This window comes from Mchenga conophoros, linkage group LG3 (assembly GCF_057382185.1).
Source record: "Mchenga conophoros isolate Kocher_MC1m ecotype Shallow Benthic linkage group LG3, M_conophoros_male_GT1.1, whole genome shotgun sequence".
NCBI lineage: Eukaryota > Metazoa > Chordata > Actinopteri > Cichliformes > Cichlidae > Mchenga > Mchenga conophoros.
Window position 1 is genome coordinate 22,797,101 of NC_140528.1, and position 72,089 is coordinate 22,869,189.

General features: G+C 43.1%; 3 protein-coding genes and 2 long non-coding RNA genes across 5 annotated transcripts in view; 2 read left to right on the forward strand and 3 right to left on the reverse strand.

Annotated features, from left to right (window-relative positions):
• The first annotated feature begins 210 nt into the window (after positions 1 to 210).
• On the forward strand, positions 211 to 2,801 carry LOC146577723 (OX-2 membrane glycoprotein-like). Its single transcript, XM_085267702.1, has 3 exons — positions 211 to 342; positions 2,036 to 2,374; positions 2,467 to 2,801. Exons 1-3 carry the CDS (start codon positions 288 to 290, stop codon positions 2,799 to 2,801), a joined length of 729 nt encoding a protein of 242 aa, XP_085123828.1. The 5' UTR covers positions 211 to 287.
• A 14,144-nt stretch (positions 2,802 to 16,945) lies between these two features.
• LOC146577724 (uncharacterized) lies at positions 16,946 to 18,054 on the forward strand. The gene is given in 2 exon segments (XM_085268362.1): positions 16,946 to 17,999; positions 18,002 to 18,054. Coding segments are annotated over 2 exon segments (1,107 nt in total).
• A 23,487-nt stretch (positions 18,055 to 41,541) lies between these two features.
• On the reverse strand, positions 41,542 to 44,072 carry LOC146577725 (uncharacterized). Its single transcript, XR_014891427.1, has 4 exons — positions 44,006 to 44,072; positions 43,577 to 43,758; positions 43,369 to 43,479; positions 41,542 to 42,882 (listed from the first exon to the last, which is right to left on the reverse strand). It is a non-coding gene; the product is annotated as an uncharacterized LOC146577725 (long non-coding RNA).
• Positions 44,073 to 44,204: 132 nt separating this feature from the next.
• Positions 44,205 to 46,456, reverse strand: LOC146577726 (uncharacterized). The gene is made up of 4 exons (XR_014891435.1): positions 45,007 to 46,456; positions 44,746 to 44,895; positions 44,433 to 44,576; positions 44,205 to 44,335 (listed from the first exon to the last, which is right to left on the reverse strand). It is a non-coding gene; the product is annotated as an uncharacterized LOC146577726 (long non-coding RNA).
• A 5,061-nt stretch (positions 46,457 to 51,517) lies between these two features.
• The window catches only part of LOC146577727 (protein NLRC3-like), a 620,451-nt gene continuing 599,879 nt past the window's right edge, over positions 51,518 to 72,089 (reverse strand). Inside the window, exons 20-31 of the mRNA XM_085268219.1 lie at positions 64,781 to 64,957; positions 60,899 to 61,075; positions 58,355 to 58,528; positions 57,281 to 57,321; positions 57,075 to 57,104; positions 56,852 to 56,931; positions 54,625 to 54,680; positions 54,278 to 54,492; positions 53,816 to 54,075; positions 53,258 to 53,377; positions 53,019 to 53,160; positions 51,518 to 52,875 (exon numbers count right to left, since the gene is read on the reverse strand). Of these exons, the coding sequence (XP_085124345.1) occupies positions 52,556 to 52,875; positions 53,019 to 53,160; positions 53,258 to 53,377; positions 53,816 to 54,075; positions 54,278 to 54,492; positions 54,625 to 54,680; positions 56,852 to 56,931; positions 57,075 to 57,104; positions 57,281 to 57,321; positions 58,355 to 58,528; positions 60,899 to 61,075; positions 64,781 to 64,957 (1,792 nt within the window). The 3' untranslated portion in view covers positions 51,518 to 52,555. The remainder of the gene's footprint in view (positions 52,876 to 53,018; positions 53,161 to 53,257; positions 53,378 to 53,815; positions 54,076 to 54,277; positions 54,493 to 54,624; positions 54,681 to 56,851; positions 56,932 to 57,074; positions 57,105 to 57,280; positions 57,322 to 58,354; positions 58,529 to 60,898; positions 61,076 to 64,780; positions 64,958 to 72,089) is intronic.

Below are 72,089 nucleotides of genomic sequence, written 5' to 3' on the forward strand. Positions count from 1 at the left end.
TTACAAGATGTGGAGACAAATGTTGACACCTACAGCTTTACTGAATTTTCAAAATGCAGAAAAAAATGATTGAGTTTGCTGATTAAGACACTGATGAAACTCTGCACTGGGAAGTTTTTGTACTTTACTTGGTACAGTTGATCATTCTAACATGCCTTGGAATGTCCCACAAGGAAGGGAGATTCTTCCTTCCTTCGGGGACATTTGAGTTTTCAATAATTTGGCTATTGTACGACGTTGTTTCAATACGTGGTACAATAGCCAGTGGGGACACAGAGACGTGCACCATGTCAGACTGTGGGATTCTGTGTTTGTTTTTTCTTTTTATGGCCTTTTCAAAAGGTAAGTTTTATTCCGTATTGTTGTTTTTGTTTTTTAAAGTTATTTATTGTGACAAGAGAAAAAAAAAAGAAAACAAGAACCTTCACTCGTAATAATTAAAAATTGATCCTAAAATGTGAGAACTTTTCTCTGAAGTGACAAAGAGATTGTCTTTAGACAGAATTAGAGGGAGATACAATTACTGAAGAGTTTAGATTTTGTTTGAATGAGTGACAAAACGTTTCTCCCACTGAACACTCAGCCTAATAAAAAAGAACAAAATCAACTTTCTGTGTCATGAGTTGTTCATCATTCAGATTAATGAGACTGTTTTGAGAGCTGTGTGAAAACAGCTTTAGACTGTTTTGTTAAAGGTTGCCCCATGCCTATTCATATTACGATGAAAGCAATAGATAAACCACATGTTTGTGTGTTATGTATGTATGGTTGGTAAATTAACAAAAATTGGGTTGTATGTGGCCTACAATGTAAAAGACGTTTCACAACCCCAATGTAGTTAAAAACAAGAAGGCACTCATTTCCATTAGACAGAGATGGAGTTCAGGTCATAAGTAGTTTACTGACAATTATTTAACATTTGAAATGAAAAGATCCGTCAGTCCATTCACATATATACTGTTCAGAGAAGGAATGTAGTTTAGAGCAAAGTGTAGTAGTGTGAAGTGGCTAAACACACTCACCAATTGTTCTAAAATAAACAATTTATCAAAACATTAACAGTCTTTCACACATACATACGGTTTATACACTATTTTAAAAAGAAGGGGTTGAAGACCTGATTGATTACAAAAAGTCTATTAAAATGTTCTGGGTAACCACAGAAATCTTAGTCAGTTATGTCTGAGAGAGAATGTTTATGACAGAAGTAATGCCAAAATCTCAACAAACCAAAGTTACATACATGCTAAAGAGAAAGATCAAACTGTGCTGAAATTAGGAAGTGGGCAATATAGGGCTTCCCCAGTGAAATAACTGATCTGAAATAACTGAGGCACAAATTAATAAATAACATACTAGTAATCCACAGAAGGGGAGGCCTCTGGGAAAATGTAGAAAATCAATGGGAATTTCTACAGTAGCACGAGTTACCAGTCAATACCAGTCCTGGTATTGGTTATGTTGAAGTGATGGGTTTTATAATTCATTTTTGGTCCACTGAAGGGATTGTTTTGTAACCCCAATATTGATATTTTGTAAATAAAAAATATGACCTCAATTAAACCTTTAAATTCCCTGCACTTGTCATAGATATCTACATGATGTCCAACAAATATACATCAAGTCCAAGGTTCTAATGTTGAACGCCATATTGATGTCCAGCTTAAATCATGGTTGGACCTCCAAATTGTTGAAAAAGTTCAAATGCAGTACAGACCTCCAGAATTGGTCATGGACCAACAGAACCAATATAGACACGATCTGTACATCTATCTGACTTTCTTTGTTTAGTTGGTAGCTAACTGAATTGTCTTACTTTTTTTTTATAGATGAAAGAAAATGTCCCTGAAACATACAGTATGAAACAATGAGTGTCAGGTTTATATTTATAGTCTACATCACATTTAAGTGGTACCCATATGTCAATTTGTTTGAGCCTAAAACACAGACTACTCCATGACCCGAATTATTGTTTAATCCTTCCCATCAATACCTCTCAGTTCCACATCTCTAACTCATGTTATTCTCCATGCAGCTCTAACAGCAGTGGTCCAAACACAGCAGACTGTGCTGGCAGCAGTGGGAGAAGATGCTGAATTCAGCTGTCAGCTCTTGGACACTGAAGACGTCCTTCAGGTCACATGGCAGAAAATCTCACGTGATGTGGAGACAAATGTTGCCACCTACAGCAAGTACTATGGTCAGAGAGTGAATGATGGCTTTAACGATAAAGTCAAGTTTAAATACACTGGACTACAGAACTGCTCCATAGTCATCAGGAATGTGACGGAGCAGGATGAAGGATGCTATCACTGTCTGTTTAACACTTATCCTGAAGGCTCCTTCACTGGTAGAACCTGCTTCCAAGTCTATGGTAAGAACTTTTGCATTAATGTGTTTAAATGTGCTAGAAACTGATTTCCTTTCAACAACATATTCCTTGCAATATCTCCTGATCCTTCACAGAGCTGCATGAACCTGTTGTTGATGTCAGAGAGTCAAACTCTGCTGAAGAGTGGGTTGTTTCCTGTTCAGCCACTGGTCGACCTGCTCCCACTGTAACACTCTCACAACAAGACCTCAACTTCTCACAGTACAACACTGTCAGTGTGTCCAACACCAACGCTACATTCACTGTCACCACTACAGCTGTGCTCTCAGGTTCACGTAAACACAGCACACAGGTGGGATGTGCAGCACGAGTGCTCTCTGCTCCTCACAGAGAGGTGATGGAGACGATTCCTGAGGTCCAAAAAACATCTGTTGGTGGTGAGAAACTCTTTCTGTATACCACAGACTAGACTAGAGACGGATGATACTTGGGTAAATTTGACTGGGATCTAATAACAATGACTTCAGTACTTCATGAGTGATGTATTATTGTTGGTCAGCGTCACGTTTTTCTGTTTTTTTCACAGATTTTCCCTCAATCACTGTAATAGCTGCAGCAGTGCTGGTGTTGGGGTTTGTCTTTTTCTGTTGCTCCACTATGCTGCTTGAAGAAAAGTTACCTTTTCACTTTCTAGTATGTCGTTTTGTAATGCGTCTTATCTTATTAACATGATAGTGATTTATTGATTCTAACCCTAAATCTATCCAGTAATGTCTGCACATATTTTCAGTACTGATTTTAAAGTGTTTTAATCCTTCTGTCACTCAGGGAACCCAATAAGGATTCAAATACTTCAAAAGTCAACCAATGACATTGATGTGTAAGACTATTTAATAATTATTTATTTTTTATATTTCATTTATTCATTCATTCTTTGCACTGTGATTTAACCCATCTTTGTGTAAAGCAGGGGTGTCAAACTCCAGGCCTTGAGAGCCAGCGTCCTGAAGCTTTTAAATGTATCTCTGCTGCAACACACCTGAATAAAATTATTAGGTCATTAGCATGACTCTACCCTACTCAAGTAAATTTAAATACCGTATTTCCCGGACTACAAAGCGCACCTGAATATTAGCCGCACAAGCTAAAATCAGGCGAAAATCCTGTTTTGTACATACATTAGCCGCACCTGACTAAAAGCCGCAGGTGTTTCAATGTTGACTTATCATATGTAAGAGAATATGCACAAATCGAATTGTCAGGAAAGAGATGGCTGTTTGGAGACACACCACTTTTATTAATATTTTGAAAAACAAGTTATGGGTACATATTTGCATAACCTTTTAGGGTATATGTACAAGTAGCGGTAATTACAAGTACAAAACATGTACTGTGCTTCATAAATGAGTAACAAATGTAGTACATAACAATAACCTACAGCACACCAGAAAAATAGATTCAGACTACCTTTTAGGCTCAGGTGCAGTGACACGGCTTTAACAAGAAGAAAAGTCAGTCATTCACCATCTTTCTCTTCTTCCTGCGCACTAAAACCACCAAAGTCCTCTCCTCCAGTGTCGGATACGAACAGGCTCAGGGTGGCTTCGTCATCCACTCTCAGCTTCTCTCCTTCGTTGTCACTTGCAAAACCAAACAAATCCTTGTTGTCAGTGTCAGAGTTGAAGAGCCTCCTCTCCAGGGCCGTGCAGAGAGGTTTAAAGGGGCGGGTGCTCAAAGTTAAAAAGGGGCACATTGAACCAGGCTGAATAACAACAACACACATTCATCAAGAGTCTACTATGGGAAGGGCAGGGCTGTGTTGATCTGAGATTGTAGACATTAAAAAGTCCATAGGAGAGATGGTAGCAGATTAAACAAGTGTCATGAGAAAATAACAAAATACAAAGATTGGTGACAGCGCTTGGAACCATAAGGCAACAAAAACTGTGAGAAATAATTTAGGCTCTGCCTGTGAATCACTCTTTGCTTCTCTTCTTCCTTCCATCCCATCATTTCATATATCACTCTCCACTTGCTGTCTATGTGAGAACAAGGCACAACTTGCTATTGCAATAAACTATAATCTAATTATCCACACCTAACAACTCCTGCACTTAATCTATAATAAAATGATGACAGAAAAATGTTATAGCCCTGCCTTTAGTAGCCTCACACAGCTCCTGCTGTTTCCTCCTCATGTCCTTACCAGCCATGTCTGCACAATGTTATATCATGAGTAATATTTTTAAAAAATCCATCTAAATAAAACACACACATGCACGCACAGTGACATTTTAGACCTTCTTCAGAATACTGTATATACTATGGGCATCATGGTGCTGATTCAGAATCCTTACATTATTATTTATTACTAGAGCTACGCCGCGCTTGGGTCTAGCCAACACGCCACACGGGCACGCCGAATTACTGTGTGCAACCCGCCCGGCCGTGACAAACGTAATATATAAGTCACTTAGACAACCTAAAAATGTTATTGTTGGGCTTTTTTTCAGTGTTTTGTTTGTTCGTGAGTAAATCGGTTTGGCTGAGATTAAAGTTATTAGATTAGATAAAATAAAACTTTATTAATCCCCCGGGTGGGTTCCTCCTTGGTTTTCACACAGCTGACTAAACGTCAAACAGAAAACTGATTAAACAGAAGTGTGAGATGGCCGAGAGTTTACTCCAGTGTCCTGTTATATTTTAGACAGCAAGGAGCAGACGGCTGAGTTTATTAAACTCCACCGAGACAGCGGTGACGCTAATCAGAAGGCTAGACCGTCCAATTTCACGGCCGTTTACTTCCGGCCTACCCGATCTTCTGAGGACCCGGCCCACGTAGACCGCGAAGGCCGGGTCCTCGGGAGAATGTAGCCCATGAATTTGGACACGACCAATGTCTCTGAGTTAACTTGTGTTTCTCCTACAGCTCCGGACCGCAACAAATGCGCGTGCTCTTTGTAAGCTCGTTCCCGGTGTTGTGCCAAAAAGTGATTGTCTGCCAGAAACTGATTGCCGTCCGCGGGAGCGCGCGCAGCTTCTTAAAGCTGCAGCGCCCGGATTACTTGTGTTGCCAGCTACTTCCGTGCAACTGATATAACGTGGGGGGAAAAAACCCAAACACATTTATGCCTTTGTTATTAGGCAAAGGTATGCATTTATGGAGCTTTAACGTTTCTTGTAACCGAATTATGACGCTTATCAGAAGGTTGCTTTCAGTGTGTAGCGCAGTCACGAATGACTACACGCATCACGATGGAATAATTAATGCCTACAGGTTTAGTATGTCTACTCTCGTTGTTCATATTTGTTATAAGACTGTCGAATAGTAGTTAAAAAAATAAAGACCTATTGTGCCAGTATCACCATGACTCTTTCTTGTTTGTTCAGAATAACGACTGAGAACATGGCATTTTAGCGCTACCAAAAAGTGATTGTGGCCTATAACTTGTCACTGAAACAATATTTCGGCTTCAAACTTGTTGGATATATTCCAGAAGGGTTATATGTGATATATTATATCCCAAACACTCTCCAAGAACTGCTGAATAACTTGTACAGGAACAATAAAACTGATAATATGCCATTTTCAAGCTGCCAAAAGGTGATTATGGACTATAACTTGTCACTGAAACAATATTTCTGCTTCAAACTTGGCGGATGTCATTTAGAAGGGTCATATGTCAAATATTACATCTCAAACAGTCCCTTAGAACTGCTGGATAACCTGTAAAGGAACATTAACATTGATAATATGTCACGGCTGGCGGAGTGAGCCGTGTGGAGTGGAGGAAAAGGAGGACCCAAAATGCAGCAAACTGATGATGCGAGTGAAGTTTATTTACACGGTGGCAGTGGCAAAAACAGGCAATGAGTAATGACAAACCTAAACTCGGAGAAACTAAAGAGCAAACCTGAAATCTACAAAACGGAGAGCGGAGCAGAGAGACGCAGACTAAGGAACAGGATACCAAGAAACACAGACGAGCCGACAACGAACACAGACCGACACCCACTAAATATACACACACAAGGTAATCAGGTAATCACACACAGGAGGGAAGAACAGCTGAACCTAATACACATGAGGACCGGAGGAGACAAGCTGAACACAATGACAACAGACACAGACTTTCAGAACAAAACAGGAAATCTAGAACCCAAACCGGACACAAGGGGGGAGGACACAGAATAACTAGAACAGAGGAAAATAATCACAAAACACAAAACGCTGGGTCAAAATGACCCAGGACCATGACAGTACCCCCCCTCCAAGGGCTGGCTCCAGACAGCCCAAAACAAAAACAGACGACCAACCCAGGGCGGGCGGCGGGGGGCCCAGGACGGAGGGACCAACACCGAACAAAAACAAGCTCCAGTGAACCAAGTGACTTGTCCAAAACAAACACACATGCTGGAGCACAAGGACAAAACACAGTTCAGGAGGCCGGCCCGGAGGCTGACAACTCAGAAGTCCAGGACAGTTCATCTTCTGAGGCCGGCCACGTCGGCGACACAGATCCAAAAGCCGACCGAGCGGAAGGCAGCGGTGGCGGAGTGGAGGCAGTTCAGGGGGCCGACCGTGCACACGGCAGCGGCGGCGACTGGGAAACCGTTCAGGTGGCTGACTGTGCGGACAGCAACGGCGGCGATGACACAAGTCTGGAGGCCGACCGCACGGAAGGCAGCGGCGGCGTCTAGGAGGTCGTCCATATCGACGATGACGCTCCACCAGCGGCCTGACAGACGACCGCTGATGTCGAGGCGGCAGTCCGGGACCCGATGGCGGCGTGGCCTTCGTAGCACCAGACGAGACCGAAGCAGAGGCTGGACCAGGCAACGTTGAGGATGATGAGGCTGAAGCTGGACCAGGCGACGGCGAGGATGATGAGGCTGCAGCTGGACCAGGCGACGGCGAGGATGATGAGACTGCAGCGGGCGAGGATGATGAGACTGCAGCTGGCGGCTGGTCGGGCTCCTCGGGCCCTCCAGCTGACGAGTCTTGGGGCTGGACGGGCTCCTCGGGCCCCCCAGCGAAAACAGTCTCTGGACTAGTGGGCACCGGGGCCCCTGGAACACACAGGTCAGAACCAGCAGGCACACGGGCCTCTGGCAGGAACGCAACAGAACCAGCAGGCGCATGGGCCTCTGGCAGGGACAGATCGGAACCAGCAGGCGCACGGGCCTCTGGCAAACACAAAGCGGACTGCGGCTGCACAGAGCAGTGACTCAGCTCAGGCAGCGACAGCCGGATGCAGTCCTCAGCTGGCTTCTTAACCTCCAGGGGTCCAGAGTCGGCTGGGGGCTGGAACCCAGCCTCTGGGGAGGCCCTGGAGTGCGTCACAGTCTCAGAACTGGCCAGCTCTTGAGGAATGTTTTCAGTATTGTGTGGTTTGTCTCTCTGCTTGTAATGAACAGATGAAAAATAGTTCTTTTCAGGTTGGATGGACTCAACTTGAAGTACCGGAGGAGTAGGTGAAGATGACGGCTGAGCTGATAACAAGGCTGATGAGTCTTCTACCAACTGAGCTATTGACTGGGCTATGGATTGTAACATAGTTTCCAATAAGTCTGGCTGTGGTAATGACTGAGCTATGGGTCGTGAGGCTGAATGTGATGGAGGTGATGACCGAGCGGCTAACTGAGCTACCGGCTGGGCAGCTGACTCAACAAACACAGCCCCGGAATAAACAGTCATACGAGCTGGCGAAACAGACGGAGTGTCTTTTCCACTCACCACAGCCGGCAGGTCCGAAGTCCTAATCTCCGGCTGTGGGGCGACGCGCCGACGGCGCGATCGTCGCTTCCTCCCGGGCAAAACCTCCGGCGGGCTGGGCAAAACCTCCGGCGGGCCGGGCAAAATCTTCACCGCCGGGCTGGGCAAAATCTTCACTGCCGGGCTGGGTTGGGAAGCGGTAGCGGCTGGAGGGTGAAAGTGCAGTTCGTGAAGAATGAAGTCCTGTGCGAGCGGGTGAAGAGAGCCGAGTAGCCAGAAGTGAGCAGAAATTAGCTGCTGTAACTCCTCCTCTCCCTCACGTTCGAGCCACAGGTTGATTAACCTTGAGACACAGTCAATTACTTCCTCCCGAAACTCCTGGGAAGGTGCGGATGCTGCTGGGTCCATGTTTGGTCGGCTCGTACTGTCACGGCTGGCGGAGTGAGCCGTGTGGAGTGGAGGAAAAGGAGGACCCAAAATGCAGCAAACTGATGATACGAGTGAAGTTTATTTACAGGGTGGTAGTGGCAAAAACAGGCAATGAAGCATGAGTAATTACAAACGGAAACCTAAACTGGGAGAAACTAAGTGACAAACCTGAGACCATACAAAAGGGGTGCGGGGCAGAGAGACGCAGAGACACACGGAAGAATGCAGACGAGCCGAAAACGAACACAGACCGACACCCACTAAATATACACACACAAGGTAATCAGGTAATCACACACAGGAGGGAAGAACAGCTGAACCTAATACACATGAGGACCGGAGGAGACAAGCTGAACACAATGACAACAGACACAGACTTTCAGAACAAAACAGGAAATCTAGAACCCGAACCGGACACAAGGGGGGAGGACACAGAATAACTAGAACAGAGGAAAATAATCACAAAACACAAAACGCTGGGTCAAAATGACCCAGGACCATGACATAATATGCCATTTCAGCCTGCCAAAAAGTGATTGTGGCCTATATCTTGTCACTGAAACAATGTTTCTGCTTCAAACTTGGTGGATGTCATTCAGAAGGGTCCTATGTGACATGTTATATCTCAAACACTCTCCAAGAACTGCTGAAAAACTTTTAAAATAACATTAATACCGATAATATGTCATTTTCAACCTGCCAAAAAGTGATTGTGGCCTATATCTTGTTAATGAAATACTATTTCTGCTTCAAACTTGCTGCATGTCATTCTGAAGGGTCCTATGTGACATATTATATCTCAAACACTCTCCAAGAACTGCTGAAAAACTTTTAAAATAACATTAATACCAATAATATGTCATTTTCAACCTGCCAAAAAGTGATTGTGGCCTATATCTTGTTAATGAAATACTATTTCTGCTTCAAACTTGCTGCATGTCATTCTGAAGGGTCCTATGTGACATATTATATCTCAAACACTCTCCAAGAACTGCTGAAAAACTTTTAAAATAACATTAATACCGATAATATGCAATTTTCAACCTGCCAAAAAGTGATTGCCGCCTATATCTTGTCACTGAAACAATATTTCTGCTTCATAATTGTTGGATATCCTCCAGAAGGGTTACATGTGATATATTATATCCCAAACACTCTCCAAGAACTGCTGAATAACTTTTAAAATAACATTAATACCGATAATATGTCATTTTCAACCTGCCAAAAAGTGATTGTGGACTATATCTTGTCACTGAAATACTATTTCTGCATCAACTTGTTGGGTATCATCCAAAAGGGTTACATGTGACACATTATATCTCAAACAGTCTCTAAGGACTGTTGAATAACTATTAAAGGACCATTAATACCCATAATATGCCATTTTCGACCTGCCAAAAAGTGATTGTGGACTATATCTTGTCACTGAAACAATATTTCTGCTTCAAACTTGTTGGATATCATCCAGAAGGGTTACATGTGACATATTATATCCCAAACACTCTCCAAGAACTGCTGAATAACTTTTAAAATAACATTAATCCCGATAATATGTCATTTTCAACCTGTGCATAAAACGTCAAATTTCAAAAGTGTTGTAATTCAAAAATAATACAAAAAAAGGATAATGGCCAAATGGAAACAGGTGGGAGGAGATCTGCTTAAACACATTAGGAACACCAAGTAATAGGAAAGACAAAACAAACGGTAATAAAAATGTCATTCCAATACAGCACTTATTAATTGAAATGAAAACCAAAAACAAATAACAATTACATCCAATTAAAGAAGAAACCACCAGTTAAAATAAACTAACAAATAGACCAGAAACAGAGGGTATAGCGGAAGCTCAACACCAGTAAACCATGGAACAACATATATATTAATTCTTTGCATACAGTAACTATGCTAACATGTTAGGAAACACAAAATAATTGAATCATCCTACAAACAAATTGCAATCAAAGCTGAACTTGTGAACAACACAGAAACACACACAGCAACACGAAGATAAATTAATGAATTAATAAACAAATAAACAACCAATAAATATTATAGGAGACAACGATACAAAACAAGAAACATTTCAAAAACATTGAAAAAACATAACTTAACCATTGTACCACTAATGTGTCACATGTAACCCTTCTGGATGATATCCAACAAGTTTGAAGCAGAAATATTGTTTCAGTGACAAGTTATAGTCCACAATCACTTTTTGGCAGCTTGAAAATGGCATATTATCAGTGTTATTGTTCTTGTACAAGTTATTCAGCAGTTCTAAGGGACTGTTTGAGATATAATATTTGACATATGACCCATCTGAATGACATCCACCAAGTTTGAAGCAGAAATAGTATTTCAGTGACAAGATATAGGCGGCAATCACTTTTTGGCAGGCTGAAAATGGCATATTATCAGTATTAATGTTCCTTTAAAAGTTATTCAGCATTTCTTAGAGACTGTTTGGGATATGATGTGCCACATATCATCCTTTTGGATGATACCCAACAAGTTTGAAGCAGAAATATTGTTTCAGTGACAAGATATAGGCCACAATCACTTTTTGGCAGGTTGAAAATTGCATATTGTCAGTTTTATTGTTCCCTTAATGGTAATTTAGCAGTTCTGAGGGACTGTTTGAGATATAATATTTGACATATGACCCTTCTGAATGACATCCACCAAGTTTGAAGCAGAAATATTGTTTCAGTGACAAGTTATAGTCCATAATCACCTTTTGGCAGCTTGAAAATGGCATATTATGGGTATTAATGGTCCTTTAATAGTTATTCAACAGTCCTTAGAGACTGTTTGAGATATAATGTGTCACATGTAACCCTTTTGGATGATACCCAACAAGTTGATGCAGAAATATTGTTTCAGTGACAAGATATAGTCCACAATCACTTTTTGGCAGGTTGAAAATGACATATTATCGGTATTAATGTTCCTTTACAGGTTATCCAGCAGTTCTAAGGGACTGTTTGAGATGTAATATTTGACATATGACCCTTCTAAATGACATCCGCCAAGTTTGAAGCAGAAATATTGTTTCAGTGACAAGTTATAGTCCATAATCACCTTTTGGCAGCTTGAAAATGGCATATTATCAGTTTTATTGTTCCTGTACAAGTTATTCAGCAGTTCTTGGAGAGTGTTTGGGATATAATATATCACATGTAACCCTTCTGGAATATATCCAACAAGTTTGAAGCCGAAATATTGTTTCAGTGACAAGTTATAGGCCACAATCACTTTTTGGTAGCGCTAAAATGCCATGTTCTTAGTCGTTATTCTGAACAAACAAGAAAGAGTCATGGTGATACTGGCACAATAGGTCTTTATTTTTTTAACTACTATTCGACAGTCTTATAACAAATATGAACAACGAGAGTAGACATACTAAACCTGTAGGCATTAATTATTCCATCGTGATGCGTGTAGTCATTCGTGACTGCGCTACACACTGAAAGCAACCTTCTGATAAGCGTCATAATTCGGTTACAAGAAACGTTAAAGCTCCATAAATGCATACCTTTGCCTAATAACAAAGGCATAAATGTGTTTGCGTTTTTTTTCCCCCCACGTTATATCAGTTGCACGGAAGTAGCTGGCAACGCAAGTAATCCGGGCGCTGCGGCTTTAAGAAGCTGCGCGCGCTCCCGCGGACGGCAATCAGTTTCTGGCAGACAGTCACTTTTTGGCACAACACCGGCTCGTAACCAGCGCGTTCTGCCGTCAAGGGCGATCATTGGTTAATAGTGATCATGTGACTGATGCAAGCCAGATCCTTTTATTTAGCAAAACTGTGATTAATAGTTAAATATTATTGTTGAGGGGCACAGACAGGACTCCGCACGCACGCACACACACATTAAAAAAATAATAATAATAATTTTTTTTTTAAAAAGTTGCCTCAACAAAAGGGCACTTTGGGCACGCATCAGGAAAGGGGCGGGTGCTCAAGCCCCTCTAGCCCCCCCCCCCTCTGCACGTGCCTGAAGCAGAGGGAGCCTGACCATGCGTGTAACGGTCTTTTGCATTTGATGTTTGTTGCATTTGATGTTTGTTGCATTTGATATTTGTTAAGCTGTATGTCTGGATTTTGTTCCTTTGCGCCCTCTGGTGGTGAACTGTGTAGGGTACAGCTTTGCTGTTTGGGTCTCCACCCAGCCACTTTTCTTTTGCTAGCTCACATGGTGTCTGCATGCTGCAACTCACAGTTAGCTCCACACATGGAGAAAATATCGTTTAAAGAGTGGAAATAATTGACGAAGAAGATGGAAGATAAGGCAATAAGGCCATAAAGGAGTATTTAGCACCTCCTGGATGTCAGCTCACGAGGTTTGTGTATTTTAAATGGTTTATTTTCTGTAATTAAGGATTTTTTGATTGATTGACACTACGTACAAGAGCGCATTTTGATGTGATGTTTTTGTTTTATTGTTTTTTCCGTGAGCAGTTCTCACGGGTTGCCAAGACCAGAATAAACCCTGTTTTATAACTACATCGTGCGTACGTCAATCCTTGAGGGTGCTACAGTGAGAACTCCGCTCTGCATGGGTAGATGAAGGACGCAGCCCCGCAGGAAAGTCAGGTGCCCCGAAAATAAGTGTTGCCTCAGTTAAAGGACTCAATATAATTAACCACAAGAAAGAGAAATAAAAAGGAAAAGGACTGTAAAAATAATTAAGATAAGTTTCCTTTTATAAATGAACAAAGGACTGGAATATTTCTTCTTTTTTCTTTCCTTCTCATTGTTTACATTTCTGCTGTTCAAGTGACTGATATTCATACAGTGTTAAGTTAAAAATCAAGATGGCGCCGAGTATGGCAGCCTCGTCGCGAGCTCCCCCAAGCAACGGCTTTCTTCTGTGTTTAATTTTACCTTTCCTTTATTTTTTCACGAGCAGCACTTGTCTCCTTGTGTACGACCGACAAACCTTACTGGACATAAAAGACGGTCTTTCTTATAACTTTCCGGAGTTCAAGTTTTGCAACACGGACGCTCCGTTTGCAGACCCCCCATTCATCTCACCTGAGACGCCTTTGTTCTCTGGCCCTGGAGGCCGCAAACGCCGACGCAGAGGGAGAAGATCTGGCGTTCTGGTTCGACTGAGACGGCGCACTTACAGACCACCGTTACCCAGTTTATTACTGGCTAATATGCAGTCTCTGGAGAACAAGCTGTGCGAGCTTCGGGCACGGATCTCATTCCAGCGAGAGATGCGGGACTGCTGCGTGATCTGCCTCACAGAAACCTGGCTATCGGACAAAGTACCGGACTCCGCAATACAACTGCCGGGGTTCTCTGTGCACCGCGCGGACAGGTCACAGGATCTTACTGGGAAAAGCAGAGGCGGTGGTGTGTGTTTCATGATCAACAACAGCTGGTGTGATTATGCGAACGTGCACCCGGTCAAATCCTTCTGCTCACCGGACCTGGAGTACCTGATGATTAAGTGCCGGCCATTCTGGCTACCGAGGGAATTTACAGCAGTGATTATTACGGCTGTTTACATTCCCCCACAAGCCGACACTGACCGTGCACTCAGGGAACTGTACAGCGCGATCAGCAGCGAGGAAACCGCACACCCAGAGGCAGCGTTTATCACAGCCGGAGACTTTAATAAGGGAAACCTGAAGAAAGTCTCACCAAAACTCCATCAACACATCCTTTTCAACACACGTGGAAACCGGCAACTCGACCACTGTTACACCTCTTTCCGGGATGCGTACAAAGCCCTCCCCCGCGCCCCATTCGGCCAATCAGATCACTGCTCCATCCTGCTCCTGCCCGCCTACAGGCAGAAGCTGAAACAGGAAGCTCCAACCCGGAGGGCGGTGCACTGTTGGACGGACCAATCGGAGTCTGCGCTGCGGGACTGTTTTGATCACGCGGACTGGGAAATGTTTCACGTGGCCGCCAGAGACATTGATGAATACACAGACTCAGTCTGTGGATTTATCAGGAAATGCGTGGAAGATGTCGTCCCATCCAGAACAGTCAAATCCTTCCCAAATCAAAAACCCTGGATTAACGGAGATGTTCGCGCGGCACTGGCGGCACGGAACACCGCCTTTGCCTCCGCGAACACATCGGACTACAAACACGCACATTACCAACTCCGGAAGACGATCAAAGCAGCCAAACGTGAGTACAGGGACAGGGTGGAACAACAGTTTGACAACCCTCGGAGTATGTGGCAGGGACTAAACACGATCACAGACTTTAGAGGGAAAACCAGCACACTGCAGACCACGGCCTCTCTGTGTGAGGATCTAAACGTATTCTACGCTAGATTCGACACAGCGAACACCATGAGACCGGACAGTGTGCGCACCGCGGATGACGTCAGTGCGCACACTGTGTCTGAGGAGGATGTGCGGAAGTGCTTCAGGAAGGTGAACGCACGCAAAGCTACTGGTCCGGACGGGATTCCCGGCCACGTCCTCAGGTCATGCGTGGCTCAGCTGGCTGGAGTGTTCACGCACATCTTCAACCTTTCCCTCTCTCTGTCTGTAGTCCCAGCCTGCTTCAAAATGGCCACCATCGTCCCTGTACCCAAATCCTCCACCATCTCCTCATTGAACGACTGGCGACCTGTAGCCCTGACCCCCATCGTAAGCAAATGCTTCGAGAAGCTGGTCAGGGACTTCATCTGCTCTGCACTACCCGACTCACTGGACCCTCTACAGTTTGCATACCGCCACAACAGGTCCACTGATGATGCCATAGCCCTGACACTACACACTGCCCTGTCACACCTGGAGAAGAGAGACACGTATGTGAGGATGCTGTTTGTAGATTACAGCTCAGCATTCAATACCATCGTTCCCTCGAAGCTGGACAGGAAACTGCAGGATCTAGGACTGAGCAGCTCCCTCTGCAGCTGGATCCTTAGCTTCCTGTCTGACAGACGCCAGGTGGTCAGACTGGGCAGCATCACCTCATCCCCCATCACACTGAACACTGGTGCTCCACAGGGGTGTGTACTGAGCCCTCTCCTGTACTCACTCTACACCTACGACTGCACAGCCACTAACAACTCCAACATCATTGTGAAGTTTGCGGACGACACTACAGTGGTGGGTCTTATCACCAACGGTGATGAGACGGCTTACAGGGAGGAGGTCAGCGCCCTGACCCACTGGTGTCAAGACAACCATCTCACCCTCAACGTCGCAAAGACAAAGGAGTTGATAGTGGACTTCCGGAGGTGCAGAGAAGTACACACCCCCATCACCATCAACGGCGCTGCTGTGGAGAGAGTGAGCAGCTTCCGGTTCCTTGGTGTACATCTGGCTGAGGATCTTACGTGGTCAGTACACACAAACAAAACAGTGAAGAAGGCGCAGCAGCGCCTCTTCTTTCTCAGGAGACTGAAAAGATTCGGCATGAGCCCCCGCATCCTCAGGACCTTCTATCACTGTGCCATTGAGAGCATCCTCACTGGATGCATCACCACCTGGTATGGCAACAGCACCGCCTACAACCGCAAAGCTCTCCAGCGAGTAGTGCGGTGCTCTGAACGGATAATTGGAGGTGAGCTTCCCTCCCTCCAAGACATCTACAGGAAGCGGTGCCTGAGGAAAGCGGGGAGGATCATCAAGGACTCCAGTCACCCCAGCCATAAACTGTTCAGACTGCTTCCATCAGGAAGGAGGTTCTGCAGCATCCGGTCCCGAACCAGCAGACTGAGAGACAGCTTTTTCCATCAGGCCATCAGACTGCTGAACACGTCATAGACACCTCAGCTTCACTACTGGAACTTCAACATTATGCACTCCACACTGTATATAAATGCCACTTGTTTTGCACATATTCAACTCTGTATATTTTATATATTTTATTATTATTATTATTATTATTATTATTTTATTTTATTTTTTTACTATTTAATTTGTAAAAATGTGTATACACACACACACACACACACACACACACACGTAGGAAAATATTTAGTATACACATCCAGAAATGCATACACTATTATATATTGTACATATATTTATTAGTTTCAGGTTGGCCATTCTTGTATTTTGCTCGTTTGTGTTGTTGTGTTTGCACATCTCTGTTGCTTGTGGGGCTCGCACACAAGAATTTCACTCGCATGTGCTGTGCCAGTGTGCCTGCACATGTGATGTGACAATAAAAAGTGATTTGATTTGATTTGATTTGATTTGATAATGTTGTGATGAGTAACCTGTGCATTGTGCATATGGTGGGCTTCAGCAGTTGCTGTAAGAAACAGTATTACTGGCTTGGACAAGAGATGTAATGTGACTTAAGTATACATGTTAAGTGATGTTTAAGGAGTAATAGTAATTACTGTGCTTTAAAGTTGTAACAGTAAATGAAGATCAATATTCATTTGCTCCTCAACTACCAAATCAAATTTAAGCTGCTGCACCTTTACATTAAGGCTAAGTAAGATACACAAAAAACCCAAACCCCTCCAACAATGGCAGAGTTTGAGGCTAATCCAGAAGTCAGTGAAAAGGGTGATGTGGAACAACTTTCTGCAGATGAGCAACTACAAGCAGTTGAAGGCACAGCTGATGATGTTTCTACTACCTCACAAAGAGCACGACAGAGCCAACGAGTCTGTACATTGACGGAAAAGGGCAAAGAACTGTACGGTGAGCACATAAAGAAGGCTGCACATCGTTTCAGTGTGCGCTATGAGAAGTGGAAGGTTGTCATTAAGAATGCCAAAGGAGCTATAGATGGTCAATGCTCAAAGGATCTGCTACAAGAACATGTTTCCAAGGTTTTGAGTGCTTCTAAGGATGTGAATGCAGCCTATGATGACTTGAGACGCATTGAATCTCCAGATAGTGACACAAGACGAAGGATGGATACGTGTGAAGCCATAACAAAGACAATTATCGAATCTGTAAGAAAGTGTCCAAGCCCAAGTAATGCGGAGGTTCAAAGAGATGAAGAACTTTGGAAGGACACTGAGTCTTCATCTAAATCCGTAGCCTCAGATGTGAAAAGTCAAAGGGATGAAAAATGGAAAGAGACTGAGTCTATGCCTAAGTTAGAAGCCTCAGACAGGATGAGTGTTAAGTCACACCACACTAAGCTCTCTTCTCATTCGAGGGTTTCCTCTAGGCACTCCAGCCGGCTCTCGGCTAAAAGACAAGATGCAGCTGCTGAAGTTGCAGCAAATGAGGCTGCTCTCCAAGTTCTGCTTGAACAAGAAATCCATATGAAGGAAATTGAAAGGCAAGAAGCAGAAATAGCACAAAGACAAAAGGCTCTAGAAGCTAAGCGCAGAGAAGTAGAGCGACTTGAGACTGTAAAAAAGCTGAATGCAGCAAAGGCTCGACAGTGGGTGTATGAACAAAGTGAATGTTCAGATGAAGAAATATACAACCTACTTCACCACAGATCTGATAAAAATGAAGTCAAGTCTGAAAACAATGACCAGCATATGAAACGGTGTTCCTCGCCACGAAATGTGACACCGCACCAAGAGGTGAACACAGAAGATCTGGTCAAAGCATTTGCAGTGTCTCTTAATGCAAGTCGTCTTCCGGTACCAGAGCCAACAATATTCAGTGACGATCCTATCAGATATAATGATTGGAAAATTTCCTTTCAGACTCTGATTGACAGGAAAAATATACCAACTGAAGAGAAGACTTATTATCTGAGGAAATATGTAAGTGGACCTGCAAGGAAGGCAATAGAAGGCTACTTCCCGCTTGGCACAGAGTCTGCATACTATGCAGCATGGACAGTTCTCGAAGAGAGGTATGGAAATCCCTTCCTCGTAGCAAAGGCCTTCAGAGACAAACTTGACGCGTGGCCTAAGATAAGCTCTAAAGGCAGTATGGAACTTCAAGCATTTGCTGACTTCCTTTGCTGCTGTAAGACAGCCATGTCGCAAATGAAGGGGCTTGAAGTGCTCAATGACTGCAATGAAAACCAAAAAATGCTCGCAAAACTTCCAGATTGGCTTACTTCAAGGTGGAACAGAAAGGTTACAGAAGTGCAAGAAGAGACTCACACCTTTCCAAGCTTCAGCCAATTCGTAGATTTCATCTCACGGGAAGCCAAAATTGCCTGTAATCCCATAACATCTCTCTTTGCTCTGAAGCCAAGTGAAACTGATGGGGCAAAAACAACAAGGAACAGAGGCAATGGAGCAAAGGTGCTAGCAACTAACTCAAATGAAAGGACTGTTAGTGCTAGTTGTGTGTACTGTGAAAGGTCGAGTCACAGCCTACTTAAGTGTAGAAGGTTCATAAATGAGAGCATTGTTGAGAGACTAAAGTTTGTTCAAGACAAGAAGTTATGTTTTGGCTGTCTGAACTCTGGTCATCGCTCCAAGGATTGTGAAGGGAGAGAAACCTGTGACACATGTAATAAAAGACATCCAACATGTCTTCATGACAATCGCACGAAGGAAGACAGAACAAGGAGAAATCCACACAAGAACAGTGACAGGACAAGACAAACGAACGCAGATGTCTCACAAGACAACAGTGTCACACCAACAACAAGTGAAGCAACTTCTAACAGAGTCACACAGAATGTTGACGACACTCACACATCTTCCATTATTCCAGTATGGGTGTCAACCAAAGGTGAGCCAGAGCATGAAATTCTTGTGTACGCGCTCCTTGATACACAGAGCGATACGACCTTTATTCTTGAAGAAACGGCACAAGCTCTGCATATCAAAGGTGAATCGACTCAGCTAAAGCTCACTACTATGTCTTCAAGAAACACAGTTGTGCCCTGTCGCAAGCTCTCAGGTCTACAAGTCAGAGGGTTCTACTCAAATAAGACCATTTCCCTACCAGTGACGTATGCCAGAGACTTTATTCCCGCAAACCGAGATCACATTCCATCGCCTGCAACAGCTAAGGCATGGTCTCATCTTGAATGCATTGCAAGTGAGATCGCTCCACTACAAAGCTGTGATGTTGGTCTGCTGATTGGGTACAACTGCCCCCAAGCACTTGTTCCTCGTGAGGTTGTGTCTGGAAAGGAAAATCAGCCGTTTGCGCAAAGAACTGATCTGGGATGGAGTATTGTGGGTTATGGCAATCCATGTCTCGATTATGGAGACGCCTTCGGAATAAGTCACCAAGTCATTGTGAAGGAAGTGGTGCCTGACATTAATCCCTCTTTAAATCTCACCAACAAGGTTCACTATGGCCTTCTTATCTCTCAGATCTGCTTTTACCATATGAACCCTCGCGGACCCTGAGGTCAACTGGTACTGGCCTTTTGATTGTCCCTAAAGTCAGGACACATACTCACGGAGAGGCAGCTTTTCAGTGGTATGGTCCTCGTCTGTGGAACAGCCTGCCGGAGAAGCTCAGGGCCGCAGAGAACGTACATGTTTTTAAGAACAGGCTCAAGACCACCTTTTTAATTTAGCTTTTACTTAGCGTTTATTTATTTTATGCTTATTTATTCTATCCTGTTATTCTATTATTAATTTAGGATTTACCTAATATTTTTTGATTTTATTCTTATTCATTTTTTAATCTTCTTACTCTATTTATATTTATATTGTATCCTGTTCTTATTTATTTTATCATTTTACCCTGTATATATCGTATTGTGTCATATCTCCAGTGTTTCCTCGGAGGGCGCTCTCTGCACCGGGGCTGTGATTGACCGTGGCTGCTGGGTCTCTGGGGGTTCTCTCAGCCTGGCTGGGGGGCTCCTTTGCCTCCCTCCTGCTGTGTGCCCAGCCTGGAGGCTGCGGTCTGTGACCGGCTCCCGGTGCAGACGGCTCCCTGTTATAGTGTTTCCTCACTTGGCTCATGCGAGTCCAGCCCAATTTTTACTCTTTAAGTGTGCGCGTGTGTGTATGTGTGTGTGTGTGTGTGTGTGGAGGGGGGGGGGGGGGGGGGGGGGGGGGGGATATATGTGTATTGAGAGTGTGGGGAGTGAGTTGGAGGGTGGGGTGGGCTGCTTTTAACTATGTAAAGCACCTTGTGCTACATTTTTTTTTGTATGAAAAGTGCTTTATAAATAAAGATTGATTGATTGATTGATTGATTGATTGATTGATTGATTGATTGATTGATTGATTGATTGATTGATTGATGTCTACAGAACTCAAATAAAGGAAATGATCTCTCCCACAGAGGTCCTAAAGATGTTGGAGTCTGACTTTGTTGAGAAAGCACCAGAAGACACAAAGGTCTCTCAAGAAGATCTCAAATTTTTAACAAAGATGAAGGCCGGCATTAGGCACAAGGAGGATGGTCATTTTGAAATGCCACTCCCATTTAAGAGTGAAAGGCCGAACCTGCCAAACAACAAGGCATGTGCTATTCATCGCCTCAAATGTTTAGAAAAAAGGCTCAAGAGTAACAAGCAGTACTACATGGACTATAAGAAATTCATGAATGACATCCTAGCCCATGGAGATGCTGAAAAGGTCACAGAGCAAGACATTGACAAGACACCAGTTTGGTACATCCCACACCATGGTGTGTATCATCCACAAAAACCCGGAAAGATTCGTGTCGTCTTTGATGCCTCTGCCAAGTTCCAAGGCGCTTCCTTAAATGACCATCTCCTCACTGGTCCAGAGCTAACAAACACCTTGCTCGGAGTCTTGTGTCGCTTCCGAAGAGGCCAAGTGGCTTTCATGTGTGACATTGAACGCATGTTCCACCAATTCCATGTGCATGCTTGTGACCAAGATTACCTACGGTTCTTGTGGTGGGAGAACGGTGACCTTGAAACTCCATTCACTGTCTACAGGATGAAGGTACACCTATTTGGAGCAGCATCTTCTCCAGGTTGTGCCAACTATGGCCTCAAGCATCTTGCAGCTGAAGGGGAAGGAAGTTTTAATGAAGAAACCATCAAGTTCATCAAAACCAACTTCTATGTTGATGACGGACTAGCAAGTGTTGACACTGAAGATCAGGCAATACAGCTGGTTAATGAAGCACGGAAACTCTGCAGCATGGGCAAACTTCGGTTGCACAAGTTCATCTCAAACAGCACCAAAGTTCTAGCTTCACTTCCGAAAGAAGAATGCGCTGCAGCTCCCAAAGAGCTAGATATGGCACTCGGTGAAGTACACATGGAAAGAGCACTTGGCGTACAATGGTGTGTGGCATCAGATCAATTTCAGTTCAGAGTAGTTGTTAAGGACAAACCACTCACCAGAAGAGGAGTATTGGCCACAGTCGCCTCTGTGTTCGATCCACTTGGGTTTGTGTCACCTTTCATTCTGCTTGGAAAGCAGATTTTGCAACAAATGTGTCGAGATAAACTCAGCTGGGATGATAACTTACCTGACAGACTTCAACCTCAGTGAGAGTATTGGTTGCGTGACCTGGGAAACCTTGCAGACGTAAAGGTTCACAGATGCTACATTCCTTCGAACTTCAAGGCACAGCACTACGAACTTCATCATTTTTCTGATGCAAGTGCATCTGGATATGGAATGTGCACTTACCTCAGAGCAGTAAGCACAACTGGTGAAGTCCACTGCTCATTGGTGATGGGATGATCAAGAGTTCCACCAACCAAAGTCACAACTATACCTCGGCTTGAGTTGTCGGCGGCCGTTGTTGCTGTGCGCACTGGTGACATGCTGAAAAAGGAATTAGAAATGGAAATTTCAGAAGAAAGGTATTGGACTGACTCGAAGGTGGTACTCGGATACCTCAGCAATGAAGCCAGAAGATTTCATGTGTTTGTTGCAAACCGAGTGGAACGCATCAAACAAAGCACAGATTCAACCCAATGGAGGTATGTAACTTCCGAAGATAATCCGGCGGACCACGCCTCAAGAGGTCTCACAGCAGAACAACTTGTAGCATCAAACTGGTTCAAAGGCCCAGACCTCCTTTGGCAGAAAGTCATACCCAGTGGGGAAATTAAGGAAAATCAACCAGTGACCCGGAGGTTAAGAAGGTTCAAGTCCACAAGATACAAGGGGAGGAACAAAGGTCACTGTTAGACCGCTTACACAAGTTTTCCGACTGGTCGAGGATGATTAAGGCAGTTGCTAGACTCAAGCGCTATGTGAAAGAAGCAAAGGATCACAAGAGTAGATCACACGACATCAGTAGCCTACAAGAGTGAAAGGAAGCAGAGTTAACAATCATAAAGATGGTTCAAGAAACAGCCTTTGCTCAGCAAATAAAAACCTTGCAACATCATGATGTGATGCAGATGAAAGACAAGGTTAGCAAGTTACACAAGTTATGTCCATTTCTTGATGACCAAGGCATTCTTCGGGTAGGCGGACGCTTAACACATGCAGCTTTGCACCCCAATGTCAAGCATCCCGCGATCCTGCCAAGAGACAGTCACGTGTCGGCATTACTGGTCAAACATTATCACGAGAAGACATACCATCAAGGACGAGGGATCACCATGAATGAACTTCGAGCTAACGGATTCTGGATTCTTGGATGCAGCAAGATTGTGTCATCTTACATCTATAAATGTGTAAAATGCAGAAGGTTCAGAAGGTGCACAGAGCAGCAGAAGATGGCAGACCTCCCAGAGGATCGGATGGAGACCACACCGCCATTCACCTACTGTGGGATGGACTGCTTTGGTCCTTTTTATGTCAAAGAAGGCCGCAAGGAGCTAAAGCGTTATGGCTTGCTAATCACTTGCATGTGCTCCAGAGCAGTGCATCTTGAAATGCTTGACGATCTCTCTACAGATTCCCTCATCAACTCATTACGTGCATTCATGGCCATCAGAGGTACAGTTCGTCAGATAAGATGCGATCAAGGCACGAATTTTGTCGGCACTAGAAATGAGTTTATTGGAGCATTTAAGGAAATGGATCAAGCCAAGCTAGGGAAACTGGACTGTGAGTTTCTCATGAACACCCCAGCATCTAGTCATATGGGTGGTGTCTGGGAAAGACAAATTCACACCATAAGAAGTGTTCTCATGTCCATTCTGGAACAATCAGCCAAACAACTCGACAGCTCCTCTCTGAGGACATTCCTGTATGAAGTCATGGCAGTGATTAATAGCAGACCATTGACTACTGACCAACTATGTGATCCATCAAACCCAGAACCTTTAACACCGAATCACATACTAACCATGGAGTCCACAATCATCTCTCCACCTCCAGGAAGGTTTGTGAAAGAAGATCTTTATCTCCGTAAGAGGTGGCGTCGTGTTGAACTACTTGCCAACACTTTCTGGACAAGGTGGAAAAAGGAGTATTTGTTAAATCTTCAAGGCAGACAGAAGTGGACCAAAGAGCACAGAAATGCTAAGATCAATGATGTTGTTCTCCTGAAGGATGAGATAACTCCACACAACCAGTGGAAGTTGGCAAGGATCATTGAAGTGTAAATAAATAAATAAATAGTTATGACACATGTAATTAATTAATTATTGACACATGTAATTAATTAATTATTGACACATGTAATTAATTAATTATTGACACGTTTAATTAATTAATTATTGACACATTTAATTAATTATTTATGTATTTCACATTTAATTAATTATTGACACATTTAATTAATTATTTAATGATATATTTATTTATTTCATTTTGGCAGTCCTGACGCCTGGCTCTCATCTTGAAATAATTTTATCTGTCAGCCTCACCCATCAAACTCAGGGGGCGGGGTTAACGCTGCCCATGCAGCTTCTCTAACATTTGATTGGTTGCCGTGCAAAGTAAGTCAAAACAGGTCGATCCTAGATAATCGATTGCTTGTGTAGACTTGGGGCAGCCAGGTATCCCAGAATGCAGATCAAATCACAGGCAGCAATGGTGGTGGTGTAGTTTTAAAATACCCCGTTTTTCTGTCACCAACTACACTTTTAACAGTGTTTTAGCCGCGAATGTCGCGCCGTATGTCTGGTCAGGTTGTCAACATAGAACATGTTTGCAAAAGTGCTCAGATGTTTTCAGAGATTTCACTAGCTCTGCTAACAATTAGCATGCAGAGTGCACCCAGGGGGTTACGTTAACCGGTTTGTTTACATATTCCACTCTCCGTGTTCCACATGTTGCATTCGCAGATTCTCATTTTCACCGAACGATCGTCTCTTTCCGCCTGGTTTTGTGTCTCTGTGCTTCTGTAACATAAAGAACGAGCTGACATTTTTCTCACGAAACCAGCGATCAGCTCAACAGACCCTCAGTTTACCTGCATGCATCCTCCTCCTCATCTGTCAGCTGTTCAACACCTGCTGCTAATTCAAGAAACACGCCTAGTTACCTGGTGATAGTCACAGTTTAACTCGGCAGCCGGTGCTCGATATAAAGCAATGTCAGCGCATTTTTCTGCACAAGATAAGTAAATATAATGTTTTCCCCGAGCGCAGAGCTGCTGGAGCTCGTTTCCTTACAGAGCACTTTATAGGCGAACCAGCTTCATCAGCGGCTGATGTCCAATCACCGGCACACAGCTTTGAACCTCAGCTGAGTTTTAGCTCTCAGTGGTTAAACGCTGGACTTCATTCACTCAGGTTCTGTCTGTCGGGTCACGTTTACTTCGCTGTTTTATTTACAACTGAGCAAATCGGTTTGGCTGAGGTTAAAGTTACGTTTCATAACTGCATAGTTTCACAGACGTTTAATGGTTCACTGGCACATGTGTTAGACTTAACTATTCGCTTTTCTTTATCTGGTGTGTTTTGGATTTAACAGTGAATTTTGAGATTAAACTGACTTTTAAAATGTTTTTATACAAAGAGGAAAGAGAAGGCGCATTTCCACCGAGAGGAGCAGGGTTTGCAACAGCATGTTCATTATGAAGTCTGCAACCTGGACAGAAATATTATATCATCTGTTTTTTAATAGTTATTCAACTGTATTCTAAGCACCAGCTGTCTGTCAGAATGTGATTTTTTTTTCTCTCTCTGTTGGCAGAGGTATAAAAATGCGCAGGAAAATCTGACGTGCATGGCAAACTTCACCGACAATATTTAGGGAGGAATAAACACACATCAAACATAAATGAACCATTTGTCTGTCTCCATAATTGAGAGTATTTTCTCTTCTTATGTCAAAAACTCTCTCTCTCTCTCTTTTTTTTTTTTTTTTTTTGCTTTTTCGGTCATGTTATGTTTACCTGTCAAAGGCTTGTTACAAACTATGAAACACATCGTGCAGACTTCTGAATGTTAGAAGAAAACTAATACTGCTCATGAAGGAGACTAAAGGCAGGAAGGTGTCCTTTAAAACTAAACATGTTAATAGGACCTCCCTGTTTATATCATAGTTTATGATATAGCACGTGTATTTCAGTAATAGCCTGCTGATTTCAGTGTAGTGGTGAACAGTCGCACAGCTCACGTGGGCGTTATCTGTGATACTCCTTAACTATAATTTATCCAAGTTAACTTCAGTTAACCATTCAGACGGTTCTTTTGCAATGAAAAACATAAACACCCATGCTGCCGGTAGGTTTCCTCAGTGCCAGCTGTTAGCATTATAGCTGCTTATGCAGTAACCCTGGTAACCACGGACTCTGAGCGGCTGGATCGACGGAGGTCAGACAACAATTTTACATGTATGATCTTAAAACAGGACACAGCCACTATACGTGCTGGCCTCATATCAAATGTGAAGGCAGACTGAGTCTATGTTTGACGTTTGTTTATATCTAATCTTCCTTTTGAAACATTTAAACAGCAGTGAGTCTGCAGCTGAGGGAATACAAACTCAAATTGTCGGAACAGGTTTGCTCGTTTCTTGGATTCATTTGGTGATTTATTAAATGTATAGTTGTTATTCTAATCTGCTGCTGAGTCTCTTACACTTTTCTTTATGCTGTATATTTTCACGTCTCTGGAATAGTTGGCAGTTAGATAGTCAGCTGGGAAACTTTGTGTTAACTCATGGAGCTGAGGATATCGTGGATGTGCTGACCTCGCTGCGTGGTGTACAGAGCGAGGTCAGCATGATTAATATTCACAATAAAAATATTAGCCGAACATCATGAAGTCTGTATGTGTTTCATAGTGTCGAACAACCTTTGTACAGTTAAAGCCAGCAGTTACTACATGACGGAAACACCAACGTTATCTCTTTTATGTGTTTATACACAGGTCACGCTGATTACTGAACAAAAACCCAAAGATCAGATGTTAAACAGATTTATTTGCTCTCTCTCCTCCTTAAACATGTTTTTAATGTTAGTTATAATTCAGAATTGGTGACTGAAACACGTAGGACACATAAGAAAATCAGGAAATAAAACACCGATAAATATAACCGCAGTAAAAGAAGTCAGCGGGGGTTACTACAGCTGTGTACCGGGGCCTGCGCTGGGCAGACATCTCCGAAATCATCGAAACACTTTTGCAAAGAGGCTGTATCTTGACAAACCGACCAGACACATGAAGATTAAACCACTACATTCTCGGCTAAAAAAATATTAAAACGGTATTTGGTAACACACAAACAGGGTTTTTCAAAGCTCAGTTCTGTTAGCTTCCACATGCCGGTTGTTGTGTGCTAGAAACAATGGCCACCAGGCCAAAGCAATGGTTTTGACTCGATCAGCGTTAACCCCGCCCCCTGAGTTTGATGGGTGAGGCTGACAGATAAAATTATTTCATGATGAGAGCCAGGCGTCAGGACTGCCAAAATGAAATAAATAAATATATCATTAAATAATTAATTAAATGTGTCAATAATTAATGAAATGTGTCAATAATTAATTAAAATGTGAAATACATAAATAATTAATTAAATGTGTCAATAATTAATTAATTAAATGTGTCAATAATTAATTAAAATGTGAAATACATAAATAATTAATTAAATGTGTCAATAATTAATTAATTACATGTGTCATAACTATTTATTTAATTAATTAATTCCAATTTTAATTAATTATTGCCACATTTAATTAATTATTTAATGGTGTATTTAATTAATTCATTATGGCAGTCCTGGCACTCCATACCGCCTTGCCATAATGGTCTATTTGATTCACCTTTTATTATGTATTTTATTTTCACTTGCTGAATACGGGACAGACTTGACTGGGGGAAAGAAGGGGAGAAAGAAAGAGGGAAAGAGAAACAGCTGAGAAGAGGGACGGGGGAGAAGGGCAAAAAACAAAAACCAACAGAATGGGCAGAAAAAAAAAGAAAAAAGAAAAAGAAAATGCATATATCGATCACCTGGATCACCTGTTGAGAAAGAAAAAAGAAAACAAGCAGAAGAGAACAAGAGTAATATGGGAATATGACAGTAAATACTAAATATTAAACATTATTGTGCAGCACATAAGATCAACAGAACACAGTGTGCTTTGAGGTAGGAGCCAAAAAGGGTGTAGTTTGTGGGTGTGATCACCCGTGTGTACACCTGTGAGCATGGACGCGCTTGTTTTTAAAAGGTTCCTTCATGTAATGATCTGCTAGAGGGTGTGGGGGGGCCACAGCCCCGTCCTCCAGGGCATGAAGCAGGTATGGAGGAGATCAAAACTCGAGACATCCAGAGGCCCCCAGAACACAAGAGACCAAGGAAGACCCACAGAGGGGCAGCCGCGCCACTGTCCCAGTAAGAGCTGAGGAGAGTCCCAGATGAGGGCTCACTCAGCAGCCGCGGAGCAGAAGCCAGGGGGAGTTGCAGTGACGTGCCCGTGAGCTCCGCCGGCAGCCAGCTGTGCCTGAGTGACCGAGCCCCAGGCCGAGAGGCCGGGGGCACCCCACCTCCGAAGTGGCCCGAGCGAGCCCCAGTTCCCGACAAGCGGCCGCCAAGGAGTGAGCCGGTGTGTACCCGGACGCCCATCCCCAGACACAAAGAATCACCAACGCACCGATGTCTGAGGGAGTCCGCCACTGGCAGGGGAAGTGGTGGTGGTGGGAGATAGGCCTCCAAACCTTGGAGGGCCTGAGATGTCCCCAGAGAGGTGGCGTCTGATACCCAACCTGACATATAGACAGAGACATACAGGCACACACAGACACAAACATCCATTCCCCCCCTCATGCTCTCATATGCACTTACTCCACACTCAACCGACATGGAGACAGACATAAAGAGACGCTGTACACACGATCACACTCCCCAAGCGTACTCTACGAACTGGGTCTAGGTACCCTTGCCCCTGGAGGGGGGAACTGCACCCAGACCCAGGTGGTGTTACCCTTTTCCCTGCGGTGGGGAGAGGCAGACCGCCCCGACTCCGCAGCAGCAGGGAGGCCCCACACCCCAGACCGCAGTCGGACGGCCAACTCCTCCTAGCCCCCCCGCTCCAGCAGGCCGCAGAGAACGGGGGTGAGAGAAGACTCCAAACCTCCCTCCACCCACTCATTGTAGTGTTCATGCATGTGTGTTCTAAGGTGCATTTAAAACCCAGGAGGGCATGGAGCTACCTGCCAGAGAGCAGCAGGTAAGCGCATAGTCCCTCCTGCTAGCCCTCAATGTCTACGTGTATTTAAAATTGAGAGGTGGGCAACGACGCCAGGGGTGAGGTGTACACCCTGATGGTAATTTGGACTCCGTGTGTCGTGCCCACCCCCAAGATCCCATATGTATGTGTAATGAGAGTGTGAGTAATGTGAATGTCTAAGTTGTGGGATAAAATTGAGGCAGAGGCAGCCAGAAGGGGACAGAGAGCGGGGGGGGGGGGGGGGGGGGGTAGCCTCCTCTGCACCCTGGTGACATACCCCTACTCCAAGGCCCTGCATGTGTGGGTGGTTGTGGTGGAGCGGGAAGAGGGAGGCAGCTGGAGATGGGGAGGGAAGGAAGGGAGGGGCAAGTGACCCTCCCTGGGGCCAGCTCCCCCGCTGACCCCAGTAGGCACCCCCATACTCCGCGACCCGCCAGGGAAAGGGGGCCCAGGCCCATCCAGACCGGGGCCCAGCGCAGCAGCCCCACAGAGCCCGGGACAGTCCACCCAACCCCACCACAGAGACAACTGCACCCACCCCACCATCCACTCATCTTCCAGACTACATAAGACAATAGACGCCCAGGCTGAGATCTTCCTCCACCTCTCCTGTATCTCCCCCTCCTGCAGAGAGAGTTCCTGAAGAGCGGAAAGCTCCTGCGAGATGTGACAATCTCCCCCACCAGTTGAAGAGCCCCCCAGGTGGCTCGACGCACCGGCGGCACCCTGCACCAGGGCTGGGCCCCCATGCACCCACCCGCCCACAACCCCGGCAACACACCAACCAGGACCCAAGCTCCCGAGGCCCAGCCAGGGCCCCAGCCCAGAGACGGAGCGCCCCCAGAACCTCACGCCCATCCCGGACCCACCCAGGGGCAGCCAGGCTACCAGGTCAGTAACCCACGTCCGTCAGCACAGACCCTCCCCTAGCCCCGCTGCACGCAGCCACGAGGAAACAGTCACCCGAGAGCCAACAGAGCCCCTAACCGGACATGACCGCTACCCCGGATTGAGCCCCCCAAGGAAGATGCCCCTGGGGAACCCCCCGACGCCCTAGGCCTGTCCTTACCCCCACACCAATCACAACAGTGAAGGCGGGACCAAACTATGACCCCCCACCCCCACTAGGTGATGGAGCTGATCAAAGGAGCCCAGAGCAATTGATCTGGTGTGGTGGCAGAGGCTGTATCAAGACTAATGTAATCTAATAGATAATTTCTATATTGGTTAGAATTAAGATTATTTTTATTTTTCCAGTTCATGAGGACTGTTTTCTTGGCTATGCATAGGGCAGTGAAGATCATATGGGCTATATTCTTTTCTGAAGTGATATTATCTAAGCTGCCCAACAAACACACCAAGGGGAAGTTGGAATGTTACATTTCAGACACTTTGATAAGTCTTCACATATCTCACGCCAAAACTTCTGAACTGGTGGACAGAACCAAAGAGCGTGGATATAATTGTCCGGTGAATTGGTTTGGCAGTGTGAGCAGTTGTTGGTAGACGTAAAGCCCATCTTGAACATCCGATGACCTGTATAGTGCATTCTATGTAATATTTTGTATTGAATTAATTGAAGACTGGGATTTCTGATTAGATGAAAGGTTTTTAAGCAAGTCTGAGACCAGAAGTTTTGGTCTAAGTTAACTGATAAATCCGCTTCCCATTTTGCAATAGGAAGTGATATTGATTCATCTGTTTTAGAAAGCATTCTATATATTTTGGATAGTAATTTGGGGGTTTTAAGAGTAAGAAATTGAACCACACTTGGTGGTGTTTGTAGTTCAACTTGACCCGGTTTAAATTTCTTTTTTACTATGGATTTAATTTGTTGATATTCTAAAAATCTTTTCTTGTTGATCCCATATTGTGTAACTAGTCCATCAAATGAAATAAATTCTGTTCCTTCTAGTATATGTTCTAAATATTTGATTCCTTTACCACTCCAATCTGAAAAGTTTATCATATTATTGTTTTGTAATATGTCAGGGTTGTTCCAGATAGGTGTACGATTCATGGGATTAATGAAGATGCCGTCAATTTTAGAAACTCCCACCATGCTGTCAGAGAAGAGCTGATGTCGATGCTTTTAAAGCATTTGTAGCAAGTACATAAGCTAAAATAATTTAAGTTGGTTATGAATAGTTGGGCTAATTCAGAAGATATCAGATTCGGCTCTAGGAGGTGAGTGAAGTACAATAAACGTACAACCACAGATATTGTGATTACAATTGTTATTTATAGTGAAAACAAAGTGCAATTACCAAACACCAATATTTACAAAATCTGCAGACAAGGAAAAAATAAAACAATTCAAGCTTGTAAAATATCCGCTGCACGGCAGTGCAGGAACCTCGTCCAACCTCTGGCAACAATGTCCATAAAGTTTATTTCATGAGTGATATAAGTCCAACGCGTATGACAGTCTAGACAGGTTGAAATTTGAAGTAGGATGATCAGCACTAAGATTCCAAAGCTGAAATCTCAGAAGTGAGATTTAGGGGACTAAACCAAGAGGGGAGAGTGTAGGCCGCAGCAGCCTCCTACCAGACCGCAGGAAGTTGTAGCTAGGGTTCTGGCTCGTTGGGCCTAGCTCGCCATCCAAAGTAGTGGTGTCGCTGTGGTCTCTCCAGGGCACCACTAGCCTGCACTATAATCACAAAACCACTATTAGCAAAATTCATCTAAACTTCCCAAGCTAGCTTTAGTTCCAGTGTACACATAAAATCCATGAGAAAATACAACAAATACATATCCAACCATTATAATGATTTAAAATAAATGACAATCTCAAATAACAAAACTACAGCCACGTAAAGTGAGAGTAGTAGTAATGCAGTAAGCCTCAGCCTCAGCTATCCCATCAGCTAATAGCACTGGCATACTGATACAGGTTACACAAACAAACAAACATTCAGACTCACTCACCATTCACTACGTGCGATGTCACATACGAGCCCCACGCATCTACCCACGGCGGTATCAAAATACTGTTGAACGCAATCCACAATTAATTCAAAACAAGTCAAGATAGTAAACAGCGAAAAGCGCTCACCCCACGTACCTGTTGCTTCCATCCGCTAACGCCTCTCCCCCGCGTCGTTTCGAAGCGACAACCCGGAAGGCATATATCGGTGCCTCGCGAATGTGATTGGTCACAACAGGCATGTGCAGCCTCGCGGCGTGGCGTGCGTCATGACGCACGATGCCTTCACGGACACGCTCCGGTTGGAATTTAAGATTCCAATTTAATTATAGACACAGTTCTTTTATTTTTTATGTGGGTTACATCCTCCCCGCCTTAACCATGCACGTCCCGTCGCATGTTAAACGCTAGACAACGTGAACAGACGAAGGACGGCTAGCATTATGGCCCAATGCATCGGAAAGACTATGCAACATCGTTTGGACAACGGAAACCAGAGGATTACCACGAGTGAAATAGTGAAGTCGATCAGGTGGTGCTCTTTGTCGTTGCGAACGTCTTAGCCCGTCACCTATGTCGGTGTCCTGTTCAATAACACTAGACTCTTCAGGAGAATCTTCAACAGCAACGACAGGAATGTTGACAAGTATGTCTCCACTTCCAGGTAAGCTATTTCTATCTTCAGGGTGACTTTCAATAAGTTCAAGCAAAATGTCTTCCACATCAGAGTCAGATTGCCCACCACCAGACTCCACTGCTGGAGGAAGAACACTGGACACAGAGGCTGGTTCCCCTTGCACTTCCACTTCAACTGAAGGATCCAAAATCAGTGGTCCTAGGCTCCCACTGTCAGATGAATCTGGAAATTGATTCTGTTTTTCCACAGTGAAGTGCAACGTTGGAGGATTAACATACAATGAAACCAAGCTTCCTGTGTCCTCATCCTCAACCAGAAGTTCTGTGAGGGAATTTAAATCCGGGTTCTGCTGCCGAGTTCTTGGTCTGTGCGGAAGCGATTGCTCTGGTGATTCCAAGTTAACCTCACTGCCCGTGAGGAGGCCGCATGGAAGGAGGAGGTCGCGGTGAAGGGTCCGCATAGGTCCATCGCTGTTCTCAGGTTTTACCTTGTAGACCGGGAGGTCCCCAGCCCGATGGACAACCACATAAACTTCTTCCTCCCATTTATCTGAAAGTTTATGCTTCCCTCGAAGGCGGACATTCCTCACAAGCACACGATCACCTGGTTCCAATGCTGATGGTATCACACGATTGTCAAAGCGTTTCTTATTTCGGTCGGCAGCCTTTGTAGCGTTACTGGAGGCAATACTGAAACTTTCCTCCAATCTCGATTTGAGTGACTTAATGTACTGTGAGTGACTCTTTTGCTGGGATTCCCGCAGTGGCAGATTGAACGCCAGGTCCACAGGTAGACGAGGTGTTCTACCGAACATGAGTTCGTAAGGAGTAAACCCTGTAACCTCGTTCCTGGTACAATTATAGGCGTGAACCAGCGGTTTCACATGCTCTTTCCACCTTGTTTTTTGTTTTGTCTCCAAGGTCCCCAACATTGCCAGCAACGTCCTGTTAAATCGCTCCACTGGATTTCCCCTCGGATGGTAAGGGGTTGTACGGCTCTTCTGAATGCCTGCAAACTCACACAATTCTTTTACTAGTCTTGACTCAAAATCTTGCCCTTGGTCGGTATGAATTCGCTCAGGAATGCCATAATAAATGATATAATTCTCCCATAAACACTTCGCCACAGTTCTTGCCTTTTGATTGGGTGTTGGAATGGCAACAGCGAATTTAGTGAAATGGTCAGTCAGGACTAAGATATCACGAGTGCCACTAGTGTCAGGCTCAAGAGCAAGAAAATCCATACACAAAAGCTCAAGGGGTCGAGATGTTTTTATGCTGACAAGTGGAGCAGCTTTTTCCGGCAGGGCTTTTCGGCGCACACAGCGGCCACAAGTCTTAATCTTCTGCTCAACATCCTTTGCCATTTTAGGCCAGTAGAATCTCGTACGGACAAGGTCAAGTGTACGTTCAATCCCCATATGGCCCATATCCTCATGGAGGCTTTTCAGGACTGATGGCCGCAACTCCTCTGGAAGGACAAGCTGGTATGAAAGGTCTCCATTGTCCCGTCTCCTCCTGTACAGGACTCCATCCACCAGCTCCAACCTGGACCATTCTCTGAGCAGGAACGGAAGTTCAGGGAGCTCAGCTCTAGCTGTTGGTGGAACCCTCTCCCCCGTCTCAAGCTGGTGAATAAGCTCTCGAATGCAGGGATCTGAGTGTTGTTTCTCTTTGATGTTAAGAGTAGGAACGACAGGCAGCCGATGACAGTCCTCGGAACAGTAACTGTCAGGGATGGTATCCATTTGAACTGACAAAGACTCGACAAGTGTGAAGCCAACCTCACCGCAGTCACCCGGCCGTGTGGCTCTGACCAAATGACTTTGGCAGATTGCTCTCACAGTCTCTTCTGGAAGGACATCAGAATCAGCTGTGTGTTGAGAAATGAACTGACGAATGAGTTCATGGTCATTAGAAACTTCATCACTGGAGCAGGAGTAAGGTCGCCGCGAAAGCGCATCAGCGTCACAATTCTGTTTGCCAGCTCTGTACAGAAGTTTAAAGGAGTACGTTGACAATGCAGCCAACCAACGGTGTCCAGTAGCGTCCAGTTTAGCTGTTGTCAAAACGTAGGTCAGTGGATTACTGTCCGTCACCACTGTAAAATCTGCCCCGTACAGGTAATCTTGGAATTTCTCGGTCACACTCCACTTAAGGGCGAGGAATTCCAGCTTGTGGGCTGCATAACGGCTCTCACTCTGCGACAATCCGCGGCTAGCATAAGCTATGACCCGGAGTTTCTCCTCTTGCTCTTGATACAACACTGCTCCAAGTCCGGTCACACTCGCATCGGTGTGCAGAATGTATGAACGAGACGGGTCTGCAAACCCAAGAACCGGAGCAGTTGTAAGCTTCTCAATCAAGGTTTCAAATGCAACTTGACATTTGGTATCCCACCTCTCCCCGAAGGGTTGGTTTGGCCTGTAGGTGGGTATCTTGTGAGCTTTCAGAGTCTTTGATCTTTGAACTGGAGAATATCCACGAGTCAGGTCATTGAGAGGTTTGGCAATGACGGAATAGTCTTTTATAAACCGGCGGTAATAACCAGCGAAACCCAGAAAAGATCTTAATTGTTTCAGAGTCTGGGGAACCGGCCATGTCTTGATGGTCTCTATCTTCTCAGGATCTGTTTGAACTCCTTCCTCAGAGACAATATGACCCAAGTACTTTACAGACTTTTGGAAGAATCGACATTTCTCCGGTGCCAGTTTCAGCCCATATTCCTTCAACCGGTTCAGGACTCTCAGCAGCCTTCGTTCGTGTTCCTCAAGAGTGTCCGAATAGATGATTAAATCATCCAGGAAAACGAGCACTTCCTTTAGGTGAAGGTCCCCCATGCATCGCTCCATCAAGCGCTGAAAGGTGCTTGGGGCGTTGGTAACACCTTGAGGCATTTGGTTAAACTCCCAGAACCCAAGAGGAGTCACAAAAGCAGTCTTTGCCTTGTCTTCCTCCTCCATCTGGATCTGGTAGTAACCGGACTTCAGGTCGAGCACTGAAAACCACTTAGAACCAGTGAGTGCTGAAAAGGATTCCTCCAAATTAGGTAAGGGGTATGCATCCTTGATGGTTTGAAGGTTTAGTTTCCGGTAGTCTATGCACAGCCGGACCTCACCGTTCTTCTTCCTGACCACCACGATAGGCGAAGCAAAAGGAGACGATGATTCCCTTATAATGCCGGCTTCCAGGAGCTCACGCAGGTGACGGCGGACAGCTTCGAAATCTTGTGGATGGATTGGCCGGGCACGTTGCTTGAATGGTGTATTGTCATGGAGTGGAATATGATGTTTGACAGCTGATGTACATCCAAAATCCAAGTCATGATGCGAAAAGACCTCCGAGATGTCATTCAGCTTGCCTATGACTCGCGTCCTCCATTCAGGTGACAGTGGAGAATCACCAAAATCAAAGTTCAGGCTGGTGGTAGTGTTCCTGACTGGAAGATGGGTCACGCGATGTTCAGACAAGATGCAGTGGTAGGTTTCCAAATCCGCAATGACACTGTGAGGTGGAATGAAGGTATCTTGCTCCGACTCATTTGTAATAACCACAGGAACCTTGTATGGAGAAAGAGCTGGGAAGTTGATGAGACAACTGCTGACACACAACCCCCCAGGTAAGGTGGAAGCAGGATGCTGTAGGAGAACACTCTGGCTAAACAACGGGGTGGAAACTTTGGCAGAGCCCTGGATGACAATAGTGCGGCCGGCCGGAACACGCACTGGAGCTTTGCTTAGTAGCCTCACATTCCCAATGCTGCCATTCTCCTTCTGCTCGTGTGACAGCTGTAGTGTTTTCAACACCGCTCTGTACCCATGAGTGCTAGGCTGATAGCTCGGATGCTGGTTAAGATGCTGTTCATACAGGGGTTCCAGGGTGTTCATCCCAATTAGCACAGTAGCGGGGACGTCCGGAACAACTAGAGCCAATGTTGTTACTTCATATTCTTCACCAACAAAATCTCTGGGGAACTTGACGGAAACCTCAATGTATCCAAGATATGGAATGGTTTGACCCGCAGCACCTTCCACCTGGAGAAGATCATGGAGTGGTTGAATTTGTTGGTCATGAAGATGATTGTTGTAAAAGGATACAGGTATTGTAGTAACCTGTGATCCTGTATCAAGCAGGCATTTCTGTGGATGGCCTGCTAGGGTCACCTCTGTTGTGCATCTTGACCCAACTAACCCATGAGGTAACATTGTAGTTGCCTTCGGACAAGTGTGTAGGTCTACACAGTGAACAATTTCCTCCTTGTTCCTTTCCTCCTTTGCGGGACAATGTGGGTCCTGCACAGTTCCTGTACGTCCCATTACAGAAACTGTATCTAGTTTAAATGTCCAGTTGATGAATTCCGCTTCTGCCATTTTGGTTTCTTTTCACTGAACTGTTTGCGTTTTGCATTGACCAATGTGGGATTGGGTCTGTTCTCACACTGTGGTCTAATGTGTCCATCTTCCCCACACCTGAAACAGAAACCAGGCTTGGGGTTAGATGATATATTCCCCTGTGTATCCGTTCTTTGCTTCGGGTGCTGCTTTGGAACAAGAGTACAGGACTGGTGAGACTGGGAGGCAGTTAAGGCGGCAAGTTGCTTTTGTATCTCCGCCATCTGCTGGGTGAGAGTGGACAACGCAGCACAGACCCCCTTTTCTTCTTCTACTGCGAACTGAGCTTGAGCTGCAACTCTGTGTCTTGGTGTTCCCAAATGTTGCTTCATCCTCAGAGTTTTGCTAGCTTCTCTGTCTTCTTCAGTTCTTAATAGGAGTAACAGTTCTGCAAAAGAAGGTGGGTTGGATTTTCTCTGCTTCAGCTGAAGCTCAGAGATAAGATTGCTATCCCAACATCCCCTACAGAATTGGCTGAGCAGGTGCCTGTTCACTTCACTCTGCTTGACTCCTCCCCGCTTGACAGCTAAACTCAGGGCCACCTGAAGTCGCTGTAGGTAGCCGGATGGCTTCTCACCCGAGTTCTGCAGCGTGTCCATGAACTTCGCATAAAGTTCTTCCCCGTCCTGTACAATTCCATAAGCAGAATCAAGATGTTGAATATAAGTCTCTGCTGGTAGGTCGGGGTTAAGGTGCTTGATTATGTCCGCTGCAGGTGGTAAAAGACTATCAAGGATGTGTCTGGATCTTCGCAGTTCTGAAATGGCTGGATCCTTTAAGATGAGATCCACTCCAGAGCGCCATGTATCATAGTCCACCTCATGCTGTGGGTGTGGTAGTCTCCCAGAAAACATGCGCAGCTTATGGGATGAGCGTATGTTTACATCTTCGCTCTTTACTATATGCTCCACAACATACCTCTGTACTTCAGGTGGATTCAACTCAGCCGCAGACATACTGATAGAATGTCCTTCTGTTGTTGTAGGATGTAGGGCAGCTGAAGAAGTGACAGGGCTAGCCATGTTGTGGGTTTGTCGATCCGGAGTGGCAGCCATTTTGTGTTCAGATGCGGCAGTGCATTCCTGCTTGAGCCCTTCTGGTTTTCCTGGGCGCAGTTCTGAAACAGCTCCATTTATTTGGGTCATTAGTTCTTGGAGAACTTCAGCAAAATCCTGACCAGACAGTTTTGCTACTTGTTTTAAGTCAGCTAAATAAGTCTTAGTCTTTGTGCACCCGACAGTAGCCGCATAGATTTTAGACAAGCTTTTTATATGATATTCATTATTTAAGGGCTTAAATGTATACGGCAGAATCGGACCCAATAAATCAAAAGCAGACCCCGTTTTAAACTCAACAACGAGCATATTATTAAACTCAGAGCCGGGTGAGTTTATTGGCACAGAGCGTTCAATAGCACCATACTGGAGAAGAAAATCTTCAACCTCCTCAACCACATATGCGGGGACGCCACTGACCAACACCGCGTTTGGCATTTTAACACCTAATGACTCCAACAAGTCCATGTTCATAGTAATATGGTGAGATAGTGAGACTGAATGTACACAACAATATTATACTTGACACAACCTCCTGGCTGGCTCGCCACTAATTTGTCTTATGTAGCAAGTACATAAGCTAAAATAATTTAAGTTGGTTATGAATAGTTGGGCTAATTCAGAAGATATCAGATTCGGCTCTAGGAGGTGAGTGAAGTACAATAAACGTACAACCACAGATATTGTGATTACAATTGTTATTTATAGTGAAAACAAAGTGCAATTACCAAACACCAATATTTACAAAATCTGCAGACAAGGAAAAAATAAAACAATTCAAGCTTGTAAAATATCCGCTGCACGGCAGTGCAGGAACCTCGTCCAACCTCTGGCAACAATGTCCATAAAGTTTATTTCATGAGTGATATAAGTCCAACGCGTATGACAGTCTAGACAGGTTGAAATTTGAAGTAGGATGATCAGCACTAAGATTCCAAAGCTGAAATCTCAGAAGTGAGATTTAGGGGACTAAACCAAGAGGGGAGAGTGTAGGCCGCAGCAGCCTCCTACCAGACCGCAGGAAGTTGTAGCTAGGGTTCTGGCTCGTTGGGCCTAGCTCGCCATCCAAAGTAGTGGTGTCGCTGTGGTCTCTCCAGGGCACCACTAGCCTGCACTATAATCACAAAACCACTATTAGCAAAATTCATCTAAACTTCCCAAGCTAGCTTTAGTTCCAGTGTACACATAAAATCCATGAGAAAATACAACAAATACATATCCAACCATTATAATGATTTAAAATAAATGACAATCTCAAATAACAAAACTACAGCCACGTAAAGTGAGAGTAGTAGTAATGCAGTAAGCCTCAGCCTCAGCTATCCCATCAGCTAATAGCACTGGCATACTGATACAGGTTACACAAACAAACAAACATTCAGACTCACTCACCATTCACTACGTGCGATGTCACATACGAGCCCCACGCATCTACCCACGGCGGTATCAAAATACTGTTGAACGCAATCCACAATTAATTCAAAACAAGTCAAGATAGTAAACAGCGAAAAGCGCTCGCCCCACGTACCTGTTGCTTCCATCCGCTAACGCCTCTCCCCCGCGTCGTTTCGAAGCGACAACCCGGAAGGCATATATCGGTGCCTCGCGAATGTGATTGGTCACAACAGGCATGTGCAGCCTCGCGGCGTGGCGTGCGTCATGACGCACGATGCCTTCACGGACACGCTCCGGTTGGAATTTAAGATTCCAATTTAATTATAGACACAGTTCTTTTATTTTTTATGTGGGTTACACATTCATGTCGTTGGATGTTTGAGCTGATAAATGGTAGGTCTGAGATCTCTAAATTATTGCAAAGTGCTTGTTCTACACGACGTGCTTCCTTTTCAGATGCTCATGCATCGCCGTCATACTGTCATGCAAGGCAAGTTCCATTTTGCAGATTTTGCATTGGACCTTCTTTTCTTTTGTTTTGTCAAAATGCTCCCAGACTTTTGAGTTCCGTTGCCGAGTAGCCATGATAACGGAGACAGCTTCTGTACACCGTTATAAGAGTGCCACAAAACCAACCAATCACAGACTCGGATGCAAAAATTCTGATTGGCTGTTTTGGTCTCCAATCAGCTTGCTAGCTACTGTAGCTAAGCCCAGGCAAATATCCCAGAATGCATTTCATCCACAACTCAAATTGAGGCAGTGGTGGAGGAACGCAGAATTTGAAATATACATATTTCTTTCTGGGTCACAAAATAAAAGATATTTTCAGGATAGATTGTTGCTGTCAGGACATCACATATTTGCAAAAGTGCTCTAACATTTTCAAAGATGCCTGTTACCCACCAGCTGACCTCACAGCTGGACTGGCCATCGGGCATACTGGGCATTTGACACAAAGCTGGAGTTATTCTGTCTTTGCTGCACAGCTGCCTCTTCTCTCCTCCTCTCCCCCTCCCTCTCCTGTTGCCACTTCAATCATGAAACTGATCAATGATCAGCTGATCGGCTTTTCTTTCGCAAGTCCTGTCGGTCTTGTTTATCACCCACTTTGCGCCAAAAAGAGGAAACAAGCAGATGTCACGATGAACAACAGCAGCGTTTAAGCTTGATCAGCTGTTGTTAGAATTTATTTAATATTAATTTCTAGTATCAGCTGATGTTTGTTGGAGCCACAGCTGTAAAAGCTGCTGGTCATGATATCGGGTTGGATATGTGGTGAGAGGGAAACATGAAGATGAAACCAGGAGATGTCCTTAAGTGGTCATCTGGTGTAAACTGTATAGAAATCATACATATATACAAACGAGACAGTGTACATCACTGTCACAACAGTGTTTGTGAAGCAGTATGTTTAAGATACATTGACAGTCTCATGACGACATGATTCAGATATAAGACGCAAATCAAGTCAATCAGACGAATGTAACATTTGTGTTAAATACTTTTGAATTTCACCCAAAACACCCTTTTTTAAAATTAAATATGTCATTTTGCATCTCACTCTCCTACCTGTGTGATCTGAGTCTGTGTGCATTCGTGTGTGTGCGCGCTGCGTGGTGACGTACGCGCGTGCATGTGTGCCCCGGTCACAGCTCGCTTCAGCAGCAGAGTGAAGCTGACCCCCCACCCACTTGAAACATAAAGGCAAATAGGCGGAGCGGTTAGTGCTACGTTTGTGCAGATTTGTGCAGGTAAAATTAGTGTTTGTGCTGCTACGGTGTTTGAGATATTAAACATTATTTTATAGGTCATTCAAAGGTCACCATCCCCCCAGACTGCTCCAAAACGGGCCAAAATGGTCTACTTTTTAAGTGCTACGTTTGTGCAGATTTGTGCAGGTAAAATTAGTGTTTGTGCTGCTACGGTTTCCGAGATATTAAACTTTATTTTATAGGTCATTCAAAGGTCACCATCCCCCCAGACTGCTCCAAAACGGGCCAAAATGGTCTACTTTTTAAGTGCTACGTTTGTGCTGATTTGTGCAGGTAAAATTAGCGTTTGTGCTGCTATGATTTGAGATATCCTGTTATGGTTTACTGCTGAAAAATGTCTTTTTCAAATGACCTTTCACTTTGTGTGTTCACTTGTTCAATAAAGTTCTGTTAAAAAAACCCTCTTGTTGTATTTAATCAGCTAAATTTGTAATGAGTGTATTTTTTTTTAACTTCAATTTCTTTACTTCAATCACTTTTTGTTCATAAAACCACGATGCAAATGCTTGAGTATTTATTTTTTTTAGAGTGGATTAAAAAAACTTTATTGAAAACTACATTTGAACATTTTACACTCCCATGAACACTTTTTGAGAAACGAACAAGCTAGCAGTCTTTTGCATCAAATACACATTTTCTGGCAGAAAAAACTATTATTTGGCATTACTGTGTCTGAAGGATTCTTAGAACAGCGTTCATCTGATTTCTGAACAAGGTAAGCTTACATTTAAAATACTGAGGTTTTAGTTACTGAGTTAATACATGATATAGCTAACTATCTGGATCAAAAGGATTTTTTTTCAATGTTAAACATTTTCAAAAATGTCCAAGAAAAAAGTTTCTAAAGCACTTTAAAACATGTAGCACACTGGACTAAAGTGCTGTACAGTACATGGGTTAAATACTCAGACTCAATTTAATAAACTCACAAATTCAATAGCTCCATCTTAAAAACAATAATTCCACAAAATATGAAAGTGTAGATTGGTGGAGAACTTGGGGGAGGGGTTGCTCCTGGCTGTGTATATAGTTCAGAAATCACATTTTGCTCCATCATAATCATAGTGTGTTTTTTTTTAGATGCCTCGAAAGCCATCTGTAGACAAGGTTTCCATTTTTGCAGTTCTTTGCAATTCAAAAGAGGCCATAGTCCAAAATGGCAAAATAGCCACTCCAGCTGCATCAGTCTGGAAAGAGCTGAGTCAGCAGCTAGAAGACAAGATGTCAGCAAAGGCCCTGTACACTTTTGTGAAGCTAAATAGACACAACATCTGGTCAGCTTTGGAAATCAGTGATCAGGAAAGTAATAGTGAAGGAGAGTTAGATTCACATTGCATTTCTCCTGGACAAGAAAACTGTCAAGCTTTTGAACTAGAAGTCCCTTTTGAGGACTGGGTTAAATTTATTCCTGAAAAGGTTGAATACAATGACAAGTTTTCTCCTACCCTAAAAAGGGAATACACAATTTTGAAACCTGGCACTTGGACTCATATCATCAACGATCTTATATGGAAGAAGATCAAAAATACATGTACACTTGTGTTCCGTAGAGCAAAGGTCCATCCAACTGTCAACAATAATTATCTGGACATCAGAGGCGACTGTAAGGAGTGTCATGGCCAGTTAGAAATGTCATGTGACAGACAGCCAGCAATTAATAGTCCAATGGTGCTCCAGTGTTTCATGAGAAATACAGATTTCTCCCTGCACACTGGCCACTCCAAGCGGTTCATGTCTGGAAACCTGCGTGAACAGATCGCTAAAGAGCTGTGTGAGGGCAGAATGGAACCGGCTGTATGGAGGTCAGCGAGGGCAGCAGATCTGATGGATGTTGGAGATCCTGAGCCAAGCCACCTTCCAAATTTGGCCACTCTGCGAAAAGCCAAACAAGAGAGAAAAGACTTGGAATTAGGAGATAAGGACCCCATTGCATCTCTGCAATTGTTAAAATATAGTGTTCCTCACAGTGGTAGCATCCGAGATATTGGACTGGACAAGTTTTTCTGTCACTACTGGAGTCAAACACAGATGCATGTTTATAAGACATTGTCAAAAAAATCTCCCCCAACTGTGTGTTTTGATGCAACCGGTTCAGTTGTGAAAAAACTGCTGAGACCAAATGGCAAATCTGGCCATATCTTCCTTTATCAAGGTATTCTGAAAGAAAACAATTGCCCCAGTGTCCCAGTGGTGCAAATGCTGTCAGAGAAACATGATGTTAATGCCATCGCAAACTGGTTGACAGAATGGATTCGTGCAGGTGCACCTGTGCCAAAGTATGCTGTGAGTGACTTTTCTCTGGCAATTCTGGGAGCTCTGGTCAAGGCTTTCACTCCTCATCCTGATCTGAAGTCCTACCTTAATGAATGCTTTCATGTCCTTCTTGGAACCCAGTCTGCCAAACTCCCCCCTTGTTATATCAGGGTTGATGTTGCGCACTGCATCAAGATGATATGCCAGTGGGATTGCCTGAAGAAGAAAACACATCGTGTTAAAGATTTCTTTGTCAGGTCATTAGCAAAACCTCTTCAGTCTCAATGTTTGGACCATGCAAAACAGCTCCTACATGCTATCACTGTTGTGGCCCTCAGTGAGGCAGAAGGTGATGACAGTTCTGGAGCACCTCTTCCTTCAGAAAGGTGCAAGAAATACTTGAAAGCCCAAATTGCTCAAGACTCCATCATCATTCCAGATGAACAGACGGAGGAAAGTGAGAGAGTGGATTCAGTGGATGAGATCCAGACTGACCTGCGACAGTGGGTAACAGAAATATGTGAGGAGAGCAGGTCACTTGCTGCAGCAAATGGGGATAGAGATAATATTCACTTTCTCCCTGAGATTATTCCTCATATAATAAGACTGGCAAGTTACTTGCCACTCTGGACAGGAATAATGGTCCCTCTCTTCCAAAGCACCAGCATCACAGCAAGTTCAGCCACTGTTGAAGCTGATTTCAAAAACATAAAACATGGCCTTTTCAAACATGACAACTTGCCTCTTCGAGTCGATCGCTTCATTGCTCGTCATCTTTCCTTCATCGAGGGAAATATGCGGATTTGTTCTGCAAAAGAAAAGGTCAAAGATGAGGCAACGGTGGGATCACTGAAAGTCACAGATGCCAATTCTGGATCCATGACGACTCACAATGCAGAAGACAAAATAAAAATGGATGCTCACCCATTTGTGGGATCTGATGCTGCCACAAACATTCTTCCGGCTGATGGGGATGCAGTTGAGAACTGGAGGGGCCTAGCTGTTCCACCCAAAAAAAGGAAGAGGACTTCCTACCTCTCTTCATGTACCGAATGGCTCCATGCAGATGAAACTTTTGGGGCCAAAAGAGTGAAAGTGGGATTATTAAAAAATGGAAACCTCCATAAGCCTATTAGATTAGGGGAATCGACAATCTCTGTGCTCAATACCTGTGCATTTGATGCATTTTTTCAGTGCTTATGTTGTGCCTTCTGTGACAGCTCCACATTTCAAAATGCTGTTCTGAAAGACAGTGAAAACCCAGTCCTGCAGCTGGTGAAAGCCATTGCCACAGATGGTGTGACCCAACAAACCTACAGAAGGAGAGCAGAGCTGCTTAGTGTAATGTTTGAAGCTGTCTCGTTGAGGTCTGCTGCGATCCAAATTGATGCTCAGTGCAATATCTCCGCTGTAATTGCTAAGACAATGAGGAACATCTCAAGTGTTTATTTTACCAAACACTGCTCTTCACAGCACTGCTACCTCAGCAAAGGGATGACAAGGGAAGTGCCATTTGTTTCTCCTGCCATCTCTGTCCTCAAAGAGTCTGGTATGGCTCATCTTGGCACGGCTGTGGAAGCAGGACTTGGCCTACCTGAGTCTACCTGCCTCAGGCCACTCTCCAATCCATCTCTGTGTCCATCAGAATTCAAAACAGAAGACAGCACCACAGGAAATGAGCTCTGTGCAGGGACAGTTACTCACAGCTACAACATTGGAGATATCGTGTGGATTGATACTGACCTTGCAAATCAAACAGAATTTCCACTGAATGAATTTCCCTCCAACCTGGTTCTCCAAGGAAAGTCGTTCACTTTGAGGGCATTAATTGCTTTCCATGGAAAGATGACCACTGATGGTTTGGGGCATTACACTGCATACTGCAGGAGAGCTCCATGTGTGTGGGAGTGCTATGATGACCTGGGAAATGGAGTGACAGGAGCATCTGAAAAGAAAAAAATACAACCCCATGCTGTGTTATACACAGTATATTGAGTGCTGCCTGCATTTTTCTGTTTTATTTGGTTCATTACAGTTACATGTGTTCAAATGGCTAGTGTGTGTTATCAGTAAGTTCAGTTTTGCACATAAAGTTAAAGTTCTAAATTAAAAATCTTTTAACACTCTTTTCTTTGTCAGTCTGATGTATATTTGCTTTTACACACCAAGTCACCTTCACCCATAGCCTTGAAAGTAACCGTTCCATTTTTCTGTCAATAATTTTCCAGTATTTCTTTTGTGTTTACCTGGTGGCTTAAGTCAGGGGTCAGCATCCTTTTCATTTCAAAGGGCCCCTTTCCCCCCTGCTGCTACAAAACCTGTCTAGAGCCTAAAAAAAGAAACAGCCTATAAATATCTAGAAAATGAGTTGTTATATCGTGTAAGCTATGGAAATGTAAATAAAAATGTTTATTTTTAGATTTGATAAGACAATGAATCATCAAAGCTTTATAACGGAAAAAAGTATTTGTTAAAATGAAGCCAGCTACGAGCATCCTTTCCATAATAATTGAAAATTAGGAAAGATGGGCAACCAACTTGAAAATTACAGTAAACAGATTTGAACCTAAGAAACATTAAATCACTTTTAAAAGCCTTGTACATTCAATGAATAGTCAATGCAGATATTTCATAAAAAAAAAAAAAACTGTTAACAGAACCCTTTCTTGTTGTCTTTATAATAAAAAAATGACTTACTTGGTCTTATAAGAGCCACAGTGGAGGGGCCGGAGAGCCACATGTTGCTTTAGAGCCGCAGGTTGAAGATCCCTCGCCTAAGTGCTGTGGAATATTCCGTTTTCTACACGTAGGTAACAATCTATCAAAGCAAACACTTCATTTTTTCTGAGACAGCTACATTAATAATAATGAACATATATAATTCAAAACAAAATCATAGAGGCCAACTGGGTATGTAAAAAATAATAATAATTTAGGTATACGTGAATCACTTCACATGAAACTCAGTTTTGCCACAGAAAAAATAAAAACTTTAGCCTACCTTGTGTACGTTTCTGCACTAGTAACAAAAGAAATATCGACCTTTCCGCTGAATAAATTGTGTTACTAAAGTGTAAACTAATAAAAGTTAATATGCAGCAAGCCTAGAAAAAGTGCAAAACTCCACAGCTGCTGAAACTCACTGCCACAGACACTGGTGTTATACAGCGTAGGCCGTAATAATTAAAATCATTATATCTCAGATACTGTAGCAGCACAAACGCTAATTTTACCTGCACAAATCAGCACAAACGTAGCACTAACCGCTCCGCCTATTTGCCTTTACGTTTCAAGTGGGTGGGGGGTAAGTCACTGCCACGTTGATCAGTTTGTTCAGACCCCAAGCTGCAATGTGAATACAGCCGAACCGCCACATTTTTGTTTGTCGTTAAGAGACTCGTTCGGGATAAGTTTTGTGGAGGACAGAGTTTGCTAATATACGTTTTTAATGAGTTTTAGCCGAGAACGCAGCTGAAATGCTAGCATGCTAAGTTAGCCTGAACGCTAGTATGGAACGCCAGGACTGCCATAATGAATTAATTAAATACACCATTAAATAATTAATTAAATGTGGCAATAATTAATTAAAATTGGAATTAATTAATTAAATAAATAGTTATGACACATGTAATTAATTAATTATTGACACATTTAATTAATTATTTATGTATTTCACATTTTAATTAATTATTGACACATTTAATTAATTAATTATTGACACATTTAATTAATTATTTATGTATTTCACATTTTAATTAATTATTGACACATTTCATTAATTATTGACACATTTAATTAATTATTTAATGATATATTTATTTATTTCATTTTGGCAGTCCTGACGCCTGGCTCTCATCATGAAATAATTTTATCTGTCAGCCTCACCCATCAAACTCAGGGGGCGGGGTTAACGCTGATCGAGTCAAAACCATTGCTTTGGCCTGGTGGCCATTGTTTCTAGCACACAACAACCGGCATGTGGAAGCTAACAGAACTGAGCTTTGAAAAACCCTGTTTGTGTGTTACCAAATACCGTTTTAATATTTTTTTAGCCGAGAATGTAGTGGTTTAATCTTCATGTGTCTGGTCGGTTTGTCAAGATACAGCCTCTTTGCAAAAGTGTTTCGATGATTTCGGAGATGTCTGCCCAGTCTCACGGCAAAGCGTGGGATAGACCCGCTCGCCTCGCAAGCAATCCCACCGACAAAGCGCAGGCCCCGGTACACAGCTGTAGTAACCCCCGCTGACTTCTTTTACTGAGGTTATATTTATCGGTGTTTTATTTCCTGATTTTCTTATGTGTCCTACGTGTTTCAGTCGCCAATTCTGAATTATAACTAACATTAAAAACATGTTTAAGGAGGAGAGAGAGCAAATAAATCTGTTTAACATCTGATCTTTGGGTTTTTGTTCAGTAATCAGCGTGACCTGTGTATAAACACATAAAAGAGATAACGTTGGTGTTTCCGTCATGTAGTAACTGCTGGCTTTAACTGTACAAAGGTTGTTCGACACTATGAAACACATACAGACTTCATGATGTTCAGCTAATATTTTTATTGTGAATATTAATCATGAGGGTAAACGGCCCTGTACACCACGCAGCGAGGTCAGCATATCCACGATATCCTCAGCTCCATGAGTTAACACAAAGTTTCCCAGCTGACTATCTAACTGCCAACTATTCCAGAGACGTGAAAATATACAGCATAAAGAAAAGTGTAAGAGACTCAGCAGCAGATTAGACTAACAATTATACATTTAATAAATCACCAAATGAATCCAAGAAACGAGCAAACCTGTTCCGACAATTTGAATTTGTATTCCCTCAGCTGCAGACTCGCTGCTGTTTAAATGTTTGAAAAGGAAGATTAGATATAAAAAACGTCAAACATAGACTCAGTCTGCCTTCACATTTGATATGAGGCCAGCACGTATAGTGGCCTCAGCAGGCTATTACTGAAATACACGTGCTATATCATAAACTATGATATAAACAGGGAGGTCCTATTAACATGTTTAGTTTTAAAGGACACCTTCCTGCCTTTAGTCTCATTCATGAGCAGTATTAGTTTTCTTCTAACATCCAGAAGTCTGCACAATGTGTTTCATAGTTTGTAACAAGCCTTTGACAGGTAAACATAACATGACCGAAAAAGCAAAAAAAAAGAAAAAAAAAAGAGAGAGAGTGTTGACATAAGAAGAGAAAATGCTCTCAATTATGGAGACAGACAAATGGTTCATTTATGTTTGATGTGTGTTTATTCCTCCCTAAATATCGTCGGTGAAGTTCGCCATGCATGTCAGATTTTCCTGCGCATTTTTATACCTCTGCCAACAGAGAGAGAAAAAAAATCACATTCTAACAGACAGCTGGTGCTTAGAATACAGTTGAATAACTATTAAAAAACAGATGATATTTAGATGATAGTTCAGTCTAACACATGTGCCAGTGAACCATTAAACGTCTGTGAAACTATGCAGTTATGAAACGTAACTTTAACCTCAGCCAAACCGATTTGCTCAGTTGTAAATAAAACAGCGAAGTAAACGTGACCCGACAGACAGAACCTGAGTGAATGAAGTCCAGCGTTTAACCACTGAGAGCTAAAACTCAGCTGAGGTTTGAAAGCTGTGTGCCGGTGATTGGACATCAGCCGCTGATAAAGCTGTTCGCCTATAAAGTGCTCTGTAAGGAAACAAGCTCCAGCAGCTCTGCGCTCGGGGAAAACACTATATTTACTTATCTTGTGCAGAAAAATGCGCTGACATTGCTTTATATCGAGCACCAGCTGCCCAGTTAAACTGTGACTATCACCAGGTAACTAGGCGTGTTTCTTGAATTAGCAGCAGGTGTTAAACAGCTGACAGATGAGGAGGAGGATGCATGCAGGTAAACTGAGGGTCTGTTGAGCTGATCGCTGGTTTCGTGAGAAAAATGTCAGCTCGTTCTTTATGTTACAGAAGCACAGAGACACAAAACCAGGCGGAAAGAGACGATCGTTCGGTGAAAATGAGAATCTGCGAATGCAACATGTGGAACACGGAGAGTGGAATATGTAAACAAACCGGTTAACGTAACCCCCTCGGTGCACTCTGCATGCTAACTGTTAGCAGAGCTAGTGAAATCTCTGAAAACATCTGAGCACTTTTGCAAACATGTTCTATGTTGACAACCTGACCAGACATACGTCGCGACATTCGCGGCTAAAACACTGTTAAAAGTGTAGCTGGTGACAGAAAAACGGGGTATTTTAAAACTACACCACCACCATTGCTGCTTGTGATTTGATCTGCATTCTGGGATACCTGGCTGCCCCAAGTCTACACAAGCAATCGATTTTCTAGGATCGACCTGTTTTGACTTACTTTGCACGGCAACCAATCAAATGTTAGAGAAGCTGCATGGGCAGCGTTAACCCCGCCCCCTGAGTTTGATGGGTGAGGCTGACAGATAAAATTATTTCATGACGAGAGCCAGGCGTCAGGACTGCCAAAATGAAATAAATAAATATATCATTAAATAATTAATTAAATGTGTCAATAATTAATTAAATGTGTCAATAATTAATTAAAATGTGAAATACATAAATAATTAATTAAATGTGTCAATAATTAATTAATTACATGTGTCAATAATTAATTAAAATGTGAAATACATAAATAATTAATTAAATGTGTCAATAATTAATTAATTACATGTGTCATAACTATTTATTTAATTAATTGATTCCAATTTTAATTAATTATTGCCACATTTAATTAATTATTTAATGGTGTATTTAATTAATTCATTATGGCAGTCCTGGCGTTCCATACACTAGAGGCTTGTGAGTAGTGATGGGCAGATGAAGCCCCATGAAGCACTGAAGCTTTTCATCCAATTGGTTCACCCCAACGCGAAGCTTCATGAAGCTTCATGTGCTCTAGTAGGACACCTACTGGACGTAAAAATAATAGCTGGCATGAATTTGAAGAGTGTGGCATTTTGCACACAGCCTGTAAATGTCAACAACAAAAGGAGTGTGTAAAACATGTATATTGTAGTGATGGCAGTATACTGTGTATATTTATACTGGCAGTATGGGAAATGATTATTTGGAAATGCTTGAAATGGAAATGATCATTTACTGTGAGGTGAGGTGTGGTTGGGGTGTGGACAGTGGTTGTGCTTTTGTAACGTTGAGGTATGGACAGCTACACACTGAGGCTTTGAGCCTCAGTCCTGCCTGTTCACATTTTATTCTGTAAAAACTAAATTTTCACTGCTTTTATGACCTTTTTAGTGGGGAGAACATAGCTAGGATTTAATGATTTAACAAATCTTTTAAATCCTTTGTCCTCCACAATGCTAAATGGCTGGGAGTCCTCAATCACCATGCTGACCAGGTCTTCATCTATTTGAGATTGTTCTCCTGAGGAAAGACAATAAAGATAAAGCACAAATATAAATATCACATACGTAACTTATAACAGTTGTATAATATTGTTATATCATTTAGTAACATTACTGCATCCTATATTATCATTGCATTTGATGGCTCACCTGGTCTTGCTCCACAATCGGTGTTCCCCTTATTCTCATGCAAAGCTCTGTAGTGCCTAAGCATGGATGAGGTGTTGTTGTTATATCCCAGCTCCCTGGCACATAGCAAACACTTCACCTTGTACAAAAGTCAAGACAGCTCAACATAAATTGTATTGCACCATCAGTATTATGAAAATACATCTTCTGTAGAAATTTACATACCTTGTTGGGAGGAATAAGATCAAAATGTTCCCACACAGGGGAGGACATCCTCCTCTTCTTAGCTGGCTCCATTCTCTCCTGACTTTCTCTCCTCACTCTCATAAACCTCCAAACGGTCTCCAAACTCTCACTAACAACTCTCCATCAAACACCCACGTTTTTGAATGAAGTCTGAGGGGTTTATATCGCTGTCATATCTCGCGGCAAAGTTCGAACCACTTCATGAACCAGTCACGTGGTACAGCCGGGCAGCGAGGCTTCGGACGTCATCATTTTCAGCTCCTCCCATAAATGAAGCAAGCCTCGATACGTGCTTCGCGGAAACGCCCCCTCCATTACTCGACACACGCTCCGAAGCCTCGATACAGAACGTCACATCACTACTTGTGAGCGTATTCGCTGCAGTTTTTTTAACAGCGTGCACTCTTTTTTCCTTCGTCAGGTGAGGTGTACTGGCAGGCGCGTGATGCACACAGAACAGACACTTATTTCTGTGTTGCAGGTATGGAGATGTTCTTATGTTTTGGAGATGCAGTCTTTCATTCATTGTTTTTATAAGTACAGTGTTGTATTGCCTGTTGGATGGCGGTTATTAATATAATTGTACTGAAGTATAATGTTTGAACTATAAGCACTAGAATATTGGGTCCTGGTTATTGAATTGTATTTATCTGACTGTTTATTTGATTTTGAATTATTTTGTTTATTGTTCTTATAAGTTGTTTTTAATGATTTTTCAGTGACATGTTATTTATTTTATGCTTTTTGTTTTTGAGAGCTTAAGTTAATGTTTTAAAACAATTTGTTGTATTAGATTTATTATATTATTGTGGTGTTAATGAAGCTGCAGGCACAGCTCCTTTCAGCATGGCCGGAGGAGAGGTGTACTGGCAGTCGCGTGACACACACAGATCAGACACTTATTTCTGTGTTGCAGATGTGCAGTAAAGAGCCAAAGACCCAAGTGCTGTCTCCTGCCTCTTACTTTCACGCCAGAACACAACGCAATGACGGGTGTAACACATGAACGGGTTATACGAACAGGAAGCTCAAACTGTTTAAAAACATGAATTCAAACTCCAGCATAAGAAAGCAAACAGCAAAACTTTATTTATACAGGCAGAAACACAAAATGCTGCTCAGAGCAGAAGCTAGCACAGACGAGAACCTCAGTAATCAGATTGTAAACACTGGTCATGTGATTCAACATGTTATTCCAGCATTAAAGGTAAAAACAGCTTCAGTTATATTGTTGGAAACAGACGCCGGTCACAGATAACTTGAGGTGTTGCTCTTCAACCTGTAGATGTGGTTCAGCATCTACAGGTTGGAGCTTCACATATTTCCTGGTTTGTGCACTAATAATGAGCAGCTCAGAGACTTACTGAGGTCCCAGACTCTGCTTCAGTCCATCCAATGTCCTGCTCAGCTTCTATTCAGAGTCCAGGTTTTAATAAGAACTAAAGTCCAGTTTCCAACACACACATGAAGATCACAATAATGACACTGTCAGTGGTCTTTGAGATTTATTAGAAATCTGTCTTATCTTAAGTTCAGCTCTGTGAAAAGGCATGGATCCGCCTCACAGAGAGCATCGATCAGAAGTGAGGTGGCTATACTTCCTTTTCGTCGCACTGTGTCAATAACATCTCGTGCTTTATCTGCTTTGCTCTGCTGTGATCTGACTGATTCCATCTCCTGATCATTGATAATATGCTGCTCCAGGAGTTTATCCAGAAGTTTTTTTAAAACAGGTTCAGACACTCTGTCAATAAACTGTGAGCGAACTGTGAGCAGCCTCTCGTCTGCCGGGACTCCGGACTCATCTGGGACATTTCTCATTAAGGTTTCTGTTCTTGGTGCTGAAGGAACAAAGAAAGATAGACATTTAACAGCACTCTGAACTGAGGATGAAAAGAGAAGTATGATTTCAGTTGAAGTTTTATAAAATATAAAATAAAAAGTTTGTAGGGTAATTTCTGCTGGTATTTGGCAGGAATCTTACCTGGCAGGCAAACAGATGATTTCCAGATTTCATTCCCCTCTTGGTCTTTGACTATCAGAGTCACAATCCCTGAATTTGTACTCAGGAAAACTTGAAATGTTGGATGGTAATTTGGGCCAGACTTTGAGCGAAACTGTGTTTGCTAAACAACAACAGAAAGGTGCCATTTTCATGACGAGTGGGTTATCCAGGACTTTCATTTCATTTCAGCAGCATATAGTTTCTAACTGCTGACTCACCTTCGGCTGTATTATCCTGCTCTCAGGTTCACAGTGGACACTGTACCTTTGACTGAAGCTGAAAAGACAGTCAGCAGGGGTCTGGATGTATTTAGCATCATCGTGTTGTTGGGCAGACACCTGCAGTGACAGGACAGTTTATTATGCTGGTAACGTTAATAAGTCTATTCACCTGTAGAGCTCATTTAAACATATCAGGTGTAGAATATCATGTGTCAGTATGAATCAAAAACAATCATTCTTGAGATAGAATAGCTTTGCAGAGAAAAAAAAGCTCCATGATTTTATTTTTATCAGTGAAGTGTCAGATCTGACATTATGGGTCACAAACATCAAATGTTCACAGCTTAGGGTCATTACTGGGAGTGAATAAAGAAGAGCAGTGATTGGTCAACAATGTGGGTAAGAAAAGTTAAATGGAGCCTGACTCTTTGTCTCAGGTAATCAGAGTGGAGTGACCAGTACACCTGTACATAACTTTAGTTTATTATCAGAAAGCTGCTGAGAATCATTTGGATTCTGAGAGGACTACAGAGTGAAGATGATGAAACTATTTACCTCTGACAATGGGATATTTTCCTGGAGTAGAAACACGTTGATTTGTGCAGGTTCTGTCTCTGAAGGTCGGAAGAAAAGCAGAACTTGGCCATTTACTGTTATGTTCAGGAGCCGCTTAAAATCATCCCAGATGACGCCCCACCCAGAGAGGTGAGGAACCTTCACAACCACATGGGTGGCAGTGATCTCCAGCGGCTCCAAGATGCTCATCCCATCATCAGAGATGTGGGCAACAGACAGCAGGCCATCAACACACAGCGCTGTGAAAGGAAAGAGCTTTTCATTCTGAGAGTTCAGATTTACTTCTCACCTTATCTGAGGATTACATCTCCTGCAAACAAGTTCACCTCCATCCTTTTTTGTTATAAATAAACTGCATTGTGGTTATTTGTATGATAAAGAACAGTTCATATTAGCTGAGCACCACACAGTAACACAGATGTTTCACAGCACAGTGCTCACCCTCCTTTGTTTCACAGTGTGGCAGGTGGAGCTCCCAGACTGCATCCTCAGAGCATGTGATGTTAAACAGCGGCCCTGCAGCTGTTTTTCCAGCTGATTGAAGGAGGCTCTCATCCCATTGGACAGTCCTGTACAACAGCTCCGCCTCCTGAGCCATAACAAACACTAGTCTGGTCAGAGTACACTGGAACACACCTGGACCAGGACACCTGAACCTGTAGGACACAGAAGGGCTGAAGCACTCCAACCAGCCTGTACGAGCTGAGGTCTGATCACCTCCAGCTGTATCACGCGTCTTGTCACATCATTACATACATGTTATCAACCTAATGTGAAATTAGAAGCACCTGTAGGAGATGTGTGTGGATTCAGTTTGTACTTGAGGGGTGAAGCTTGATGGAGGCTGGAATTCAGAGAGGAAATACATCAGCTGTTTAAAGCAGCAATAAACAAGTAAACAGTGAACAAACTATACAGAGTACACCCATCCATCCATCATCCATCCATCTTCTTCCGCTTTATCCGGGGCTGCAGGGGCAGCAGCCTAAGCAGAGAAGCCCAGACCTCCCTCTCCCCAGCCACCTCCTCCAGCTTATCCGGGGGAACACTAAGGCATTCCCAGGCCAGCCGAGAGATATAATCTCTCCAGCGTGTCCTGGGTCTGCCCCGGGGCCTCCTCCCGGTGGGACATGCCCAAACACCTCACCCAGGATGCACCCAGGGGGCATCCTTGTCAGACGCCCAAACCACCTCAGCTGGCTCCTTTCGATGTGGAGGAGCAGCGGCTCTACTCTGAGCCCCTCCCGGATGGCCGAACCTCTCACCCTATCTCTAAGGGAGAGGCCAGCCACCCTTCGGAGGAAGCTCATTTCCACCGCTTGTATTCGCAACCTCGTTCTTTCAGTCACTACCCACAGCTCGTGGCCATAGGTGAGGGTAGAAACATAGCTGGACCACACAGCTAGTGGCGTGTGCCCCTAGGCACACAGAGTACACATCAGGTGTTATCTGTACACACTTTCAAAACTGCGAGTAACATACTGACAATGACACAGAATCTTAAACCTGACTGTAGAGCTGGGCGATAGAACGATAACGATATGTATCGCGATATAACTTTTACTCGATAGAGAAATTAAGCTATCGCGATAGACCTCGCCGCTCTTGTCCTCTTTAAAAAAAAAAAAAAAAAAAAAGGTCAGCCAATCCAAATTAAGTAGCGCAGAGCCGAACCAATCACAGCCGCAGCGTCACGTCGCGTGACTTGTTACGTACAGCACAAGTGCCAAGCCGCACGTGTGTTTGTTTGGGAAGCAGCCAGCGGGTAATGGAGCCAGCGCGTAATGGAGGAAATGAGTGTGCCGACTAGAAAAATCAACCGAGCGTGACCGAAGAGAAAACAGATAATGGTTCCAATGCCGGAGAGATTGTCGAACAGAAGAGCCAAAGAAGTTCCGTAGTGTGAAGGTATTTCGGCTATTTCAGGTCTGACAAAAAACAGAGTAGCGTGCACTGTAAATTGTGCCGAAAGCAAGTCTGGAAATACAATGAACTGGTGCATGCGTCACACTGTGCGCCACGTTATTGTTTTGGTGAAATGAATTTCTACAATACTGTTACTGTTAATTCTACTGTCTGCAGTGTTTAAATGCTTACATATACACACAGTTACTGTCCCTCCACACATACGACTCGGTTCTGCTTCTATGCCCCAGCTTTGTTTACTTTTTCCCACCGAGGCTTCTAGACTTCTGATTGGCCAACATTTCTGCACGGTTAGGAATCTAGCACCACCTGCTGCTTTGGCATGTTCATAGCGTTTTCCTTCATTTCTGCTTTTATGTGTGGACGGGATTATTTTTTAAAACGAAAACGGAAAATCTCCGTTTTCAAAAATACCCGTGTACGTGTGGACGTAGCCTCAGTCTCTGACTGGAAACGCTAATTCGTCATTCGGCTTTTGTCAGACTAAAGTAACTGTTAAAACTGTTTGAAAAGCTAAGCTATACAACAAGGAGAGATTGAGAATTTCCTTTTAGTTCTCAGTTTATTTGATATTGACAAAAGTTAGTCAGTTTTGTCTGTTCTTCTGTAAAACAAACTAAGATTTATTTTTAGAATTCATATTTTGTTTCTAAGTGGAATTGACAATTTAGTCTGTTTCGTTTGTTCTATTTTGAAACTTAAACGCTTTAGCGGCTGCTTTTGTGTAGTTTGCAATATTTGCCTTTATTTATCTGAAAAAGTCTCATGTTCCTTAAGTACATCTACCCTGTTGAACTTATTATGGGAAATAAATATTTAAATAAAAACAAGCTGCTGATTATTTCACATTTTACTTGTGAGCAACGGCACATTTAAATCTTACAAATATAGTTATTTGGCTTATATCGTGATAGATATCGTTATCGCCTGAAATGAAAAAAACATATCGTGATATGAAAAAATCTCATATCGCCCAGCTCTACCTGACTGGTTGTCTGCCCTGTGCTTTAACACACCTGACACAATTTCTGTGCTGAAGGCCTCTTTTTTGTGTCACAAGACAATCAGATCCACATGCTTTTCTCTCACCTTAATGTGCTTTATGTCATCCTTAGACAAATCAAGCTCTGTGTCTAATGAGTCTGGATTCAGTCTGACCTCAGAGTCACCTGATGAGAGACAAACATCGAATATGTCAGGATTTCCTGGAACTCTAACTGGTGCTGTTTACAATCATATTAGTTTTTTAGTGGTTTTCTGATCAAATACAAACTGTCTGTGATGGATTTCTCTTTCTTCCTTAAGGACCCACCATCTTCTTCAGCTGCAGCCTTCTCACTCACTAAAAAGATTTTAAAGTATTAAAATATTTTGACCAAAACCAGTACCTAAAAACACATCCTTAAAAACCCCCATAATTTATAGATTTTTGCAGAATGAAATAAGCACAAACGAGCTTTCATGTGATATGCTGTTGATGAAATAGTGATGAATGTGACACAGAGTCTCAGTACTCACTGGTTTTGTCTATGGAAGATTTAAAAGTCTTGTCATCAACCCTGCAGAGAGCAACGTTAAAACACAACTGATTAATGGGGTACTAAGCCTAGCCAGAGAAGAAGAAAACAGACTTTACCATGAAGATCCTGTTGGGTTATAATATTATTTTATGCCATGTTATACCCCTAATTAAAGATTGTGAATTATTATGTAGTTTTAGTTTGCATTATTCTCCTGAATTAGAAGAAGCTGATAACTATTGCATTTGTTAGATTGATTTGCATTACATTAGACTGCTGCTTTATTGTGAATGAATGATGTTGTTTTATGATGCATTATACTGCTAAGTTATAAGAAAATACTGTTTGCAGAAAGTCATCGCCTTATTTGTCTGATTAGAAGAGAACAGAACATGCTGGAGTTTCCTGCCCCATCTCAGCAGGAGCAGATAAACAGGGAGCCAAGGTCGTAGCTTAGGCGCCGTGTGAGAGAGAGTGTGAATGTTTAGGCTTTTATGATTAGGTGCGGGCTACGAGAGGCTATAAGAGTTTGAGCAATGCTCCACCATTTTGAGATCTGATGCTGTCTGCGTACGGTGTTTATCTCCTGCGCGTGTGATCATTAAAATCATTGTTTGACTGAACCCGACTGGACCAGTGTTGTTCTTTTGGTTTTTCATCTTGTCTCCATCCCCAATATTTGAATCCATAACAATCCTCAGTGTGGATTGACTGGAGGAATTCCATCCAAACATCTGCTCTCACTAAATTCTTCCTCACCTACAGACTGTGTTCTTCACTGCTTTAAACTTGGAAATGAATGCAGTCATTGGTCTGCGTGCTGCTTTGTTCAGAGAGCTGATTGGCTGTTGACAGTGTTTGATCAGAGCGTGTCAGCCGTTACTATGGTGACCATAAAGGTCAGAAACAGGAAGTGTTTGTGTCCAATCCTGAAGCCTGTCACCATTCTCCTCTCACAGCTTCACTGAGAAGCTGCAGCTTTACAGGAAACACTGGATCTTTGTTTCATACTGACTGTGTTTAGTACAATACTGCTGACAGCACCACCCACTCACTCCATCACTCTACTGACCTCAGAGTCTCCAGTCTGTAGTCTGGACTCTGCTGAAGATCAGACAGCTGCTTCACATCTGGATCCTTCAGGTTGTTTCCCCACAGGTCCAGCTGTCTCAGATGGGAGGGGTTGGACTTCAGTGCTGCTGCCAGATAATCACAGCTGATCTTTGACAAACCACAGAAACTCAATCTGTATAAAGAATGAAAGATGTAAGTTTATTAGACAAAGTGTGAGCTTGAAATCATTCAGTGTTTCATCATCTGTTCAGAGCTGAAGAAGGTTCAGAATGCAGAAGTTTAGAAAATGGAAACTCCAAACAGCTGAAGCCAACAGGAAGCAGCTTCAAACAGGAAACTGTGCAGAGTTTCAGACTATATGTCCTGATGCAGCCAGTTGGATTTTGGAGATTTGAATCTCTGTTCTGTGACTAAGTCCTTGAATCATTTCTTCCAGTTGGTCCAACAAGACAGACTAAGTGTTGGACATGTGTTGTGGCTCCATTAGGGGAGCTTCTAAATGTGATGTGATGGCCCCTCTGGGTCTGTCAGGTCACAGCACTGAAGAGAGCTCAAACTGGGCACACAGTTGTTCCAGTCTGGACCAAAGACTATATACTGGGACTGAGGGACTGCTTTGACTGCACCCACTGGGACTTTTTAAAGGCTCATGTTCTCACTTAGATCATCGATTTCTACTTACATTTCTTTCTGGGAAAAATGGGGATTACTTTGGAAACAGGAAGTATTTTCCCCAATAAGCAGCCCTGGATTAGTAAATCACTCCAACATGTTCTCAGGCAGAAGAAGCTGTCTTGTTATGAGGGAGAGAAGAAAAAGATTGAGGCACAGAAACTTGTTGAAAGAGAGATAAAGCAGCTAAAATCAGGTGTAAAAGTAAAGCAGAGGATGAGCTGAATAAAGGACACTCAAGGCTGGCTTGGAAAGGAATGAAGTCCATGGTGGGGATGCAGGACAAGGAGCAAAGATGAATGTGATGCTGAATCAGCAGAAGACTTGGACTCATTTGATTCCAGCTTTGATATCATTGATTTCAATGAAGAGCTTTGTGATTGTAGCAAAGGGCTGGTAGCTCTGAGAGTCCCACTGATGAGGTGTTTGTGTGGAAATCTCTTAGTGGGACCAAAGAGAGAAAAAGCCCTGGTCCTGATGCTGTGGGAGGGAAATGATTGAAGTGTGCTGTGGGGAACTGACTGGGAGATTTTCACACATTTTCCAGTCCTCCTTGGAACAACAGGAAGTTCCCAGCATATGGAAACAAAGGTTAAGTGTCCTATGGCACTCAGTGATGATGGTGCTGTGGCCCCACCACCTCCACCTCTTTGTAAAGGAACTAACTGTAATCTGAAGCTTCAAGTGGAACTAAGACTTCCTCCACTAGGTGGCAGTGTCTGATGAGAAAGTGTTAGTGGAGCTGGCCTGGAGTCAGAAACAGGAAGATGCAGGATTTGGGCTGAAATGGGGGAAAGTGGTTCGCACTAGTGCCTTAAAGCAAGAAGGTTGTAGGTTGAAGCTTGTTGGCCTTTCTGTGGAGGTTGGATGTTCTCCCACAGTCCAATGAAATGCTGCTTAGGTTCATTGGTGCTTCTAAATTGGCTGTAGGTGTGGATGTGAGAGAGTGCTTCTCTGTCTCTCTCTGTTGGCCCTGTGATGGACTGCTCACCTGTGCAGGTGGACCACGCCTCTTGCCCTATGACGGCTAGGGCACAGGCTGCAGCCCTGTGAGCCTAAGCTGAATAAACAGTTAGCAAAAATGATCCATAGATGGCCTGAAATCCCCCAGTTAGCAGTTTGGTAGATAGCTATGACATGCTAATCCCATCCAGCAGCTGTATTCTACCTGTAAGCTGATCCCTGCTGAGCCAAAGCACTTTTTCATATACAAATTACAACCTTTAATAGAAACCTATTGGTCAGCATCTTATTAGCCTGCTGTTAGCTTCATTCCACAGAAAACTGAGAGAAACTAACAGAGTTGATAAAGAATAAAGAGAAATGTGCTGATTTAAAGCCTTTGAAGTGCTTCAGATGATCTCTGTCCACTTCTGTCCACTCATTCATTCATGTAAGCTTTCTAATGCAGCTTTGATCTTCACAGTCTGCTTCATGAAACTCATTCTAACCCTGAATGTCAGAGTGTTCCTCCTTCTCTTTCCCATCATTCATGCTGGCAGTGGAGGAGATTTGGATGTTGGACTGTGTTTTGGATGATGTGTGTATGTTTGTGTTGGACTGCTGTCTGTAAAGCAAACGCACATTTTGCTTTGGATTTCAGTGTCAGACAGACTTTAAGGTGGAATGAAGAGTTGGAGAGTTTCACAGTGAATTATCCAGTGGAGGATTTTTCTTCTTCTTTGAAGGTTTGAAATGTGAACATTGTTCTGCTGCAGTCAATGGACTAAACCAGAGAAGAAGAAAACAGACTTTACCATGAAGATCCTCAGTGTGGATCAGTATAATATCAGCCTGATGTCTGCAGTTTAGTGTCAGCACAACTTTCACATCATATTCATCTCAGCACAACTAAAACATGCTGACTGACCCCAGAGTTTCAAGTCCACATCCTGGACTCTCCAGGAAACCACACAGATGCTTCACTCCTGAATCCTGCAGCTTGTTGTTCCAGCTCAGGTCCAGCTGTCTCAGATGGGAGGGGTTGGACTTCAGTGCTGCTGCCAGATAATCACAGCTGATCTCTGACAAACCACAGTCCCTCAATCTGTATAAAGAATGAAAGATGTAAGTTTATTAGACAAAGTGTGAGCTTGAAATCATTCAGTGTTTCATCATCTGTTCAGAGCTGAAGAAGGTTCAGAATGTAGAAGTTTAGAAAATGGAAACTCCAAACAGCTGACAGAGTTCATACGCCTTTGTCAGGGTCAAATTCAAGCAAGACCATGTGAAAATTAAAACACATCATCCTAGGTGAACTTAAACACCTTTGTTCCCCTTTTGTTAAGACATAGAAAAGTACACCACACAAAAATACTGCAAAAGGAAACGGTCGCCTTATATACATAGTGTATAAACTCAAAATGCACATTTCACTTCAAATTAAGATTAAGGCTTTGAACAGATCACATAGTTCAGTTCAACATATAAGACTTTAAGAATGCACAAGCATCTACTTAAAATCTATTTAATTTATCATCCATGATATTATTTTGTACAATTCCAATGTATTTTGTTCATCTCCCTTAAATAAACAGGCAGTCTTAAAGTATGAAATATTCATATACAAACACATATAAATGTGTGTACTGTCTCAGTGGCTGATAGTACCCCACAGGCCTCAGTGTGAGCTTGAAGACATTTATAATGTTTAAGTAGTTTAATGTGCAGGTGCTGACGATAAACACATTTTGAATGAAAGCCGGGGAACTTTGGTAGCACAGAAACAAGTGGCTATTCTTTGTGACTATATGGATCACTCACAATACCATTATTTCACACAAAGGCACCAAATTAATACTCAAAAAAGCTGCAGCAATACACACAAATATAAACAGTACTTGGTGACTGTTAAGTCTAATTGTTGAATGTTGCCATTGTGTTTCTTAAATTTGTACAGTCTTAGTTCAAGCAGTAGGATCAAAGCCATTCCTTTGATCCTGGCCACCTCTCCAACCACTCTGTGCTGGGGGAGGTTTTATTGTAGATACATCCTATCTGAAAGATCTGTTTCTTTTGATGTAAATTTCCTGGGTTTACGACCCTTTGGTCAGCAGGAGGTCTGACACACACACACACACACACACACACACACACACACACTCTTACAGAAGTTCACACATATACATAAAATGCTTTGTCTTAGAACAAAGGGGGCGTGGCTTTGTTCTGACGTGTTTTGTGTGAACTGTCTCCCAATAAAAGGTAGCAGGAGGAGGTCAGATCTGTGGTAATTTTCGTGGTGGACACAGACGAGGCCTCCCTTTCGCAAATAATTGATCGATCGACTGTCTTGTTTTCTTCATGATGAATAAGTCTCTAGAATTAGCGGGGCTTGTGGAAACACAGACCCAACAGTGACAACTTTGCTTTTAGCCTTTAACCCTTCTTGACTACTTTTGATGTGGCCTCTATATTTTACCTTTAAAAACAGTTTATCTTGCCAATCTGTTATTTTCTCATTTTGACCAACTGTATCAGCACAATTTATCTAAATTCAGACAAAATTTAAAATACAAGTAGAAAGTGATATTTTGACTGTAAAAACCACACACATGTTTAACGAATCATCTTCATAACTTGAAATGCAAATAGAGATTGTACACTTTTAAAAATACGCACACGTTTTGCAAACAACAAAGTTATATGGTACTATTTACCAAAAAATGCAGCCAAGGCTCAGACGTTTTTCATATAATCATTTCAAACTATTTACAGAACAATCAGGTGTCAAACAATAGTTTGTGTCACTCTAACACATATGAGAACAGCACAGGGATAAACCTGCAGGTCTGACAGCAGGTGTGTCACTCAGCGTTTACACTGCAATCTGCCTTTGTTGGCTTTAAGGCAGCAACTGTGACGATCACTAGTAGAACTGACACACAAAACAAAACAACAGCTACACACTAAATACACAAGACAACAAACTAACTTGAGACCAAACACGGTAAACGTCACAAATCTCTCACGTATCAAAACTCTCTCTCTCTTTCGCTCACTCGCTCTCTCTTGCCGGTCACTCCTAAAACTTCCCCCTTTTGCTAAACAACCAAATGTCATGTTTCCATATCATTTTTGATTGGTCGACATGGTACATTTTCCCACCTATAGGGCTTTGGAGCGTGATGTCACAGGAGATGGGCCACGCCCCCTTCCGCCATGACAGTAGGCCAGCCAAAGGATACCATGTCAGCTATGGATCGTACGTGTTGTGTTGTCGGTTGCAACGTTAGATCACACGATCGTGAAGGCAAGAAGCTGGATAACGGGCTCTCTTTTCATCGTTTTCCGTCCTGGAGGCAACGTGAGGGATCCCATGTATCCGATATTACTAAACAAAGACGTCAGGCTTGGATTGCAGCGGTGAGACGAGCGGATATCGAGTTCTCTGCAATCCCCAGCTTTTTGTTGGTTTGCTCACGGCGTTTTCTTTCCGGTGAGTTCTAAATTAATTCATATCACTCTTGAAAGGCTTTTAGTGTGATTTTCAATGTGCTGAGGTCATAGATAATGAGATAAAACATGCTAATGTGTGATGCTGCAGAACCACATCATGTCGACTGAGTAGCTTATGATTTGGCATTATTGCAGGCAAACCAGCATATGAAATGGATGTAACAAATCCAGACTGGGCACCAACACTGCACATGGGGCATGACGACATACCTGTATCAGACTCGGACCGGCACTCAAGGCGTACGCAACGGAAGCGAAAAAGAGCACCCATCGGAGGTAAACAACCCCCCCCCCTCTAAAAACATACTAAATTGCTATCACTGTACACTAATCCGCACATAACTTCCAGATGAATCACACACCTGTCATTGGAATATTGGTGTACATTTACCTTATGTCTAATTTTATCTTACAGGCTTTCGTTATGCAGCTGCAGAGTCTGAAGGTGTGCCCCGTGCAGAAGTGATTGATGAAGATCTGACAGAAGACCAACAGCAAAATCACAATGTCATGGAGGCAGTGGACAGCAGTTGTGTTGGACAAGTGGAGGTTGAGGTAGCAGCTGCAAATGTGGATATACTGAAGAAATGTAAACCTTTTAAAATGATGACAGATTACAAACTCTCAGCTGTGTCTGTAATCAAACCTCTGTAACTTTGCTTCACTTCAGCAGCATCAGCTCATGTTCACATGTTGATTCATGGTTTGCTTCAGTTTTTGATGGACTGCAGAATATTTTGAAGGTTATCTGCTATAAAAAGCCAGAACAGGAAAATCTGCTTCATGTGTTTCTGTTTGATCCTCAGTGACTTTGACACAAAGGCCTCTGCTGTGATGATCACACCTCTGATCAAGTCTCACAGTGTCAGCTTTGTTTTTATACATATGGATATGTGCTGATAAATGATCAGAGTTATAATATTTCCCACTGTCTGCTGTGTGCCGTGACCTTTGACCTGCTAAAGACAGTCAGCTGTGGATTATTCATTGTTGTGTCTGATACTTAGAACTGTGAGGAAGAACACTACACAGTTAATCAGGGTCCCCTCTCTCTGAATCAGGGAAGGTGGGCAGGCCGCGTGTGGGCCGCGGGCCATACGTTGAGTCTCACTGTTTGAAATGTGAACATTGTTCTGCTGCAGTCAATGGACTAAACCAGAGAAGAAGAAAACAGACTTTACCATGAAGATCCTCAGTGTGGATCAGTATAATATCAGCCTGATGTCTGCAGTTTAGTGTCAGCACAACTTTCACATCATATTCATCTCAGCACAACTAAAACATGCTGACTGACCTCAGAGTTTCAAGTCCACATCCTGGACTCTCCAGGAAACCACACAGATGCTTCACTCCTGAATCCTGCAGCTTGTTGTTCCAGCTCAGGTCCAGCTGTCTCAGATGGGAGGGGTTGGACTTCAGTGCTGCTGCCAGATAATCACAGCTGATCTCTGACAAACCACAGCCCCACAATCTGTATAAAGAATGAAAGATGTAAGTTTATTAGAGAAAGTGTGAGCTTGAAATCATTCAGTGTTTCATCATCTGTTCAGAGCTGAAGAAGGTTCAGAATGTAGAAGTTTAGAAAATGGAAACTCCAAACAGCTGACAGAGTTCATACGCCTTTGTCAGGGTCAAATTCAAGCAAGACCATGTGAAAATTAAAACACATCATCCTAGGTGAACTTAAACACCTTTGTTCCCCTTTTGTTAAGACATAGAAAAGTACACCACACAAAAATACTGCAAAAGGAAACGGTCGCCTTATATACATAGTGTATAAACTCAAAATGCACATTTCACTTCAAATTAAGATTAAGGCTTTGAACAGATCACATAGTTCAGTTCAACATATAAGACTTTAAGAATGCACAAGCATCTACTTAAAATCTATTTAATTTATCATCCATGATATTATTTTGTACAATTCCAATGTATTTTGTTCATCTCCCTTAAATAAACAGGCAGTCTTAAAGTATGAAATATTCATATACAAACACATATAAATGTGTGTACTGTCTCAGTGGCTGATAGTACCCCACAGGCCTCAGTGTGAGCTTGAAGACATTTATAATGTTTAAGTAGTTTAATGTGCAGGTGCTGACGATAAACACATTTTGAATGAAAGCCGGGGAACTTTGGTAGCACAGAAACAAGTGGCTATTCTTTGTGACTATATGGATCACTCACAATACCATTATTTCACACAAAGGCACCAAATTAATACTCAAAAAAGCTGCAGCAATACACACAAATATAAACAGTACTTGGTGACAACTTTGCTTTTAGCCTTTAACCCTTCTTGACTACTTTTGATGTGGCCTCTATATTTTACCTTTAAAAACAGTTTATCTTGCCAATCTGTTATTTTCTCATTTTGACCAACTGTATCAGCACAATTTATCTAAATTCAGACAAAATTTAAAATACAAGTAGAAAGTGATATTTTGACTGTAAAAACCACACACATGTTTAACGAATCATCTTCATAACTTGAAATGCAAATAGAGATTGTACATTTTTAAAAATACGCACACGTTTTGCAAACAACAAAGTTATATGGTACAATTTACCAAAAAATGCAGCCAAGGCTCAGACGTTTTTCATATAATCATTTCAAACTATTTACAGAACAATCAGGTGTCAAACAATAGTTTGTGTCACTCTAACACATATGAGAACAGCACAGGGATAAACCTGCAGGTCTGACAGCAGGTGTGTCACTCAGCGTTTACACTGCAATCTGCCTTTGTTGGCTTTAAGGCAGCAACTGTGACGATCACTAGTAGAACTGACACACAAAACAAAACAACAGCTACACACTAAATACACAAGACAACAAACTAACTTGAGACCAAACACGGTAAACGTCACAAATCTCTCACGTATCAAAACTCTCTCTCTCTTTCGCTCACTCGCTCTCTCTTGCCGGTCACTCCTAAAACTTCCCTCTTTTGCTAAACAACCAAATGTCATGTTTCCATATCATTTTTGATTGGTCGACATGGTACATTTTCCCACCTATAGGGCTTTGGAGCGTGATGTCACGGGAGATGGGCCATGCCCCCTTCCGCCATGACAGTAGGCCAGCCAAAGGATACCATTTCAGCTATGGATCGTACGTGTTGTGTTGTCGGTTGCAACGTTAGATCACACGATCGTGAAGGCAAGAAGCTGGATAACGGGCTCTCTTTTCATCGTTTTCCATCCTGGAGGCAACGTGAGGGATCCCATGTATCCGATATTACTAAACAAAGACGTCAGGCTTGGATTGCAGCGGTGAGACGAGCGGATATCGAGTTCTCTGCAATCCCCAGCTTTTTGTTGGTTTGCTCACGGCATTTTCTTTCCGGTGAGTTCTAAATTAATTCATATCACTCTTGAAAGGCTTTTAGTGTTATTTTCAACGTGCTGAGGTCATAGATAATGAGATAAAACATGCTAATGTGTGATGCTGCAGAACCACATCATGTCGACTGAGTAGCTTATGATTTGGCATTATTGCAGGCAAACCAGCATATGAAATGGATGTAACAAATCCAGACTGGGCACCAACACTGCACATGGGGCATGACGACATACCTGTATCAGACTCGGACCGGCACTCAAGGCGTACGCAACGGAAGCGAAAAAGAGCACCCATCGGAGGTAAACAACCCCCCCCCCCCCTCTAAAAACATACTAAATTGCTATCACTGTACACTAATCCGCACATAACTTCCAGATGAATCACACACCTGTCATTGGAATATTGGTGTACATTTACCTTATGTCTAATTTTATCTTACAGGCTTTCGTTATGCAGCTGCAGAGTCTGAAGGTGTGCCCCGTGCAGAAGTGATTGATGAAGATCTGACAGAAGACCAACAGCAAAATCACAATGTCATGGAGGCAGTGGACAGCAGTTGTGTTAGACAAGTGGAGGTTGAGGTAGCAGCTGCAAATGTGGATATACTGAAGAAATGTAAACCTTTTAAAATGATGACAGATTACAAACTCTCAGCTGTGTCTGTAATCAAACCTCTGTAACTTTGCTTCACTTCAGCAGCATCAGCTCATGTTCACGTTGATTCATGGTTTGCTTCAGTTTTTGATGGACTGCAGAATATTTTGAAGGTTATCTGCTATAAAAAGCCAGAACAGGAAAATCTGCTTCATGTGTTTCTGTTTGATCCTCAGTGACTTTGACACAAAGGCCTCTGCTGTGATGATCACACCTCTGATCAAGTCTCACAGTGTCAGCTTTGTTTTTATACATATGGATATGTGCTGATAAATGATCAGAGTTATAATATTTCCCACTGCCTGCTGTGTGCCGTGACCTTTGACCTGCTAAAGACAGTCAGCTGTGGATTATTCATTGTTGTGTCTGATACTTAGAACTGTGAGGAAGAACACTACACAGTTAATCAGGGTCCCCTCTCTCTGAATCAGGGAAGGTGGGCAGGCCGCGTGTGGGCCGCGGGCCATACGTTGAGTCTCACTGTTTGAAATGTGAACATTGTTCTGCTGCAGTCAATGGACTAAACCAGAGAAGAAGAAAACAGACTTTACCATGAAGATCCTCAGTGTGGATCAGTATAATATCAGCCTGATGTCTGCAGTTTAGTGTCAGCACAACTTTCACATCATATTCATCTCAGCACAACTAAAACATGCTGACTGACCTCAGAGTTTCAAGTCCACATCCTGGACTCTCCAGGAAACCACACAGATGCTTCACTCCTGAATCCTGCAGCTTGTAGTTGTAGCTCAGGTCCAGCTGTCTCAGATGGGAGGGGTTGGACTTCAGTGCTGCTGCCAGATAATCACAGCTGATCTCTGACAAACCACAGCGACTCAATCTGTATAAAGAATGAAAGATGTAAGTTTATTAGACAAAGTGTGAGCTTGAAATCATTCAGTGTTTCATCATCTGTTCAGAGCTGAAGAAGGTTCAGAATGTAGAAGTTTAGAAAATGGAAACTCCAAACAGCTGAAGCCAACAGGAAGCAGCTTCAAACAAACACAACAAGAGAAAAAACTCTGAATGTTTCACATTAAAGTCGTACATTTATCACAAAGCTCAATTATGTGACAGACATTTCATCCCATGTCAGTTTGGCCTCATCCTGGGCCGGATTATCCAGCACACACTCTGACCACAGGCCCAGGGGCCACGCACAGCTGGGCTCCATCCAAGAGACAGCAAACAAACCAACACAATAATAAAAAGCACCATGTGATCTTCTTACATCTTCAAGACAAACATAGTAAAAACATGAGCATATTTGTTTCCTGATAAAATGATGTGACAGGTAGAACAGAGTAAAGTGGTGGTGTTACTGTTAAGTCTAATTGTTGAATGTTGCCATTGTGTTTCTTAAATTTGTACAGTCTTAGTTTAAGCAGTAGGATCAAAGCCATTCCTTTGATCCTGACCACCTCTCCAACCACTCTGTGCTGGGGGAGGTTTTATTGTAGATACATCCTATCTGAAAGATCTGTTTCTTTTGATGTAAACTTCCTGGGTTTATGACCCTTTGGTCAGCAGGAGGTAACACACACACACACACACACACACACACACACACACACACACACACACACACATAACACACACACACACACACACACTTACATACAGTGCCTTGTCTATGTAACCAAAGGGGGGTTGCAAGGGGAGGTGCTTTGTAAACTATTGTTTGAAGATTGTCAATAAAAGGCAGCGAGAGGAGGCCACCATTGGGGTCATTGTCGTGCTGGACACAGACGAGGCCTCCCTTGCGCAAGTAATGGATCGATCGACTGTCTTGTTTTCTTCATGATGAATAAGTCTCTAGAATTAGCGGGGCTTGTGGAAACACAGACCCAACATTTATTTGGTCCTTCGGAGCCGGAGCCTAACACATTGCATCCACCGAGGAGAGGGAGAGGACGCCACCGCAACGTCTGGGATGATTGACGTAAAGCCCTGGTGTTTTTGGCTTGCCACCAGGCCGGGAAGTTTGCTCCTGACCTCCCCTCGGGATGGATGACGATTGACGGGATCCAGAGGCTCTTCCCATGAACGTAAACAAACAGTGAGTACAGAAGGCCTTAGAGAGCGGCTACGGGCTGTGCGTTAAACGTGAGTCCGGGAGCGCGCTAGCCGCGTGAGAGAGACGCAGGCTTCTCCGCCATTTGGGGCGTAGAGAGTTCTCCGCCATTTGGGGCGTGGAGATAACCTAGGTTCGGCGTCTCCGCCGTGAAGGAGTCCGGAATCTCCGCCATTTGGGGCGTTAGAGAGTGTCCGAAGGTTGAATTCTCCGCCATATGGGGCGTTTGAGAGTTTTCAACAGAGAGCGCTAGCTGTGCGTGCAGACGCAAGCGATAGGCCTATGTTGTGTGTGTGTGCGGGCCAGACGTGGTCTGCGTGAGTGTGGCTGATTGTTAATGGAGAATAAAATGTGTAAGTCTGCCTTAGAAGGAGATTTAAAATTTATGGAGAAATTTTTACCAGGCAGCACGCAGTATGTAGGTTGTTGGCGTAAGAAATGTGGATTTGAAGGGACATTAGTGGAAGTTCAGTGTAAAATGCTGGTAGAAAGAATAGCTGTAAGTGTAGCTGGTAAAACAGGTAAAGCGAAGCAGAGGAAGGAATTGCAGTTAGCAATTGCTAAGTTGTGGCTGGAGCAGGTTCAGAAGAGGAGAGAAGCAAGAATGTTAGCAGAAAGTAGAGCCAGAGAAGAGCGTGAGAGAGCAGAGGCTGAGTATGGAGAGACATTGGGAGAAGCATTGAGTCCAAGACAGACTGGGCAGGGTAGGAAACAGAAAGTAAAGTTAGTGAACACAAACGTTACAACTACATATCCATCCCTGACACAAAACAAACAAACAAACAAAAAAAACATATGGTGTTTCTGTCCCAGAGTGTGAAGATGAAGAAAGTTTTTCTCCTGATCCAGTCCGTGAGTGTGTCTGACGTCATGGTGTGTGTGAAAGGTATCCAGCTGGGGCAGACGTGATTCTGCAGGTCACCTGCCCAGTGGACAAAAAGAAATAAAATAGTTGTGTGGATGAATGATAGCACGAAGAGTGTTTGGTGTTTCTAAGTCTGAAACAGCTGTAATGCTATTTTCTGTTTTGGAGAAAAGTACAGTTAAAGAAAAAAAAACAGAGAGAGATGTGTGTTGTTTTAAGCAGTGATGAGAATAATGAAAGTGTGATGAGAGAAGAACACAAAAACATACTGAAAATGCATTAACTATACTAACCCTACATGCATTTACACAGAAATGATACTCATGAAGACCAGACAGCATCTTAAGCATGAGATTCTGTTTGTCATCTTGTCCAAGTCACTAGTAAGATGAAAGTGATACATAGACTAGTGGACTGAATATTATAGGAGGACAGATGGTTGCATCATAGATGAGAGGTCTTAAATGAGTGAGCTGAGTGAGCTGATTGTGAGTTTCTGGTGTGTGAAGAAGTTTTACCATGGCACACATTTAGTTACATGAGAACTAAAACTTATTATGTGCTAAGACAACAGGGTTATGCTGTATGTTGTGTGTATGGCTGATTGGATGAATGTTTGAGATTAAACTGGCTGTTTGATTTGTCTTTTGTTATTTAAGTTGAGCCTGCCAATTGGGTTGTGACGATTTATCCCCCTGGCATGAAGAACACGTGTCATGACTTAAACAAGGCCTTTCTTTCCTTTGATTTCCTTTATTTTCTTTCTTTTATTTTGTTACTTTCATGGTGCACTGAAAGTTTTGTTTGATGATCTCTGTTTGAGCACGATCAGAATCGAAGCGTCGTCGAGAAAACTGTTGCAAAGTGAGCTTCTCCAAAATTAAAATGGGCTCAGGAGAAATCCACTTATTTGAGACAAGTTCCTGTCCAAAAGGATTCAGCGAGAAAATCCAGTCTAAATTATTTTTCTTTTTGAAATGACGTTGTTTTGCTGAGCGTGGAAACGGATGCGACGATAATTTCCACAATTAGCAAAAGAAGGAATCACTGAGTGAATGAGTAAGAGTTTTAAAATAAATGGGAAACTGACTGACTGACAAAAGCTGACAAGACTGACTGACTTAACACCATTGTGTGAAGTCAACCCCCACCTGACCTGTGGATGTGTCTCTGTGTGTGTCTCTGTTGCAGGAGCAGAAGGAGACCACAGGAGGAAACTTGGGTCACATGACTATGTGAACTCTGAAAATTTAACCTTTTTAGTTTAAATTCTATGTCTGTGAATTTACCATGTGTGTGTCATTCACTACCTTGTGTTGCTCACAGAGATTACTGTGAGAAAGAGTGTACACACCTGCGCAGCGCTAACATTTACATTTCTCTTTACAGCAGATGGTTAATCATGTGATTTGATCATGTGGTTTACAGCAGGACACAACTTAATGATGTTTCTCTACCACAGGATTACTGAGATTTTGTATGAAGAGAACTGTAGTTACAGGCTATATGTTGATGATGAAATTACACTGTGTTTTTGAGAGAATGTTACAGGGAAGAAATGAATGCAGTGTGAGACATACTGTGATGAGACCATTGTTACTTTTTCCACAGCGAGTGTTAACTTTATGACTTTTCACAGCTCCTCTGGAATCTGGATGGCCGAC

What these genes read in the sequence shown, in the direction of transcription:
- LOC146577723 (XM_085267702.1), top strand. Translation starts at nt 288, where the DNA reads ATGTCAGACTGTGGGATTCTGTGTTTGTTTTTTCTTTTTATGGCCTTT. An exon ending in TTTTATGGCCTTTTCAAAAG is followed by an intron (nt 343 to 2,035) that starts GTAAGTTTTATT and finishes TTCTCCATGCAG; the next exon opens with CTCTAACAGCAGTGGTCCAA. An exon ending in AACCTGCTTCCAAGTCTATG is followed by an intron (nt 2,375 to 2,466) that starts GTAAGAACTTTT and finishes GATCCTTCACAG; the next exon opens with AGCTGCATGAACCTGTTGTT.